General features: G+C 38.6%; 4 protein-coding genes across 4 annotated transcripts; 1 reads left to right on the top strand and 3 right to left on the bottom strand.

The window, feature by feature from the left end:
- Positions 1 to 31729: 31729 nt before the first annotated feature.
- LOC130463822 (uncharacterized) lies at positions 31730 to 33793 on the bottom strand. The gene is made up of 2 exons (XM_056833083.1): positions 33084 to 33793; positions 31730 to 32996 (listed from the first exon to the last, which is right to left on the bottom strand). The coding sequence occupies exons 1-2, from the start codon at positions 33791 to 33793 to the stop codon at positions 31730 to 31732; spliced, it is 1977 nt and encodes a 658-aa protein (XP_056689061.1).
- A 2711-nt stretch (positions 33794 to 36504) lies between these two features.
- Positions 36505 to 40444, top strand: LOC110794042 (protein FAR1-RELATED SEQUENCE 5-like). The gene is made up of 5 exons (XM_056833080.1): positions 36505 to 36664; positions 36746 to 36841; positions 38053 to 39089; positions 39494 to 40094; positions 40179 to 40444. Exons 1-5 carry the CDS (start codon positions 36592 to 36594, stop codon positions 40442 to 40444), a joined length of 2073 nt encoding a protein of 690 aa, XP_056689058.1. The 5' UTR covers positions 36505 to 36591.
- Positions 40445 to 41865: 1421 nt separating this feature from the next.
- Positions 41866 to 43453, bottom strand: LOC130463815 (uncharacterized). Its single transcript, XM_056833079.1, has 5 exons — positions 43291 to 43453; positions 43051 to 43194; positions 42336 to 42548; positions 42198 to 42214; positions 41866 to 42154 (listed from the first exon to the last, which is right to left on the bottom strand). The coding sequence occupies exons 1-5, from the start codon at positions 43291 to 43293 to the stop codon at positions 41866 to 41868; spliced, it is 666 nt and encodes a 221-aa protein (XP_056689057.1). The 5' UTR covers positions 43294 to 43453.
- A 653-nt stretch (positions 43454 to 44106) lies between these two features.
- Positions 44107 to 58742, bottom strand: LOC130463813 (uncharacterized). The gene is made up of 5 exons (XM_056833075.1): positions 58610 to 58742; positions 57484 to 57664; positions 55736 to 56768; positions 54734 to 55180; positions 44107 to 44310 (listed from the first exon to the last, which is right to left on the bottom strand). Exons 1-5 carry the CDS (start codon positions 58740 to 58742, stop codon positions 44107 to 44109), a joined length of 1998 nt encoding a protein of 665 aa, XP_056689053.1.
- Between the last annotated feature and the right edge of the window lie 13347 nt (positions 58743 to 72089).

Here is a 72089-nt window from a genome sequence, read left to right as displayed (position 1 = left end):
CCGTCGTAATGCCGATTTTCCATTCCATATTTCAAACCTCAAGCTCGAAGTTCAAAAATTCCAAACCTTCAAATCTCAAATCCTACACTCCAAGTCCACGACGGCATAATGCCGGACTTTCAAGTTCCCAAATTCAATGTCTCAAATCCATGGCGACATAATGCCGAATTTTCCAAATACGAAGCTTCATGTTCTACATACAAAATGCGTCCTTTTCCATTTCAAAATTCAAACTTCGAGTCAAATTAAAATTCCAACGGGTTGAAAATCCCCTGAAATAATACAAATTCCAATGGGTTGAAATTCCCTTCAAATACTCCAATTCCAATGGGTTGAGATTCCATTAAAATATTGACGGGTTGAAAATCCCCTAAAATAATACAAACCCCATTCCAAATATTTCCAACGGGTTGAAAATCCACTGAAATAATACAAGTTCAAATTCCAACGGGTTGAAACTCCCCTGAAATAATACAAATTCCAATTCTCAAGCGGGTTGAAATTCCCTTCAAATATTCCAGATCCAATGGGTTGAAACTCCCCTAAAAAGTTGACGGGTTGAAATTCCCTTTAAATAATACAAAATCAATTCCCTTTCAATCGGGTTGAAATTCCCTTCAAAATATTCAAAGTCCAATGGGTTGAAACTCCGCTAAAAAATTTGACGTGTTGAAATTCCCTTTAAATAATACAAAATTCAATTTCCTAATACAAGTCCAATTTCCAAATTCTCGAGCGGGTTGAAATCCCCTTCAAATAAGTCCAATTTCCAATAGGTCGGAATATTCCTTTTCCAAGTTCTAGTACAAGAGCCAACTTTCACAAAAGAATGAACGCTCCTCTCAAAAATTTCCAACGGGTTGCAAATCCCGAATACAAGTACAAAATCCAAAATCCTGAATCTTCGGAGTGACACTTAGAGTCAAGTCTAGGTCTCATTCATTGCATGCATATCATATCATGTGTCGGGAAGTCCAAGTTCTAAAATTCTCTGGTATGTTCTAACTAGGATTCCGAAGATCCTGTGGGTTCGTCGAAGAGGAGAAAGGTTGAAAAGAAATCCATCAGCCCTAGCTTCCCTCATAGCCGGCATCGAACGAGCAGCCAGTTCATCTCCTACAAATCAAACTCCCAGTCCCATTCAAGAAACAATCCAAATTTATGCCTCTGAACAACTCGCTCAACTCCTAGCGGCCTTCGCCAGCCTCAGTGCCAATGTGGAGAGCATAAGCAACCGATTGGGTGTCGTAGAACAGGGCGCACCCACTGATGACTTAACCAAGAAGATCGAGAGTCTTGTCAGTAAGGTTACCAATCAAGAGAACTACTTTGACACCTCAATGGAGGACAACCTCAAGGAGAGGGCGAATCTTCCAGACAAATTCTCCGCCAATGACATTCCAAAGTTCAAATCAACTGACAATCCTAAATACCATCTCAAGAATTTCAGAGCTACAATGGCCATCAAGGGGGTCGAACTCGAGCTATACCCAGTGGTGTTCCCTATGTCTCTGGAACCTGTCTGCCAGAAGTGGTACTATTCACTCAAGGAACATCAAACAAATACATGGGAGGCAGTTGCTCGAGCATTCATGGAGCAATATCAACCCAACATTCAACTTCAAACCACTCAGGGAACTGGAAGTTCTCAGGCAAGGGCCTCAGGAAGGCTTCACTACTTGCCTCAACCGATGGAGGGATATGGCATCCCAAATGGTAACCCGGCCCTCCGAGAGAGAGTTAGTCAAGATTTTCATTGCTAGTCTTCTTCCAAAGTACAATGCTCACATGAAGTACCTAGGCTTAGAAAGCTTCAAGAGAACCTACGACATCGGGGTCGACATAGAGGATGACGTAATGAAAGCACCCGCAGCCCCAGCTCTGCAAACTGAAAAATGGAAGGGGAAGAGACCTGAGACAACACACAAAGTTCATGAGGTTAACGCCCTAGAGGCTCCTCAAGGTCCAAAATCGAACAACTTCAAAAGCAATGCTAACCAGCGCAACAATCAAGGCAGACCCCAAAGAGTCTTCACAAACCTCGGGATGTCTTACAGTGAGGCATTTGATCGGCTGGTCGAAAAATAAGTCATAGCACCAATTGGTCCAACACCCGATCCTCCAGTTGACAAAAGATCCAAGAGTTGGGATCCGGCAGCTCATTGCAAATACCATCAAAGGAAGGGTCATGACATCGAAGATTGCTACAAGCTCAAGCACTTGATCCAGAATATGGTGACCTTACCCTTACCCCCAGGGGCTAAGAAAACCCCCTCTGTACAAGCCATCTCTTATGACTGCGAAGATGAAGAAGAGGAGTTTCCATGCAATCTGATCTCCACAATATGCAAGCCGGGCAACGAGCTTATGTTTCCAAGCTTTTGCCATCTACTTCCAAGTGCTCAAAACTGGGTGATCCCCGAGCCTAGGGTAACCACCGACATTCAAGAGAACATCTGTACACTCGCCACCGTGAAGGCTTTAGGGTTCTCCGAGTACGATCTCATGCTGAATGCCCAACAAACTGTCAAACTCCAGGGTGTCACATACAAAGTCTTGGGAGTCCTTGAGCTGGTTTTCTCCTTTGACACCTATTACGACAATGTTGAGTTCCTGGTAATCGATGTGCCTACTAACTTCGACCTACTATTCGGAGAGCCTTGGTTCGAGGAAATACTAGATGGCCCTGCCTGCCTCACCCTCAAAGGTTCAAGCTTCCGAGACACTCTCATCAAGAAAAAGCCGGTTGTACGCCAGGAAAAGGATGAGTGCATTCAAGAATACTACCACAGATGGGCAATTTCCGCTCGTACAATTCAACCCGAGCTGCCAGAGGGCAAAATGGTGAGAATGTTCCTCTTAGGGCTCAACACTTCTATGGCAGCTTCGCCGCATTTCCTTACAGCACATGGAATCAAGTCTGGGATAAAGTCTTGAAAGTCTGTGCATGCAGCCCCGTCTTCGATGATTATGACGATTATGGCGCAGATGTCTAGGAATACCCTGAGAACTATCTTTACGATTAGTATCTTTTTCCAGGTCTAGAGTCTGTCTTTCAATTTTTGAGTATAGCAATGAGTCTAAGTGTCTAGAACTAGAGTCTTGCATCAATCAAGAGCCTCTAAAGGCCGAGCTTCAAGTCAAAACAGTCGATGTAATGATTGCTGATTTCAATAACACTTCAATTTCTACTTACTCTTCGAGTCCTAATTCAAAATCAAATCCTAATCCAACCAACTTTGCTTCACAAGAAACTGACTTTGAAATTCTAAAATCTATCGAAAATCATGAAAACAGGACGCCCATAATTGAGGAAACAGAAAAAATCAACCTTTCTAACAACAGTGATTCAAAACTAGTTCAGATTGGTTTAACTCTTTCTCAAGCAGAGCGGGACGATCTTATCAAGCTACTTTCAGATTATGTAGACGTCTTCGCATGGTCCTATCATGATATGCCAGGGGTTGATCCAAGCATCGGTCAGCATACAATTCCCCTTATTCCAGGTTCAAAACCCATCAAGCAGAAACTCCGTCGCATGAAACCGGATGTTTCCCTCAAAATTCAAGAAGAGATCTCCAAGCAGTTAGAGGCCGGGTTTATTCGAGAAGCAAAATATCCAGAATGGATCGCAAATGTCGTCCCAGTTCCAAAGAAAGATGGCAAAGTACGAATGTGTGTGGACTACAGAGATCTTAACAGGGCCAGCCCTAAAGACGGTTTTCCATTGCCTCACATCGACATCTTGGTCGACAACACCGCAAATCATGCCTTACTCTCTTTTATGGACGGGTATGCAGGCTACAATCAGATTCCCATGGCAGAGGAAGACATGGAGAAAACAACCTTCATCACTTAGTGGGGCACATATTGCTATACAGTTATGCCGTTCGGACTAAAGAATGCAGGAGCAACTTATCAAAGAACAGCCACAACTGTCATGAGCGATTTGATTCACAGGGAAATTGAGGTATATGTCGACGACATGATTGTCAAATCCAAAGAACGGCACGAGCATACCTCAGTACTTCGAAAGTTTTTCAACAAGCTCAGACAATACAACATGAGGCTCAATCCTCAAAAGTGCGCATTCGGGGTAACGTCAGGCAAGTTACTCGGATATGTCATCAGCTCTCGAGGCATAGAGGATGATCCTTCGAAAATCAAAGCAATTCTCGAGATGCAACCACCAACGAATGAAAAAGAAATTCGGGGTTTTCTCGGCAGACTACAATATATCAGCAGGTTCATTTCAAGACTCACAATGATATGTGAACCAGTATTTTGAAAGCTCCGAAAAAGCGAGCCCAAGGTGTAGGATGACGACTGTCAGCATGCATTCGAAACAATCAAGAGCTATCTTTCCAACCCACCAGTACTAAAACCAGCAATGCCAGGGATTCCCCTCAGGCTCTACCTCACAACAATAGATTCAGCAGTGGGGGCTATGCTTGCCCAGGAAATTGAAGGCAAGGAGAACGCCGTATACTACATAAGCAAAAAGCTGATCGAGTACGAAACCAAATACACTCAGCTCGAGAAACTCAGCATCGCCTTAGTTTGGGCCACAAAGAAACTACGGCACTACATGCTCTCTCATACAGTCCATGTGATCAGCAAAGCGGATCCTCTCAAGTATCTATTCGAGAAACCAGCACTCAACGGACGGTTGTCTAAACAATGCGGCAGAATATGAAGAATGTATCATGGGCCTGGAAGCCGCCTTAGCACTGGGCGTTCAGAAACTTCGAGTGTACGGGGATTCCTCCCTAATCATCAATCAAATTTCCGGCAAATGGAAAGTAAGAAGCGAGAATTTAGCTCCATATCAGTCCTATATCGAACAGCTGTCTGAACAAATAGAAGAGCTTCCCTATATATACCTCCCAAGAGAGGAGAATCAATTCGCCGATGCACTCCGACTCTGCGACTACAATCAGCCAATTTCGTCATAGAAGGCGGCATCCTATAAAAAAGGTCCCTTAGCGGTCCTAACCTCCGATGTGTCGACAAGCATGAAGCTCAAAGAGTCATGGACAACATACATGCAGGAGTCTGTGGCACCCACATGAATGGGAAAATGCTAGCCCTCAAGATCATTAGGGCACGATACTATTGGACTACCCTCGAACGGGACTGCTACTTCTTTGTCAAGAAGTGTCCTACATGTCAGAAGTGTGCAAATCCGAAGCACATTCCTCCATCACTACTATACTCTCAATCATCACCGTGGCCATACTCAGCCTAGGGTATCGACGTCATCGGCAAAGTCACTCCAACAGGCACCGGGGGTCATGAGTTCATACTGGTCGCCATCGACTGTTTCACCAAATGGGTCGAGGCCAGATCATTCAAAGTATTGGGTTCCAAGCAAGTGGCCCAGTTTATACAAGAAAACATCATATGCAGATATGGCGTTCCTCACGAGTTCATCAGCGACCAGGGAACCCATTTTCAAGGAGAGTGTGAAGATCTATTCACCGAATACAAGATTCAACATCATCGCTCTTCACCTTATCGCCCACAAACCAATGGGGCAGTCAAAGAAGCCAACAAGAATGTCAAGACCATCATCATGAAAATGACTACCAATTACAAGGGCTGGCCCCAAAAGCTGCATTTCGCATTGTGGGGATATCGAACTTCAATTCTCACTTCAACTGGTGCAACTCCGTTCTCATTGGTCTATGGAATAGAAGCAGTACAACCTATCAAGCTGAAGATACCTTCTCTAAGGATAGTCCTCGAAAGCAAAATCCCAGAAGCTGCATGGGTACAAGCAAGATATGACGAGCTAGTCATGCTCGATGAGCGACGGCTTCAAGCCGCTCACCATGTACAAGTCTATCAGCGCCGAGTGGCCAGACATTTCAACAAAAGGGTCAGAACCCGAAACATAAAGGAAGGCGAGCTTATCCTGAAAGCCCTTCGCAAAAGCACCATGGACCCAAGGGGAAAATTCAAACCCAACTGGGCAGGCCCATACATTGTCAAGAAAATCCTCTCCGGGGGATTTTCAAATCGACGGAACAGAATTCAGATCTCTGACCAACCTCGATCAACTCAAGAAGTTCTATGTCTAAGTCCCATGTTCAAATTCAAGAATCCAAATTCAGGTCTTGTAAGGTAGTCAGAACTACGTCCGGCCTGATTCCCTAACGGGACACGTAGGCAACCTCATCACGAGGCCCGACCACTTTAATACAAAAAAAATTCAAAATTTCCTCAATTAAGGGCATCCTAAAAATCAAATCAAATTTCAAAACTCAGTTGTTGTCGTCTTTATTCCAAATTTGCCAATTCAAAGCAAAGCATGTTCAAGCGGAATTTAACACAATAACTTATTTGGCCCTAAGGCCTTCAAAGCTAACTCAAATACAAAGTCAGGATCAAGTGAAGCAAATTTCAAAAGCCTTTTCACTTCCTAAACATATCTTCTAAACACATGTTCCAAACACATCTTCCAAACACATTCTAAACACAATTCCTTCCAATACAATTTCAAACACATTTAGCCTACAAAGATCTAGGGTCAGGAGACTATGCTCTCGAGTCTTGGCACCTTGAGTACTATCCTCTGGGTCCTCCCGCAATCAATCATCAATCTTCCCCTTGCCCAAGCGGCGGGAGATGGAACTTGCAAGCCTTCCAAGACGGGAGGACGACGAACCTCCTTTGGATTCCGAACGGTCAAGCACCGGATGGGCCACACTCCCGTCACCTTCCTCATAGTCAGTTGATGCAGGATGTCTAGCTCTAAAACCTCGGACTCTAGCTGGTCCGGAGAGAGAAATGTCTGAAGGAAATAGTGCCCTTGGTCCAAGTATGCATATAATATTAAGTCTAATAAATGCGGTTCAGTATTAATTAACAAGTTAATAATTCAGTGAGATCAAGTGAGCTGAATGTCTGACTAGAGGCCGCTTCAGTTCAAGTGGAATTAATTATATTAATCCACAGCTTACTCTTGACTGAACCCGTAGGGTCACACAAATAGTACGTAAACGGATCAAGTATTTAATGGCATTAAATACTCCATCTATGGATATTCGGAATCGACGGATCTTGGTTTCAGTGGGAGCTGAGATCGTCACAAGCAAGAAATGAATACTCCGGAAACGATGATATTGCCGGAAACGGAAATATGGATCGTATCGGAAATATAAATATTATCCAAGTCGTAGATGTTGCCGTAAACGGAAACATGGTACGTATCGGAAAATATTATCGGAAATGGAAATATTGCCGGAATCGGAAATATTGCCGGAAACGGAAATATTGTCAGAATCGGAAATATTATCGGAATCTGAAAATAATTCGGGAAACGGAAATATTAAATATTTGTTCGAAACGGAAATTAATTCCGGAATCGAAAATATTAAATCTTGTTCATATCGGAAATAATTTCCAGAATCGGGAATTTAATCGAAAGCGTATCGTACGAATTAGCATCGGACGAGGCCTGCCAGACGAAGGCCCAGCACGAAGCCGGGCCATCGCCCAGCAAGCCAAGCGCGCCATACGAACAGCCAAGTTCACGCCTGGCCCAGCAGGCCGTGGCAGCGCGCGCAGCGCGCAGTGGGCTGCGAGCTGTGCTGCAGCTCGCGTGGGCTTGTAACTCGCGTGGGCCGAGCGGCCGTGTGGGCTGTGCGCGGGCATGGCCTGCACGCTTTCGGGTCATGCTCGTGTAGAGTTTGTGTTCACATACGAAACCTAAAAAGTATAGGATTTGTTTAATGATTAAATTCCTAATCCTAAAAGATAAATTAATTAAATAAAGAATTCTACTAGGATTCTAATTTAATTAATTCGTATCCTAGTAGGATTCGATTACTTATTCCATGGCCTATAAATATGAGTTGAGGGCTCATAATTTATATCGAGTATTCAAGTATTCAAGGTGATTTTGAGAGCAAAATTCAGTCACACAATTGCCTACAACTAGCCGAAAATTCCAAGTACCTTAAGGGCGATTCTAGTTGATCAAGCTTAAGGCGGATCCGGACGTGCTGTGGACTATCTACGGAGGGACGACACTTGGAGTCCTAAAGACTTGTTCTTGTTCGGTTCGGGCGCAGCTAGGGAGGGCACGCAACAAAGTGTATGCATCTAAACTATGCTAAATGATTATGTGTAAATAATATGCTTTCCTGGCTTTATGGTTTTTCCGCATGATTTATGTTTTGTCATATGAATCATAACCTAACAGTGGTATCACGAGCCTCTTATTATTTTCATAATCTAAATTGCATAAACATGGTTAAATTTCACAAATTTGCAAGGAATTAAAAGGGGTGATTAATTTTCGTAATTGTTAATTAATTGCAAATTGCGTTTATTTAATTATATGTACGCAGTTTTTCGGCAGTTTCTTCATTACTCATCCAAATCGAGTGATTTTTGTGTCAATTCCGCATGTAAAAGGCATTCTAAATTTTTCGGCCGAACCCAGAATTCCCAACTTCGAAGCCTAACTATGACTTTTCGGAGGTTTTAGTTTTTCGAACGCAAAAGTTTGTAAATTTAAGATGTTAAATTAAATATTTGCGATTCTTGTTGATAAATCTTGAATTTTTGATTGACCTACAGTATATGTTTAACAAGTTTGAATGCCTAGCCTTGTTAATTATACAACCTAATTTGTAATTATGATTAATTTGTTGAAATTCGAATAATTTAGAATTAAATTGATTTTCATAATTAATTAATAGTTTAATTAGGTATCTATGATTAAAATCCACCATAAAAATTGTTAAATTATGTTAAATTTTTAATTTTTATGACCTAGATTTGAATCCATGTTAATCGGAAATTAATTGATTAATAAATTTTCGATTTTTCGCCCTAAAATTATGAAATTAATATGTTTTATTAATTTGTCATTAATTTTGAATTAAAAATTTTAAATTTTTATAAAAACGCTCATTAATGTTGCACACACACAGCAATGGAAGCTACGTGTTACCCTTAAGGGGTGTTGTATAGTGCGGGCACGCGACGACGAGCAAGGGAGCTCGTCGCCCGTGCGGTACGAATGCAGCGAGCAACATAGCGCATGGCGCGCGCACGAGGCAAGGGAGCCTGTGCGTGTGTGCTAAGCGATGGGCGAGGGCGACGATGCAAGGCACGAGCGACGAGCAAGACGCGTGTGGGCAGTGATGCTGCCGCGCCACAGCGCGCCTGGCTCGCCCAGCCAGCAAACAGAATACGCGAGCAGGGAGCGATCCCTCGCTCGGCGCGCGCTGGCGTGCGCAGCAACAGGCGACATAGCACAAGGCTGCGCGCAGCGTGGCCAGCAATGGCCCGTGTGCGTGTGGCTTGTGGCTGCCTGTGACGTGTGGCTGTGAGTGCCTTGTGCAACGATCGATCGAGGCAAAATCGATAGGTTTACATAATAAGTTCTTAGACGTACCTATCAACCAAGAATAGTTTCTAGACTATTAGCAAAAGGCTTTTGCTTACCTAAGATGTTTTAGGATTAAGTCGACAAACTGTGCTTAGTTCTTCAATGATTTTAGGATGTTGGAATCATTTTATTCACACCTGCCGGAACACATAACTTGAATAAAATGCTTAATGAACATTGAATTATGCATGTATGCTAGAATTTAAGTTTATTAAGAGAAACTGTGAATGGTTATTTATTTGTTTATTCTTTTCAATTGTAGTTTTAACTATGGCAAACAACAATTCATTCAACATTCGATCAATTCTCGAAAAGGAGAAGTTGAGCGGGAAAAACTTCCTTGACTGGCAAAGGAACTTGCAAATAGTTCTTATGCAGGAAGAAAAGGAGTATGTCCTGGAAGAGGCGATGCCCGAAGCCGCAGGCGACGGGGTCACTCAGGCAGCCCTCAATCGTTGGATTGATGCCAACAAGGATGTGAAATGTCTAATGCTTGCAACCATGAGTGCAGATCTACAGAAAACGTTCATCAACTCAGATGCTTTCACGATCATCAGTGAGTTAAAGAACATGTTCCAAGATCTGGCTCGGGTCGAAAGATTCGAGACTCATAGGCAAATTCTTGAGACCAAGCTTAAGAAAAGCGAGCCCGTAAGTCCACATGTTCTCAAAATGATTGGACTCATTAAGAATATGAGTCGGCTGGATCAGCAATTCTCTCAGGAAACGGCTGTAGACACCATCCTCCATTCTCTTCATAACGGGCATGATCAGTTCAAACTGAACTACAGTATGAATAGTCTGGACAAAAACGCTCACTGAGCTTCACGGTATGATGAAGACCGCTGAAAAGACGCTCAAAAGTGATAAGCAAGATGTGCTTATGGTGCGTGGGGGCAAGTTCAAGAAATCTGGAAAGAAGAGGAATGCTAAGAAAGGTGGCAAGAAGGCCATCCCAACTAAGAAAACTGGCGCCAAGTCTGAAAAGAGGAAGGTCAGTCAACCCACTTCTGAATCCGAATGCTTCTACTGCAAGAAGAAGGGGCATTGAAAGAGAGATTGCCTGAAGCTAAAGGAAGATCAGAAGAACGGAACAGTCGTTCCATCTTCAGGTATTTTCGTTATAGACTGTACACTTGTTAATTCAACTTCTTTGGTATTAGATACAGGTTGTGGCTCACACTTATGTTCCAATTCTCAGGGACTAAGAAGAAGTAGAAAGTTAAGCAAGGGTGAAGTCGACCTACGAGTGGGAAATGGAGCAAGGATTGCTGCATTAGCTGTAGGAACTTATTATTTGTCGTTGCCCTCTGGGCTAGTTTTGGAACTAGAAGAGTGTTTCCATGTTCCAAGTCTTACTAAAAACATCATTTCAGTTTCTTGCTTAGATGCTAAGGGATTTTCCTTTTTAATAAAAGACAATAGTTGTTCGTTTTATTTTAAAGAGATGTTTTATGGATCTGCTAGATTAGTCAATGGACTTTATTTATTAGATCACGACAAACAAGTTTATAACATAAATAACAAAAAGGCCAAAAAGGATGATTCAGATCTCACTATCTGTGGCATTGTCGATTAGGCCATATTAACTTGAAACGCATGGAAAGACTTCAAAAGGAAGGAATTCTAGAACCATTTGACTTAGAGGATTATGGTAAGTGCGAATCATGTTTACTTGGCAAAATGACAAAGCAACCTTTCTCTAAAGTTGGAGAAAGAGCAACTGAACTATTGGGTTTAATCCATACAGATGTATGTGGACCAATGAGTACAAATGCTAGAGGTGGTTTCAGCTACTTTATCACTTTCACTGATGACTTCAGTAGATATGGTTATGTCTACCTAATGAAGCATAAGTCTGAATCCTTTGATAAATTCAAGGAATTTCAGAGTGAAGTAGAGAATCAATTAGGCAAGAAGATTAAGGCACTGCGGTCTGATAGAGGCGGTGAATATCTGAGCTATGAATTTGATGATCATCTGAAAGAATGTGGAATTCTATCAGAATTGACTCCTCCTGGAACACCACAATGGAACGGTGTGTCGGAACGGAGGAACAGAACCTTGCTAGACATGGTTAGGTCAATGATGGGTCAGGCCGAACTTCCAATAGAATTTTGGGGACATGCACTAAATACAGCTGCACTCACTATAAATAGAGCTCCGTGTAAAGCTGTTGAAAAGACTCCATATGAGTTATGGTTTGGAAAGCCTCCAAAAGTGTCTTTTCTTAAGATTTGGGAATGTGAAGTATATGTCAAACGATTAATTTCAGACAAACTTCATCCAAAATCTGACAAATGTATCCTTGTGGGCTATCCAAAGGAAACAAAGGGGTATTACTTCTACAATACATCTGAGAACAAGGTGTTTGTTGCTCGAGATGGTATCTTTTTGGAAAAGAATCACATTTCCAAAATTACAAGTGGGAGAAAAGTAGACCTCGAAGAAATTCGAGTCGAACAACAAACTCTAGAGAATGCTCAAGATGACATTCAAGATTAAACTCAGAGATCCTTAGAAGTATCTGGTGAGGATCATGGTCAATCTAGAGATGTAACCCCGCGTAGATCGCAGAGATATAGATCTTAACCGGAAAGGTACTTAGGTATTTTGACGAACGAGAGCTATGACGTTCTATTACTTGAAAGTGATGAACCTGCGACTTACAAACAAGCTATGACGAGCCCTAGCTCCAAGCAATGGCAAGAAGCCATGCAATCTGAATTAGACTCCATGTCAGAAAACCAAGTATGGGATTTGGTCGATTTGCCAGATGGCTACCAAGCCATTGGAAGCAAATGGGTTTTCAAACTGAATAAGGACAAGGATGGAAAGCTTGAAGTTTCCAAAGCTAGATTGGTTACAAAAGGTTACAGGCAAGTCCACGGTGTGGATTACGATGAAACCTTTTCACCAGTTGCAATGCTAAAGTCTATTCAGATAATGTTAGCAATCGCTGCATATTACGATTACGAAATGTGGCAGATGGATGTCAAAACCGCTTTCTTAAACGGCGTTTTAACAGAAACTGTGTTTATGACACAGCCTGAAGGTTTTGAGGATCCAAAGAATGCTTAAAAGGTATGCAAGCTAAAGAAATCAATCTATGGATTGAAGCAGGCATCAAGGAGCTGGAATATACGTTTTGACGAAGCACTCAGTGACTTTGGTTTCATCAAGAACGCAGACGAATCTTGTGTATACAAGAAGGTCAGTGGGAGCAAAATTGCTTTCCTAGTATTATATGTCGATGACATATTACTTATCGGAAATGACATTCCTATGTTGAACTCTGTCAAGATTTGGCTTGGGAAATGTTTTTCGATGAAGGATCTAGGAGAAGCACAGTACATATTGGGCATCAAGATTTACAGAGATAGATCTAAAAAGATGATTGGACTTAGTCAAAGCACTTATATCAATAAGGTGCTTGATAGGTTCAGACTCCAAGCGAGGCTACCTACCCATGTCTCATGGAATAACTCTAAGCAAGACTCAGTGCCCAAAAACACTTGATGAGCATAGACGAATGAATGGGATTCCGTATGCATCATTGATTGGTTCAATAATGTATGTTATGATATGTACACGCCCGAATATTGCGTACGCACTCAGTGCTACGAGCAGATACCAGTCAGACCCAGGAGAGGTACATTGGACTGCTGCCAAGAACATTCTGAAGTACCTGAAAAGGCACAAAGATGACTTCCTGGTCTATGGTGGAGATGATGAATTAATTGTTAAAGGCTATACGGACGCAAGTTTCCAAACCAAAAAAGATGATTTCAGATCACAGTCTGGGTTTGTCTTCTGCCTCAACGGAGGAGCAGTAAGCTGGAAAAGTGCTAAGTAAAGCACCATTGCGGATTCTACAACTGAAGCGGAGTACATTGCTGCACATGAAGCAGCAAAGGAAGCTATTTGGCTAAGGGAGTTCATAGGTGAACTTGGTGTAGTCCCCTCCATTAAAGGACCAATAGCCCTATATTGTGATAATAACGGAGCTATTGCGCAAGCAAAGGAGCCTAGACACCACCAAATAGTCAAGCATGTACTTTGTAGATTTCACCTTCTACGAGTGTTCGTTGAAAGAAAAGAAGTCGAGATAAGCAAGATTGGAACTGATGACAACATATCAGATCCATTGACTAAACCTCTGTCGCAGGCGAAGCACAACTCGCACACTGCAGCTATGGGAATCAAGCATATTGGAGAATGGCTTTGATGTCCTTATTTAATGTTTTAAAGTTTTAGAGTTTAATTCTTTGTAAAACATTATTGGTTAATCATTCACAATAAATGAATAGAATTCATTTTTCCATTTAATTTGTGGTTTATTAAATGATGAGTCTCTTCAATTTGACGATATATTCAAGATAGACTGTCAGGACCAGTCCTGTGACTAAGAAATGTCTATCAAGTGAACTTGAATGTCAAAGGTTGAAAATGGTCCCTGGTCGGAGTTTTCTATAAAATTGGACGCATAGAAAACGTTAGACGACTGGAATGCAAGATGACTAGTAGTTATGTTTCTTGAACTATGTGGACTTGGCAATGTCATAATCATTTGCATAGATACTTACTTCGGAAAGACTAGTATCGGACATACCTATGAAACTTTACTGCAAGAGATGAAAATCTGTCATAAGTACATTTCATTAAAATTATTAGACACTAAATCCTCAATACCTGAGTGATTTGAGATTACTTGTTTGAGAACTGGTTGCTTTGACGTTGACCAACCGTCGCACCGTAAAAGGAGGCTATAAAGGCAACGTTCAGGTAATCACCTATCAAACGAAATCTAATCTCAAGATCGCAAGATTGGGATTGTCCTCCCATAAATCGGGATGAGATGCTTAAAAGTTGTACAAGGCCACTCGGAGAGCTAGAAACTGTAAAATACATGACCGTGCTCGGATAAATCATAGGCTATAATTATCTGTTTATTTGATCAGTTGAACTCTGAAACCGAGAAACACCTCTGGACATAATAAGGATGACAACTCTTACCTTATGTTCAAGAGCAAGCATCGAGCGACAAAGGAATTAGGTAAATGCACACTTGTCCCTAAGGACAAGTGGGAGACTGAAGGAAATAGTGCCCTTGGTCCAAGTATGCATATAATATTAAGTCTAATAAATGCGGTTCAGTATTAATTCATTAACAACTTAATAATTCAGTGAGATCAAGTGAGCTGAATGCCTGACTAGAGGTCGCTTCAGTTCAAGTGGAATTAATTATATTAATCCACAACTTACTCTTTACTGAACCCGTAGGGTCACACAAATAGTACGTAAACGGATCAAGTATTTAATGGCATTAAATACTCCATCTATGGATATTCAGAATCGACGGATCTTGGTTTCAGTGGGAGCTGAGATCGTCACAGGCAAGAAATGAACACTCGGGAAACGATGATATTGCCGGAGACGGAAATATGGATTGTATTGGAAATATAAATATTATCCAAGTCGTAGATGTTGCCGGAAACGGAAACATGGTACGTATCGGAAAATATTATCGGAAATGGAAATATTGCCGGAATCGGAAATATTGCCGGAAACGGAAATATTGTCAGAATCGGAAATATTATCGGAATCGGAAAATAATTCCGGAAACGGAAATATTAAATATTTGTTCAAAACGGAAATTAATTCCGGAATCGAAAATATTAAATATTGTTCGTATCGGAAATAAATTCCGGAATCGGGAATTTATTCGGAAGCGTATCGTACGAATTAGCATCGGACGAGGCCTGCCAGACGAAGGCCCAGCACGAAGCCGGGCCATCGCCCAGCAAGCCAAGCGCGCCACACGAACAGCCAAGGCCATGCCAGGCCCAGCGCAAGGCCAGGCCCAGCAGGCCGTGGCAGCGCGCGCAGCGTGCAGTGGGCTGCGAGCTGTGCTGCAGCTCGCGTGGGCCGAGCAGCCGTGTGGGCTGTGCGCGGGCATGGCCTGCACGCTTGCGGGTCATGCTCGTGTAGGGTTTGTGTTCACATACGAAACCTAAAAAGTATAGGATTTGTTTAATGATTAAATTCCTAATCCTAAAAGATAAATTAATTAAATAAAGAATTCTACTAGGATTCTAATTTAATTAATTCGTATCCTAGTAGGATTCGATTACTTATTCCATGGCCTATAAATATGAGTTGAGGGCTCATAATTTATATCGAGTATATTCAAGTATTCAAGGTGATTTTGAGAGCAAAATTCAGTCACACAATTGCCTACAACTAGCCGAAAATTCCAAGTACCTTAAGGGCGATTCTAGTTGATCAAGTTTAAGGCGGATCCGGACGTGATGTGGACTATCTACGGAGGGACGACACTTGGAGTCCTAAAGACTTGTTCTTGTTCGGTTCGGGCGCAGCTAGGGGGGGCATGCAACAAAGTGTATGCATCTAAACTATGCTAAATGATTATGTGTAAATAATATGCTTTCCTGGCTTTATGGTTTTTCCGCATGATTTATGTTTTGTCATATGAATCATAACCTAACAATGTCCCTCTGGCTTAGGCCTCTCATCCATACAATGTACCCCGCAGACAGAGTAACTGACTCAAGTGGGAACTGGATACTCAAGTTTGGCGACCCAATAGCGCCTCCAAACTTCAAGACGATTTGCATTCAGCGCAACAGGTTTCGGGTTCTCTTCAATACAGTCCGGGATCTCCTGTTTCAAGCCATATTGTCTCATCACTCGAGCAGGCGAGTAGAAGACTAGCATTGTGAGGCTTGGCACCCTCAAAACAATAGAACCAGGGGCATGTTTCATAGCAGCAATCCCCCACCAAGGAACTACCCACCTTATACAAGATTCAACCCCAGAGAGTGTACACCGCCACTCATCCAATGAAAGCCGGCCATACAATGTGGGTCGCACAGTGAATCCCTTTCTATTATAGCTCGCCATGTTCTCCAGTGGTGCCACCAACATGAGCCTCTCCATAAGCCAAACCTTGGGGAGTATAAAAGAAGCGCATTTCAAAATTCAACATTCAAAATTCAAATACAAGTACAAAATTCAACATACAAGAAAGCTCCAGATCCTTACTTGGAGTAACACCGGACTTCCCGATGGCAAAGAAGAGGGGTCCGACTTCAGCATATCAAGGCCCATCAATGTTTCGCCAATCACAAGTGGCATTGGTTCCCGACCATTAGCAAAATGTTCTACAATCTCTATTAGGGAGACATCACCGTTGCCAAACCCCTGCTTCGAAAAGAGGAAGCGAGCGAATATACAAAAACTCAAAGCTCTCAGGCGGAATACTTTGGGAACATCAAGCCCAGCAAAGTAGGTGACAAAGAGGGACAAATCCACCCCTCTCCCGTATACAACAACACTCAAAAGTGGGGGCTTCAAGCCCAAATACCTTTCAAAACTCAAGAAAAAGTGTTCTTCAACACTAGGCATGCATGGCTCCAGCATCAAGGGCCACCCCAATATGGCACAAAATTCCTCAGGGAGGGGACATACCTCATTATTTCCAAAACGGAAGACATGATGATTCGGGTCCCAAGCCTCTAGAGCAGCAAGAATGAAGTGCAAATCCAATTTTACAAACCGGAAAGAGACGAGCACCCCAAGATGCATGCCATCAAGCTCCCTTTTCTCCAATTTGCCTAGCGAACCAAGCCACGAGTTCAAGGCACTTTCAAAGGACACAACCATACTTTCTTTTATTTTCGAGAGGAAGCAGTATGCAATGATAGCAGGGAAGGATTGATGCAAGAAATGATCCAACAAGCTCCCTATTTATACAAGAGTCGGCTTGTACGTCACCTCACAGGCGCTAGGCACCAAGCCCGCGCCAGACGCGGGAGCCTGCACCAAAGGACGAGACCACCGTCCTCACTTATGACTCCGAGTACAGTGTTTCGGACAGCAGAGTACAACCTCCATTATTCAAGATTCCAAAGCCGCAAGCCGCGCAATTTCAAGCAGTCCGGATCAACGCTTCGGGCAGATTTCGGGTCAATTCTTTCAAAATTCAAGCATTCTAGTCCTAGATCGGCGTCCTAAGTCGAGTCTGCATGTGCATTAGCAAAAGTTGAATATACTTTGACGTTCCCTTTTCTTAACCAAAAAACCTCAGTCAAAGTGGGGGCTTATAGTGGGTATATACACCCAAAAAAATGGGCAAATTTTTTCAAATTTTTTTGCAACATCATCATGCATGCATAGCTACAAAATTTCAAGGCACACACAACGCATACAATTTCAAGAATTCAAACATACAAAGCCAATCTTCAAATCTTCAAACCAATTCAAGTTCAAAGCCATACAAACCGTACAAAAATTCAAGTTTCAATCCATACAAATACAATACAATCCAGCCTATACAAAATCAACCCAGGCAAGCTGGAACTCGCTACCATGCAGAGTCAGTCTGAGTCATCATCAGCGGTGACGTCAACCACAGGCGCCTTGTCCCTGTTTCGCCTCCTAAGGCGCTCCAGCTCCCGATCCAGGTCCGTCCCAGGGGTACTAGGATCCTCCTCCGAGATAAGAAGTGTGCTAGTGGAGGGATGAACTCCCTAATGAGAAGAGGAATACTAATAAGGCGGCGGCATCGGCATATACGGGTACGACCCAAACCTCTGTGCCTGGCGCATCCTCTCCATCTCCGCATAGCAAGCCCATGAACCTGCACCCCAAGGCTGAGGACCACTTCCTCCAAAGTAGTAACCGGAAGGAGGAACAAAGGGCCGTGAACCGCTAGCACCTCCAAATGAATGCCTGGTGCGATCAACATGTACAAAACGGGAAGCTCCCCGCTCAGCATCAGAATGCCTCTGATGAGCACCAGCACCGGACCCCTGTCCTAGCTCCAAGCTCGATCCCTCCTGTCCCAAGGACGTCTCCGCCTGAGGCTCCCTGTCAACAAAGTCTCTACAGTCTCGACGGCGCTCCTATACAAAATACAATTTCAAGAATCAATTTCCCAGTTGGAATTTCCAGTATACAAGTTTCAAGATCAAGTGAGGTACCTCTCTGTTCCGGCCAGAAAGCTTCCGGGTCAGCTTGGCGCACTGCCTCTTCCAAGAATCAAGCAAGAGCATCCAGCGACGCACTCTCACCCGAGGCGCCTGCATACAAAATTCAAGATCAATTTTCCCATACAAAGTTACAAATAGTTTAAAAAATGCAACAGTACTTACAGGGGCGTAATGCTCAGGTACAACATCCTATGATTTCTGGTGCGGAAGAGAAGCTCAAGGAATGGTCTCCACCACCTCTTCCCCGTCCGAGTTCTCATAGCGGAGGATCGTATCAGCATGAGGAATGTCCTCAGGATCAACCTCCTCCTACATATACAATCATACAATCATATAATCATGGAATCAATACAAGAATACAAGAATGCAAGAATACAAGATACAAGATTCCAAAGCTCACCGGCAGTACGAAGCGTACTGGTGGGGCCAGCCTCCTCAGGAAGTCATCATAGCTACCCTTCCTGTGTACAAACTCCCTCCAAGAGCGGCAAACAGCCTCGCCCCTAGCCTCCGCATAGAGTCGGGCAAGATCTTCATCCAGAGCCAGCATGGACTCCGGTAGATCCTTGGGGACAAGCCTATCCCCTGAATGGTGTTGAAGGGACACTCGCTCCCCCAGATACCACATATGGCGGTACACCCCTAGAAGCAAAACCCTCCGCCCAGACAGGAAATGGGCACGAGCAGCCGAGACAGGTACAACCGCGTTGGCAAAAGGACGCCATACCACCTGCAAAAGCAAACAATTCAGGCAACAACACAAATACAAATACAAGGAAGCAAAACAGTACAAAAGATTACATCTTCAGCGGATAGAACTCTCCAAGATCTGCGAGAAGCCGCCAGATACGCACCAACGCGCACCGCTCCTATCCAAGATGCAGCATATGGGTAAGCCGCATCTCTAGTACGCTCCGGCGCCAAAGTCGGAAAGTGCTCATAGATCCAAATCTTTCAAGGAACAAGCAAAACATCAGTCAAGTTCAAAATACAAGCATAGAAGTACAAAGTACAAGGAGTCTCAAATACCTCCAGCACGCTCCATAGAGCAGCCATGCTCGGGTCATTTCCCAGTGCAGTCCGGGAGGCCCGCTTCATCTCGTACAAAAGGTGACTGTATGCCAAGCCACCCCAGTTATAGCTCGAAACAGCTCCCAAGTCCCGCAAAGCGGACAAGAATTTGATGTGCACCCGGCTATTCCTACTCGGGGCCATCACTCTGCTCACCAAGGCTAGGAGGAAGAGCCTAACCCTCTGCTCCGCGGACACACCCCCACCGCAGATAGCCTCCACAATCACCTTCACGGAAGCGTGAGCATCATCATCAGACAAGTCAACAACAGGGCCGAGCAAGTCCCTGGCAGCGGTCGAGCGCCACGCAGCTCAGAATCAAAGGTCACATTCCTCTCAGAAAAAGGAAGACCGATAATCATAGAAAATTCAAGAGGGGTGATAGTAATCTCCCCCCATGCCATGTGGAAAGTGTTGGTGGTATCCCACCACCGCTCTAACAAAGCCCACAAATGGTTTTTAATCCCCGTTCTCCTCGGAGAACCTCCCATGGTGCGCTAGAAATCGGCCAGGCCCATCTACGACCAAGTCTCCATAGCCTCCCCATCAGCACGAAGAGCTTTAAAGGCCCTCTGAACCTCCACCAAGGACCAGTAACTACGGAACTGCTTTCCATCGGCCTGCAGGTAAACGAGTTAGCTCAAAACCTATACAATTACAAAGTACAAACCCAAAAAACAGTACAAGACTCACCATGCCAGCGCGAGGCCGCTGAGAAAAGTGCCAATCCGGCCGAAACACCAGGTCGGAAGGGATCCAACCAGTACTAGGGAAAGCGGGCGCATCTCGGGGAACCATACCCCCACCTAGCGTATTTATTGCAGCCGCTTCATCATCCGAAGAGTCTTCCTCGGCAGTTCGAACCACAGATGATTCAGCGAGTTTCCTACGAGTGTGACGAGGCATACTAAATCATGTGGCGTACAAAGTGTCAAAATTCTAAACTGGGGGCTATCCTATGCTGGCCTATGCAAAGTCAAAAGATTCGAAACAACAATCCCCAGTGGACCTCTAGTTCAAGATGCAAATTCCTACACCAACGCCTAGGCTACCCACGCCGAAGCAGGTATTCAAATTCCTACACCAACGCCTAGGCTACCCACGCCGAAGCAGGTATATAAGTTCTACATCAACGCCTAGGCTATCCATGCCGAAGCAGATACAAGTTCAAAAAAATTCAAAAGTACAAGTTCCAATAGTTCAAGTTCAAGTGGCTATCAAGCAATTTTCTACAAGATTCAAGAATCTTAAGCATACGAGCATCATTTCAAAGTACGAGAAAATCAAAACTACATGCAATCCTAGAGTTATTTCATAAGCAAAAACATGAAATACTTACATGGACAAGGCAAGAACAAGATCAAGGGAAGAACCTAATCGACCTTTGAGAGAGAAAAGAGCAAAGAATTCAAGAGAATGTGCCTCAAAATGGCACGGCAAGACTTATATAGTGCAGCCCCGCGTCAGGCACCACCCCAGCGCACTGCGCTGCCCTGTATCTCCATCGAAAATACGGGTATACACCTGTATCTCCAAGTGCAAACAGATGAATATTTCAAGAATACAAAGTCCAAAAAATACAACGACTCAGGCGCCCAACTCCCAACGGACTCATGCTCCGGGAAAGTCAGTCGAAATTTCAAAAAAAACCTAAGGGCCAGCAAAAAGCTCTTATCCCCAGCAAAGCACATCCCCAACGGATTAACTCCGGGTATTCGAATTCAAAAATTCAAGATTCAAAAATTCAAATTTTCGATGCCAAGCTCCGTCCCGAGCTGAAGGCGGAAAAATACAAGTACAAACCGGAGTCATCACCAACCACATCGAGGTAGACTCTATCCTTTTTCTAGCGCCTGTTTTATGCAGATACCGGCGTACAAAGAGTGGTCTCGATTGTAGAACATCTTGACCATTCTCCGTCCCTTTCGAAATACTTTAACTTGCGCTTTTCTAACCCAACGCTCAGTCAAAGTGGGGGCTTCTGTAGACACCTAATTTGTGTCTCCCCTTTGGGATGTTGACGATACCATTACCCTTGTTAGGTGATTGGAGTAACTTCAGACGGAAATCCCAATTGCTAAGAATATTTCCAAATTCAAGATCCAAAATCTAACCCCCGAGACCGTTCCCCTTTCAGTTCCCGGTACAAAGTACAACTTTCCAAATCAAATTTCAAAATCCAAGTACAATCTCAACTAGTTAGACCATCCCATTGGTTTTACTAGGCCTTTTCCACTCAAAATCATATAAGGCAAGCCAAATTCGGGCGCCGACCCAAAAAACCGAGCATGCCGGGCCCCGTCCCGTAAAACCGGAATTCAAAAACCCGAGAAAGGCTTGTTTTTATATGCTAAACGATGCCTTAACCTCCAAGCACATACAAAATGCCAAACCTAGTACTAGTCGTACAACAGGTACAACGCTACAAGACGAAACAAGGACGATTCCCCGTCCTTGCTTTGGCGGCATTCAAGCCACGTCAGCAGCGCACAGCGCTGGCCTGGCGCCCTGCGCTGGCGTGTGCTGTCGTTTTGCACCATTCCCTCCTATAAATACCCCTCATTTCCATCGAAAAAAGGGGGGGCACAACAATACAACGTCGTAATTTCGACATTACGTCTCAAAATACAACTCAAAACTCCTCAAAAACACATACAAAATTCCTAAAATCCAAAGCAATTGGGAGCTCTTGCCTAAATCTAACTTGGTAAATCCGAATCCCATTCTAATATACTATGTTGCTTTGATTTCTAAATGATTAGCAAGCTGGTGTTTTTAATCCATAAAAAAACCACTTGCAACAATCACACATGTTTTCCAAAAATACAAACTTTTTCAAAATACAAAATACAATTTTTAAAGATTCAAGGATGTCCAAGTTGTTTACAATCATCTCTTGAGCTAAATCACCATCAAACATGGGGTAATCCAAGATAAATGCCTTTTGACATTTAAAGGTTTAGTCTTTGAGATTCAAAACTCCATTTTCAATATACAAATTCAAGACTTCAATTATCAAAGATCTTGCCATGTTTAGGGTTATTCATAGTTATTTCCCTAAACTAGGATCATTTCAAGTTCAAATTTCAATCATTTCAAGTTCAAACATTTCAATATTCAAGCTTTCAATTTCAAGTTTAATATGCAAAAAATCTAGGATATTTGGGTTGAGCAATCTCTCCCAAGTTGAGATTTTTGGCTTTGAATTCGTGTCGGGCGCACTTATTTTTAAGGAGCCGCTTGGCATTCGAATCTCATGTGCCCAAGTACAAATTTCGATTATGCATCTTTCAATATTGCAATTTCAATATCGCACTTTCAATATCGCAGTTTCAATATCGCACTTTCAATACCGCAATTTCAATACCACAATTTCAATTCCGCACTTTCAATTCCGCACCTTTACTTGCCTAGTCCATTTCTAGGCAATGTGGACCTACTCCCTAGTCCTTTTCTAGGGGGTCTTGTATTTACTAATTCCGCACTTTATTTAGTATTGTGATGTTGCTTTATGTGCTTTATCGCTTTCATCACCAACATGCTAAATACAACAAAATACAAAGGTTACATCACGCTTAACGAAGATATTTTTGGACAAACCGGCCTTAGGTTCCTTAAATCAATCTTTAAAGCAAAGTAACCACCGTACAATTAGAAATTCTATTTTGCTCTAAAATTCAAACCCACATAGTCTAATCTAGGGTTTATTTTCGAACTAATGTTGTGCCAACGTACTTGAATATTTCTAAAGCTCGCCGAATAAGCATTTTTCGTTCCCGAGCCCGGATCTCACCCATCCGTTTCAAGGATTCAAGGCCTTATCCAAAAATAGAGTCATTTGCGGTCTTTCCAAACAAGACCTTAAATAAAGTTTGGTGGCGACTGCTTCGAGGTGCAAAAATTCAAGCGGTTCTCTAAACGAGCCGGCCGGCCTCCTAAAACCCCCCTTGTAGGAAACGGGGAAAAACCCCCCTATAGTTATGATCTTAGTATTCTCAGTCTGATCCGATATTTTCAAAATTTTGATTCAAAATAATTAATAATTCAGTTTAGATTGAAGTGTAGTTTTTATCTGGATATTGGAATCCCTTAGGGGGAGTACAAGACTAATTATGACTCTCATTCCCTTCATTATGGACGTTATATTTCTCAGATGGATAGAGTCTTTCTAATCGCTCTGTCCAATAATAATGACAAAGTTTTAACATAAAACTTTGACTATGGGTTAAAATATACGTAGTATGTACGTATTACATACCGTTTAGTATGAATAATGATATAGTACTCGTTCTATATTAGTCCAAAGAATTTTTATATGTGCTAATCGCCGTATTTGTTTTCTGAAGTCACAAAAGTAACTTAAAACTCCCAACCCAATCCCTTCGTTAGGTGCATTATATTTTTGAGATGCCTATGATATACATAATTCCTCCATTAAATATTGTAATTAAATCCTTTCGTTAGATGTGTATTTATTATGGGGCGGTCATAATATTTATATTTCATTTTTTCATTATTTTATTTTCTATCGATGTTTGCGATAAATAATCACTCCTTAATGTTTGCGATAACAAACAAACTTTTAACCATAAATTATCAACAACTTTGTTACCGCGGTTAGCAATCCCCATGAATTCAAGTCGTGACCCCCAAAAGCATCAATAATATCAGTGTTGGCCTGTGAAATGAGACTCGCGCGATCGAATATAGAGGTTTCTAATATTTCCGAGTTAATTTGTGACAAATAAATCATCGCCAACTTTCTTACCTCTGTTGGGAATTCAACTCCGTATCCCAAAAATCCACCACTAATACTCATTATTGGACTATGAATTGATATTATCGTAAATATAGTTGTTCATAACCACAATATTTCTTTCCAGAAATCCTGCATAACTTGGTAAATCCATTCACTAGGTGATCTAATGCTGGTTTTTTTGGGACAGTTATAATGTATAAAATTTTTTTCTTTCAACTGCAAATAAAATTTTCTCTACTAACATAAATGTTTGACCACATATTAAAACATACTTCATATGTATCAATAGATTCGTTAGCAATTCCCATATAGAATGCAAGTCGATGATCACTAAATACATTAATAATAGTATAATACTTGTTTATGCCAAAATTCGTATGGGGGCGACTTTCGGCTAGGGTCGACACTAACTAAGCAAAGAATCAACGGCACAAATAAAGAGGCACGACACAGAGGAGTGTTGACGCGGAAAACCCAGGAATAAGGTAAAAAACCGCGGATAGCTATGAGGCTATCAATCCACTAAGTATTCTATATGATTGTTTATGCTTTTCTCTCTAAGAATCGATATCAAAAATCTCAAGTACAATAATGAATACTGAAACAGTTTAAAGCTTAAGAGTCTTTATGCTTGAATCAACGTGCCTTGCTTATCATTATCTTCGTCCTTTTATAGGATATTCTCAACGGTCTGATCGGTTGAGGAAATCCCACAAAGATAGGAGTATCTTTGTCACACGACTCTTCAACCTTTAACTGCTTCCGCGCTTCTCGCGGGTGTCCTGGACTCGTTCTTGCTAGCTTGACGGCGCTGCCTATCATGGGCTTTAGGTCAACTTATCAACCCGTTTCTCGAGGACGTGTCTCAGTTGCCTGTACTCTGTCGCCTGTCCTTCGTCGGTTATACCTCGTCGTACGATGCTACGTCGGACGTATCTTCCTGGAGCTGTGTTTACCTGCGACACGACAGGACCTGGCTGACACGACATGATCAAACGTTAGAACGGTTATGTCGTTAGTCCAAAAAGTGGGATAACAGTTTGCCCCCAATTGTGAGTTTGCGGAGTCACACAGAGCAAAAGAAACAATTCAAATTAAAAAAAAACCGTCTTCAACTGCCTAGTTCGTGGGATAAAACCGTTCAAAATTCTAGAGTAATAAATACCAATTCACGACATGCAATAAAGTTCTTCACACCAAGTTTTTCAAAAAATTTCTAGATCCGAAAGCAGGAGAGAGAAGAGGGTGAAAGCGAAGTCGATTTTCGCACTGAGTTTGTTCGATTTCAGGTAAAATTTGCTTTCTTTTTCGATTTCCTTGTAGATTTTTGTAAGTGAGATGGGTAGATCTAAGTCGGTTGTAGAGAGAGGAAAGGGGGAGTCGGGTTCCACTCGGGTTAAGTCCCTTAACCCGATATATTCTACTGTGGTGGATCCGGCGGCTTTTGTTGAACTTGCTGGTTTGCCGCCGTCGGCGGAAGTGAAGATTCCCGGCTCGGATGAGGAAGCCTTTGACTGTCCAGAGGGGTATGTGGTTATGTATGAGTATCCGTTCACAATTGGCTTCAAGTTTCCTTTCACTCCTCTAGTTAGGTCCTTTATCGAGGTTTTCCATTTGAGTCCGGGTCAGTTGATGCCCCAGATATGGCGGGTTTTCACGGTGGTGCACGGAGTTACTGCGAACTGGCGTACGCCGTTTGACCTGTCTGATTTGATGTACACTTACGACCTAGCACTGCAGAAGTGTTGTAGGTATACCTTGGTTACGAAGAAGGGGAAGACGAACTTAGGTGTTGGTTTAGGTGTGAACGACAGGGGTTGGCAGAGTCGTTTTGTCTTTGTAGGCAAAGATTCTCTGGGAGATAAAGGGCGGTTTCTGGTCGAGGGATGGACGATGGAAGGTAAATGTGTCATTTTATCTTTGTTTCTCGTCGTTTTACTGAACGTCGCCTTACTTGGTTTTGTTTTGCAGTTGTCAAGGCGTCGTCGTTGACTGAGTTGAACGCTGATTCTGAGGATAAGTATCGGAGGTTCTTGGGTTATTCTGTCGAGGATAGGTCTTTCAGTCGCGACGGAGAGTTTTTAGACGAGCAGGAGGTGGACCGGTCAGGCGACGTTGCCGAGGAGGAGGAGATAGACGAGGAATCAGGTCAACTGACTCGTCGTCGGAAAAGGTTGGATTTGCTTGAGGAGGTAGTGGCAAACTCATCGTCCGCCGAAGGTGAAGTAGGTGATATGGCTGACAACTCAGGTATTTGTCGTTTGTTTATTTCGGGATTTGTATATATTTTTGTTTTTGCTTTGGATAATGTTTGACCTTTATTTTTTGTATTGGGTGTAGAGCATACTCTTTCGTCTCGTCCTGTGTCGAGGATGTCTCAGAGCGAGATTCAGGAGCGTGCAAGGAAGCGACTGAGGTCGTCCTCGACTTCTGGTGGACGAGGTATGACGGCCGTACCTCGGTTTTCTGCGATAGGTTCTTCGGCCGAGACGCCTGTCGTCATAGGAGCCGAAGGCTTTCATCCGATTGCTTCGTCGTCGCCTCCACAGCCGTTCAAGGTGTCGTCTGCTGCTGTCGACGTTAGTAAAGTGTCTACTTCGTCGGCCAAGAAGCGACCTGTCGAGACGGATCCTGTCGAGGAGACGGTTATCACTTTGCCCCCAAGCTTCTTGGGTGATGAAGAGGCGTCGGTTATATGGCCTTTCGCTGATCGCTTGATCTTGCCTACGACGTACCGACGATACCACGAGGTGGATCCTCTTCCTGTCGCGTCGGACGCCGCTGAGCTTAGTCTGCGGGTGAGTTTTATTTAGTTTTTTCTTCTTTTTTGTTTGCGAAAGGTGTATGTTGTGTAAATCTGTTTTGGCATTGGTTTTTGCGCAGGCGTCGCAGGCTGCCTTGGCTGTACGCAGGCAGTGTTCGTTGCTGTGCGATGAGGTGACGAATGCGAGGCAGCTGACAGCGACGGCGAAGAAGGCGGCTGCGTCGTGGGAAGCGAAGTGGAAAGCTGCTGAGAAGAAGGTCGTGGATCTTGCTGCGGTGGTTAAGGCCAAGGGTGATCAATTGAAAGGTAAGGATAAGCAGTTAGCCGACGTGGCCAAAGATCTGGAGAAAGTGAAGGAGGAGTTGACCTCGACGACGGAGGAGTTGGATGGATTGAGGAGCTTGTACGACGCCCTGCAGGAGGAGGCGAAGGACGTCGAGGCTCTTGCTATATGGAGGACGCGGGCGCAGATGATGTATTCCTGCCTGATTGGGGAGACTAGCCTTTGGCCGTGTCAAAAGGAGGTGGACGACTATCTGGCTAATGGCGGCACTATGGCTGACCTGTCGGTGCCTGTGGTGGATTCGGAGGAGTTGGCGAAGACGGCTGATACTGCTAGTACTGAGGCGACGGAGGTGGATGCGGCTTTGTTGGTGGTGAGTGCGCCTGTTCCGGACCAAGAGGGGGAGGTTTTAGCTGTTGGGTGCGAAGAGGAGGCCCTCGTCGTCGTTTCTCAAGACGAGACGTTGGACGTGGCGTCGGTGGAGGCGCCAGTCGTGCCCCCAGAGCAAGAGTCGGAGCAGGAAGCCGCGGTCTCTACTCAGGAAGAAGGGATGTAATAGTTTGTAGTTTTCGAATTTCTGTTGGTTTTTGTGTTTTGTTGGTGAACTTCTTTACTCGTCGTCGATGGCGGCGACGAGGTGGTTTGGATGACTTGTGTTTTGTTTTTGTGTTTGGAATGTTTTTATTCGTCGTCGGTAGTGGCGACGCGGTGTTTGGATAATGTTTTGTGTTTGAATTTCGGAAGTCGTGGCCTTAGGGGTCGCGCGTCGTGTATGTTAAGTTTGTTTTTCTTTTCCTTAGTCGTCTGTTCTTTATGGTTATCCCGTCGCGTTTTGATGTCTTAGTTTCGTGTAGCAAATGCTTTGCAAGTAATAAGTATTGAACCGACTGATGTGTAAAATCATACCTGCGTTGTTAGTTCGTTGTCTCTTGCGATCTCGTTCTGAGTCGTACGTTGTTGCTTATGGATGTCATTCGGCGTGCGTCTTGCATTCTGCAAAAGAAAACAGGGGTCGCTAGGAGGATTGGCCGTTGGGGATGCCAACGGCCCTCCGATGCCTAAGTCAGTAATGGTTTTTTAAAATAAAACGATAAAGAAAAGTAAAGACGACGATACGACGACTGATAAAATTGGTCACGACGAGATTTCAAAAATGGTAGAGTTTAAGATGTGTTGCGTTCCAGCTTCGGGGGACCGACTTGCCATCTTTGGTAATGAGTCTGTATGCCCCCTTTCCGACGATTTTGTCGATCAAGTACGGTCCTTCCCAAGCTGGTGCTAATTTACCCGCGTTTAATTCTTTCGTGTTTTGAAATACTCTGCGCAGTACCCAATCTCCTTCTTTGAACATTTTCACTTTGACATTTTTGTTGAAGCATTTTGCCACGATCTGTTGTTGTGACGCCATTCTTATCAATGCTGCTTCCCTGAGATCTTCTGTGTTGTCGAGGTTTTCGCTGAGTTCTACGTCGTTTTGCTCTGGCGTCATGAGTCCATATCGTGCACTGGGCAACGTCACTTCAGGGGGAAGTACCGCTTCGCACCCGTAAACGAGTGAGAAGGGAGTCTGTCCCGTCGCCGTCCTAGGCGTCGTCCTGTTGGCCCATAGGATGGATGGCAATTCTTCTGCCCATCGCCCCTTCTTGTCGTCCAACCGCTTTTTCAGCGACGCGATGATCGTTTTGTTGCTGGATTCCGCCTGTCCGTTTGCTTGGGGGTATCTGGGCGTCGACGTCTTTAGCTCGATGTTCCATGTTTTGCAGAAAGCTCTTGTCTTGTCGCTGATGAATTGTGATCCGTTGTCCCGGATGATTTCTGACGGTATTCCGAACCTGCATATTATGTTAGTCCATATGAACGAGCATACCTCTTTGTCCCTTACTTGTTGGAATGCACCTGCTTCTATCCACTTGGAAAAATAATCTGTTAGGGCTAACATGAAGACCTTTTGTCCTGGGGCGACGGGCAATTTGCCAACGATGTCCATCCCCCATTTCATAAAAGGCCACGGAGTTAGGGTTGGATGCAAGAATTCGGATGGTTTATGTGTCATACCTACGTGTCGTTGGCACTTGTCGCACTTGGATACGTACCTCATGGAGTCCTTAAGCATTGTTGGCCAATAGTATCCATTTCTTTTGATTCTGGTTGATAAGCTTCGTCCTCCTTCGTGTCCTCCGCATTCTCCTTCGTGGTATTGTTTCAATAGTATTTCCCATTCGATCTCTTCGGCACATCGCATCAACATTCCGTTTGCTGATCGCTTAAATAGTACGTCCTGCAAAATAACATATCGTGAAGCTTTGAAAAGTATCTTTCTGGCGTCTAGTTTGTCGTCGGGTAGAGTTTCGTGCTTTAGGTAATCGAAGATGGGTTTGGTCCAACTGTCTGTGTTTAAGGTTGATAGGACGAGGCTGGCGTCTTGTGGTATGTCTTTTTCGACGGCGGGCGACAGTAGGTGTACTAGAGGTATGGTCGAGAATGGTGATTTTCTGAGTGCGGATCCTAGGTTGGCAAGGGCGTCGGCTTGCGTGTTTAGGTCTCTTGGGATTTGTTTGATGGAGAAGGGTTTGAATTTGGAAGTTAACTCTTTTGCTTTCTCGAGATACAAGGTCATTTTTAGGTCTTTAGCTTCGTAGTCGCCGTTAATCTGGTTGACGATTAGTTGTGAGTCGCTGAAGATGTTGAGTCCGCTTGCCCCTAATTCCATAGCTAATGTCATTCCGGCGATTAGCGCCTCGTATTCTGCTTCGTTGTTAGTTGCCTTGAAATCGCAGCAGATTGCCTGTGCTATCATGTCCCCTTGTGGTGACTTTAGTACGACGCCTAAACCTGCACCACGAAAGTTAGATGAGCCGTCGACGAAGAGTGTCCATATTCCTTCTATGTTGTTGATGAGTTTGACTTCGTCGTCTGCTATCCTCTCTAAGTCGGGGCTGAAGTCTGCCACAAAATCTGCTAGGGCCTGTGATTTTACAGCCGTCCTTGGTTGATACTTGATGTCGAACCTTCCTAGTGCCATTGTCCACTTCTCCATTCGACCTGTCAGTTCTGGCCTACGCATCACGGACTTGATTGGATAGTTAGTCATCACCACTATTTGGTGAGTTTCAAAATAATGCCTTAGTTTTTTGGCTGCGGTAACGAGTGCTAAAACGAGTTTTTCGAGGGAAGAATACCTGGTCTCTGCTTCCAGTAGTGACTTACTGATGTAATAAATGGGTAGTTGTTGTGCTTCGTCCTCTCGAGCTAGGACCGCGCTCACTGCCGTCGAGCTAACGGCTAAATAGAGTTGTAAGACTTCTCCTTCTTTTGGCTTGGATAGGAGGGGCGGCGACATCATGTATTTTTTGAGGTTCTGCAGGGCTGCTTCGTGGTCGCCGGTCCAGTTAAACCCCTTGTTTTTGCGCAGGACGTCGTAAAATAGTCGACACTTGTCCGACGACCGTGATATAAAACGGTTCAGTGCCGCCACTCTCCCTGTCAAGCGTTGTACCTCTTTTATGTTCCGCGGGGATTGAATGTTGATGATCGCGCGCACTTGGTCGGGGCTGGCCTCGATTCCTCGTTGGGTGACGATGTAACCTAAGAATTTTCCTGCAGACACTCCGAAAGAACATTTAGTCGGGTTAAGTTTCATACCGTACTTTTTTAGTATGTCGAAGGATTGTCGTAAGTGTTCCACGTGATCGTCAGCCCTCCTCGATTTCACCAGCATGTCGTCAATGTATACCTCCATTGTGTCTCCGAGTTGGTCTTTAAACATCTTGTTGACTAATCTTTGGTACGTCGCACCTGCATTTTTAAGACCAAAAGGCATGACTTTATAACAATAAATTCCTCTATCTGTTACAAAAGATGTTTTTTCCTGGTCGTCTGGGTGCATAAGGATTTGGTTGTATCCTGAGTAGGCGTCCATGAATGTGAGTAGCTCGTGTCCGGCTGTGGCGTCGACCAGGGCGTCGATGTGCGGTAGAGGGAATGGGTCCTTGGGGCAAGCTTTGTTGATATCTGTGAAGTCGATGCAGACTCTCCATTTTCCGTTCTTTTTGCTGACGACGACGACGTTTGCTAACCAGTCTGGATATTTGACTTCTCTGATCTTCCCTGAATCTATCAGGTTTTGGACTTCTTCGTCTATGATTTTATTCCTTTCGGGTGCGAACTTACGTCGTTTCTGTTTTACCGGTCTGAAGCTGGGGTCGACGTTGAGCTTGTGGGTAATCACGTCTGGGCTGATTCCTGTCATGTCCTCGTGCGACCAAGCGAAACAGTCCGAGTTTTCTCTTAGAAACGACACTATCTGACTTTTGATGTTGTCAGGCAGTGAGGCTCCGATCCTTATGACTTGGTCTGGCTTTGTCTGGTCTAGTACTATCTCGTCGACTTGTTGGTCGTCGGGGTCGTCCGACGTCGACCCTGGCTGTAATTGCTAGATGGGTGACTTGGATGGTTTCAGTGCTGTCTCGTAACATTTCTTCGCGTCCCTTTGCTGCCCTTTGATTTCTATGACCCCCCACTTGGTTAGAAACTTTATTGATTGGTGATATGTTGATGGCACTGCTTTCATTTTGTGGATCCATGGTCGTCCTAGGATGACGTTGTACGCTGATGGACAATCGACGACGTTGAACTTGGTCATCATGTTGACGCCTTCTGCGTATGTAGGCAGCGATATCTCTCCTACCGTCCGTAGTGCTTCTCCACTGAACCCTACCAGGACTGTTGATCTCCGTACTATGCTTTTCTCTTCTAATCCCATTTCTTGTAGTGCTTCCAAGAACAGTACGTTGGCTGAGCTTCCGTTGTCGACCAGTATCCTTTTGATCAATGCGTTCCCTATTGGGAGAGATATTACCAACCCGTCGTGGTGCTCCCGCTGTGTATCTACAGAATCTGAATCGTCGAAAGTGATAGCCATTGCGGTCAGGGACCTGTGTAGTGCGGCCTCGTCTTCGGTTTGTCCCTCTTCTACGGTCTCAGATTCGCCCCTGTTAATTTTTTTAGCTGCAGAAGAGGTTAGCCCACAAATATCTGAACCACCGGAAATAACATTTACCACTTTACTGAATGGTGGTGGGTCTGGTCGCTCGCTGCTTGTCGCTGGGCCGGGCAGGGTGGTTTGCTCTTTGGAAAATGTTTCTTTTCCCTTGTCGCTCAGCAGTTCCTTTAGATGCCCCCGTTTCAGGAGGTATGCGACTTCCTTTCTGAGGGAGATGCATTCCTCGGTTGTGTGTCCGTTGTCGCGGTGGAAGTCGCACCATTTGCTCATGTCCTTCATGGAGTCCGGTCTGTCGTTCTTCCGGGGCCATCTGACTGTTCCACCTACATTTTGAAGGGCGTTCACCACACCTCCAATGTCGACGTTGAAGCCGTAGTCGGAGATGTTAGGGTGTTCGACCCGCTCGTTCCTGTAAACATTGTTAGTATCATAATACTGATTGACACTTTGTACCTGGTTTTGCCGAACATATGGTTGGTGTCGCCAATTGTTGTTCCTTGGGGTGTACGATCTTCTGTCGCTGCTGCCCCCTATCGATCGTTGAGATGCTGTTCGGATAACCTCGTCGTCTTCGATTCGCATCTGGGCGGTGGCCCTTGATCGCACCTCTTCGAAAGTTGCACAGGGATATTTGGTTATTTCCCGGTATAGCTCCGAATTGGGGATGAGGCCTCTCTTGAACGCCTCAATAGCAGTCCTGACATCACAATTTTTTATACCAATTTTTTCACAATTAAAACGGTTAAAATAATCGCGTACCGACTCGGTTGGCCCTTGAACCAACCGATAGAGATCACTGGTTTGTTTTTCTAACTGGCGACTGCTGGCGAATTGTTGGTAGAAGGCGTTGATGAGGTCGGACAAACAGGAGATGGATCTGGGAGGGACGTTCGTGAGCCATTCCAAAGCTGCTCCATCAAGGGTGCCGCCGAATGATTTGCACATAACAGGTTCTACTAGGTCGTGCGGAATCCCGATCTGCCACATGCGCTGCTTGTAGAAGTTGACGTGCCTATAGGGGTCGGACGTCCCGTCGTACAGGGTGGTCCAGGTTGGGAGCCGGAGTGTGTGCGGAACTGTCACCCTAGCGATCGCTTCGCAGAATGGCGACGCGGCATACCCGTCGGTCGGCTCGGTCTCCACTGGTGTAGGTGCCCCGGGGAACCTGGTCATCAACTTCATCAGGCGGGAATAGTGCTTTGTCATGCGTGCATCCATCTTGTTCAGGCGTTGGGTCACCGGATCGGGAGCTTCTTTGTCTTCTTCCTCACGGGTTTCCTCCTCATCGTCGGTCACATCTTCAAAGTCATCGGGCATCTCGAACGTTAGCTTTTTTGGCTTCCCACATTTGTAGCGGGACTGGTGCTTGTTGCTCTTTACAGATTCGAGCTCTTTCTGGAGGGTTTCATTGGATGCCCTCTCTTGGGCTAGCTCGGCTTGGGCTTTCTCGTAAGCCGCCTTCATCTCTGCGATCGTCATCTCTCCAGTAGCCATGGTGAAAGGGGTGCTTTTGTGTAAAACCTAGTTAATGTCCCCACAGACGGCGCCAAACTGTTTATGCCAAAATTCGTATGGGGGCGACTTTCGGCTAGGGTCGACACTAACTAAGCAAAGAATCAACGGCACAAATAAAGAGGCACGACACAGAGGAGTGTTGACGCGGAAAACCCGGGAATAAGGTAAAAAAACCGCGGATAGCTATGAGGCTATCAATCCACTAAGTATTCTATATGATTGTTTATGCTTTTCTCTCTAAGAATCGATATCAAAAATCTCAAGTACAATAATGAATACTGAAACAGTTTAAAGCTTAAGAGTCTTTATGCTTGAATCAACGTGCCTTGCTTATCATTATCTTCGTCCTTTTATAGGATATTCTCAACGGTCTGATCGGTTGAGGAAATCCCACAAAGATAGGAGTATCTTTGTCACACGACTCTTCAACCTTTAACTGCTTCCGCGCTTCTCGCGGGTGTCCTGGACTCGTTCTTGCTAGCTTGACGGCGCTGCCTATCATGGGCTTTAGGTCAACTTATCAACCCGTTTCTCGAGGACGTGTCTCAGTTGCCTGTACTCTGTCGCCTGTCCTTCGTCGGTTATACCTCGTCGTACGATGCTACGTCGGACGTATCTTCCTGGAGCTGTGTTTACCTGCGACACGACAGGACCTGGCTGACACGACATGATCAAACGTTAGAACGGTTATGTCGTTAGTCCAAAAAGTGGGATAACAATACTCTTTATATATTGGTTAATGCTATGAAAAGTTATGCTGATAATCGCCTTATTCATTTCCGGCAACAACAACGCATTACCAACATAAAACTTTGATCATAGATTAAATCATATGTATTACACGTTTAATATAAAATCTTAAAAAACTTATTGTTAAATACATGAAAAGTATAGTACTCTTTATATATTAGTCCAAGTAATTATTAGTTATGTTGCTAATCACTTTTTTGTTTCCCGAAGTTGCAAAAGTAACTCCGAACTCACAATCCATTCGTTAAGTGCGTTATATTTTTGAGATGGATATAATCTAAAGCAAAATGATAAAGGTCGCAACATGCGACCTTTAAGACTCGTCGCAATGGACATGTTACGCTTACATGTCACATTTTAAAATGGAAAATAAGATATTTAACTTATATACCATATTTTACATGTTAGAAAAAAAGGAAGAAAATTTCAATATCCTAATTTACAAATTGAATAAGGTAATTTACAATAAAACAGTTTTGCAACCAGAAAAAACTGCTTCATAAAATCCGTTAACATTATGTTCTCAAAATAAATAAATTATTATATGCTTCTTTATCCGTCCAAACCCACCACATTAATTAAAATTCCATCAGTATAATCTATCATTCACCCAACAATCAATAGCTTTATGATTAAAACATACTCGGTACTATTTAGAAAATCACTTTGTCCAACTAAAACGGTTGAAATATATCATTCCATTGAATGTATTGTTTTTATTATTTTCGATCCCATGATGTTTCTCTTTTTATTTATTTTTAACGGAGCAATGTCTTCTTCTATTCATTGTATGAGGGAAAACTAGATAAATGATAATCTGTTTGAGAGGAGGAAACTAAAAGAAATTATTTAAAATAAAATAAAAATCAATTTCTTTGGCCACAATGAAGGACATCATATGAGAATGAAACAGAGTACTCCGTACTGATTTAGTTTTTGTTTTCTTGATTTTACCGTAATCGATTATTTGATATTACTAATTTCTTAAATTAAATTATATTATTAGATAATAAATTAATGTATCTTTTTTAATTACGCAAAATATATAATTAGATTATAATTTTGTGTTTTAATTTAAATTTACAAAAAAAATGGAAATATATATTTATTATACATATATTAAATATTTATTTCCTTATTTGTATCTACTACCTTAATTACATATTTTCATAGTAAAAATTTAGCATTAATAATAAAAATATTTTGCTGACTCATGACTTATGTGGCGCCCATGTGGCACCACTAAGAATACACCACGTAGGATTGCGACAATTAAAACTTGTCGCAAGTTGCGACCTTTATCATCACCCTAATCTAAATACGTTCTTTATAAAATATTGTAATTAAATCCCTTCATTAGATTTGTATATCTAAGGAGATCATAATATTTATATTTCATCTTTTCACTGCTTATCAAAATTTTCTACCAATATTATTTCTTAACGTTTGCGATAAATCAAACAAATAAACTTTTTACCATAAATTATCAACAACTTTGTTACCGTGGTTAGCAATCCCCACGAATTCAAGTCGTCACCCCCAAAACCATCAATAATACTCGATACGTATTGGCCTATAAATTGAGATTCCCGCGAATAGAGTGGTTTCTAATATTTTTGTAGTTTTTAATTTTCATAGATTTCCCCCACTAATCTAATTTCTACAAATATTTTAAGCAAGATATTTCTTATGTTTCACGAGAGATCGGTTTCCCAAAACAACTCAAATATGCAATTCATCAGATCCGAGCATATAACTTTATATTTTTTTAAAGGCATACACTTCATCCACTTTACTAAGGCTCTGTTTGGTCAATTCCGCTTGCATGGACCCGGTCCACCATTAAGGTTACCATGGACCAGGGTAATTAGGTAATTTGCAGCGCTGAACCGTTTGAAATCACGTGTTCCAAAATAACAGAATGCGCGAAACCCTAAAATTGAAATCTCTCTCCTCCAGCAGCAGCTTCTCTCTCCTACAGCAGCTTCTCTCTCCTCCAACAGCTTCTCTCTCTTCGAGCTTCAACAATGGAGGACGATTTAATCGATTTGAATATCGATTTAAATCGCGCAATAGAAGAAAAATTGTATAATTATGACGGTAATATTCGAATCCTAATAACTAACTACGAAGAAAATTATAGTAACTTTCATACTCATTGAGTAATTATTATTATTTTAGAAAACTTAGAGAATCATAGAGAAGTATATGATGTTGAAGATGAAGATGAAGGCACATCTCAGCAAGTTATGGTTGCAAATCAATGTATTGAAGAAGGTATGATATAGTATCTTTTAATATATATATAGTAACTGTTATATTGATATAGTTAACATATTATAATTGCAGTAGTGTAACTAACACAGAAAGAGGAATTATATTTAACGCAGAGTAACTATAACATACAAAGAGAAACTATGTTTAATGTAGAGTAACTATCTCATATAGACAGGACTTAAAGTAACTGTAGAGTAACTATAAACTATAGAGACTATATAACTATATAAAATGAAGAGTAACTATCACATATAAAGAAGAACTATATACTGTAGAGTAACTATCACATATAAACAGGAGTTATATTAACTGTGAGTAACTATAATATATAAACAGTAACTATATAAAATAAAGAGTAACTATCACATATAATGATAACTATATTTAAAATAAAGTAACTATAATTTATGAATGGTAACTATATTAATTATAGAGTAACTTCACATAACGAAATAATATAAATAAGAAATAACTACATTTAATTTATAGTAACTATAACATATAAAGAATAACTATATTAACTGTAGAGTAACTATAACAATCAATAGATCCTAAGTAAGTATGTTAAATATAGAGTAACTATAACATGTAAAGAGTAACTATATGAACTGTAGAGTAACTATAACAATCAATAGATCTTAAGTAACAATGTTAAATATAGAGTAACTATAACATATAAAAAGTAACTATATAAAATGAAGAGTAACTATCACATATAAAGAAGAACTATATACTGTAGAGTAACTATCACATATAAAAAGGAGTTATATTAACTGTGAGTAACTATAATATATAAACAGTAACTGTATAAAATGAAGAGTAACTATCACATATAATGATAACTATATTTATAATAAAGTAACTATAATTTATGAAAGGTAACTATATTAATTATAAAGTAACTTCACATAACGAAATAATCTATATAAGCAATAAACTATATTTAACTTATAGTAACTATAACATATAAAGAATAACTATATTAACTGTAGAGTAACTATAACAATCAATAGATCCTAAGTAAGTATGTTAAATATAGAGTAACTATAACAAATAAAGAGTAACTATATGAACTGTAGAGTAACTATAACAATCAATAGATCTTAAGTAACTATGTTAATTATATAGTAACTATAACATATAAAGAGTAACTATATAAATATTAAGAGTAACTATCACATTTAATGATAGCTATATTTGTATTTGTACAGGTTCAATAATACATTCAATTGATACAAACCACAACATCTTTGAAAATCCAAATAATGAGCAGGAAGAAAACATTGATAAAGAATTAGATGGCAGTTTAATTGGAGAAGCAAGGAAAACAACCGATGAGATTTATGATCTATATTGCAAACATGCTGCTATTATTGGTTTTAGTGTACGAAAAGGGAAGAATAGATATAAAGAAGGAACCACAATTGTTAATGGAAAATACTTCTACTGCTCTGCTGCTGGAATAAGAGACCCTCCTAAAAACAAAGAACTCAAAAATGAAGATGATCAATCAGATGCAAAAAAGAAAGAAAGGAGAAAGAGGGTTATGATAACAAGAACAAAATGTGAAGCTCAAATATTTGCAAAGAAGAATGAAAATGGAGATTTTGAAATAGAAAAGCATGTAGTGGTACATAATCACCCATTGACAAGAGAAATAAGTAATTATCTCCACCGATCGGAACGACAAATGACAGAACCTAAAAAAGAAGCTATTGAGGCAATGTCAGAATGTGGTCTAAGACCAATGGAGTCTTATAGGTATATGTCAACAGAAACTGGCGGAGACTACTGTGTAGGTCATACGATGATTGATCATCTAAACTACTGCTACAAGTTAAAAATGAAGCAAATTGATGGCAAGGATTCACAAACACTAGTGAACAAACTGTATGACATACAATCAATAGATCCCGAGTTCTTTTTCAGAGTAAGACTCAATGCTGAAGGAAAAGTTGAGTGCCTATTTTGGAGGGATTCTATGATGAGAGAAGATTACAAAATACATGGAGATGTTCTAGTTTTTGATACTACATTCAGAACCAATAAGTACAATCTCATATGTGCTCCATTTGTTGGTATCAATAACCATTGGAAAAACACAATGTTTGCTTGTGCTTTCATTGGGGATGAAACCACAGAATCTTTTGTTTGGGTGTTTGAAACTTTTCTGAAGGCTATGGGAGGAAAGCACCCTATATCAATTTTCACTGATCAAGATGCAGCTATTGCTGCTGGAATAGAACAGGTACCTCTTCATATATTATAGTTACTATTTTGACAATATAGTAACTCTTTATAAAATATAGTTACAATTTTAACAATATAGTAACTCTTTATAAAATATAGTTACTATTTTGACAATATAGTATCTCTTTATAAAATATAGTTACTATTTTGACAATATAGTAACTCTTAATTCAATATAGTTACTATTCTGAAATTATAGTAACACTTTATAAAGTATAGTTACTATTTTGACAATATAGTAACTATTTATAAAATATAGTTACTATTTTGAAAATATAGAAACTCTTATTAAAATATAGTTAATATTTTGACAATATAGTAATTCTTTATAAAGTATAGTAACTCTTTATAAAATATAGTTACTATTTTGTGGAACTATATATATTCATTATTGTTTTTCAGGTTTTTCCTTCTTCAAGACACAGGTTATGCTTGTGGCACTTGAGTAAAAATGCAAACAGTAGGTTTGGTTTATTGAAGTCTGATAAAAACTTCAAAAACGCATTCTACAAGTGTTTAAGTGGGTGTATAACACCAAATGATTTTGAAGAAACTTGGAAATCTATGATCAACACTTTTAAGCTAGAAAAAGATGACTGGTTCAACAGATTGTATGGTCTTAAAGAAAAATGGTGTACAGCTTTAAGTAAAGATTTTTTTTCTGCCGGTATACTTTTTTCACAAAGAAGTGAAAGTACAAACCATGCTGTTGGTTTTAAAGCAAATAAAAGTACAACATTAACAGAGTTCTATAGTATTTTTCAAGCTACAATAAATCGATGGAGAAAAACCGAAGAAAAAGACGACTTTGACTGTACAAGGGGAATACCAACTTCAGAGCTAAGTATGAGTGCTATATTAAAACAGGCAGCAAATGTATACACGATAACACTTTTCCGTGATTTTGAAGAAGAGTTCAAGCTTTCTGTGGCAAGTAGTACAATGTTCAAGGGAAGTGTAGGAAGAACAGTGTTTTTTGAAGTGTGGATAGAAGGAATAACAGGTAAAAAAACTATAAATCTTTATTTAATATTTAGAGTAGATGTTCTTTTGAATAATATTACATTATATGTAAATAATCTAACAGGATCAAGGCAAGAAGTTCAATACAAAATGGAAGATTCAACCGTCACTTGCACATGCAAAAACTTTGAAGAATCTGGATGGTTGTGCTTCCATTGTTTAAGAATATTGCATTTACATTCAATCAATACAATTCCAGATCGTTACATAACAACAAGATGGACTAGATATGCAAAGAAACAGATATGGGAAAGGGTTGATACAATAAAAAGGGAGAAAGGTGAAATCAACAATTTTACTGGTTGGAGATTACATATGATCAGAAGGTAATTTTTTCAATATCCATTAGTTCATTTTCATATAGTTACAATTACAGTTGATATTTTACTTAACACTTAAACTCTATACCACAAATACTATAACTTAATTTTGAAAGGGCATAAGATAGCAAAGGCCAGAAAATTTATCGAGGAGAAGTTTAAAATGGATAATAAAGCAGTTGATGAAATCATAAAAAAGGAAGAAGAAAGGAAGGCAAAAGAAGAAGCTGCAAAGATAGCAGAACAAGAAAAGGCAAAAGCTGAAGCACAACGAGAAACACAAGACGGGGAATCAACTAATTCTGAAATAACAATTGTGCTTGATCCTGATCGTGCTAATACTAAAGGAAAGAGTAAGAAGAGAATAAAGGGTCAATATGACAATTACAAGCAGCCATCAAAGAAAGGAAAAAAGAAACACAAAGAATTTGGATCCAAGACACCCAATATTCAATTATTTACACCTAAAGAACAACTATTTTAGTGATGTTCTTGTTTTATTATCATATACAGTTACTTCAACATTTTTAAACAAATTTATTGAGTGTTTATACTATAGTTCTCCTTTACAATACATAGTTACTATACATTCAGTATAGTAACTCTTTATAAACACACAATGTTTATTTATAGTAACTCGTTATAAAATAGTTACTATTTTGACAATATAGTATCTCTTAATACAATATAGTTACTATTCTGAAAATATAGTAACTCTTTATAAAATATAGTTACTATTTTGACAATATAGTAACTCTTAATAAAATATAGTTACTATTCTGATAATATAGAAACTCTTTATAAAATATACTTACTATTTTGACAATATAGTAACTTTTTATAAAATATAGTTACTATTTAAAAAATATAGTAACTCTTAGAACAATATAGTTACTATTCTAAAAAAATATAGTAACGTTTTTTATGCAATCAAAATGACTTATAGTAACTATATGTTACTCAAATAATAAAATACCATAAAAAAGAGAGTAATTGTATCTTATTAAAGATAACTATATATGTAAGATAGTAACTATTTGAATTTATACACAAAATTATTCGCTTTTTATATATACCAACTCTTCACATTTAGTGGTCACCCTTCTTTACATATAGTAACTCTATATAAAATATAGTTACTATTTTGATAATATAGTAACTTTGGTTATGCAATCATATGACTTACAAATTTATAAGAGTAACTATATTTGAAGAAAGGTAACTATTTCATTCAAATAGAAACTATATTTAAAATAAGTAAATTGAACAATATGACACAAATACTGCAAAAGTTATAATTACTCTCATATATCAAACAATTAAAAATCATTGAGAGTAACTATATCAAACGTAGAATTAATTGTACATTCTAAGTAGTAATCTGACTACATACAAACACAAAAAATTAAATTGTTTTTTCAGCAATAATTATTAACCACGTGAAGCACCTCGTCCACGTGCCTTCCCGCGTCTGCCTCCTCGGGTGCGTCTCCCGCCTTTGCCACGTCCTTTCCCTTCAACATTGACATCTGTCTCAGCTTCATCTTCTGTTTCAACATGTTTGGATTTCCTTGCTGAACTATTTCTTGCAACAATTTCAATTTTTGAATCATCATTCATGTATTTCTGCGTCAACTCTTCCCTTTGTTTAATTAGGGCATCCAAAACATCTTGTTTCCTGTATTTCCTGAATGCAACCATTCGTTTCAGATATTCATATCTGTAACAATTCAAATCTGACAACACAATGGTGCCACAAATACAAGCCCTGAGAAACTTCCTGCAAATATTTAAACAGTAACTATAAGAATAAAAACAGTAACTATGATAACAAAACAATAACTATAAAGAATGAAAAGAAAATATGAATAACATTAATTATTTTTAACACAAAAACTTACATCTGCCAAGGGATCAAAGTCAAAAATCCCAACACCATCTTGTACCGTTTCAACACCATGAAAAACCATCATAAACATCATCAAATAGACACAACAGTCTTTGTCATAAGCACCTCGCTTCCAATTACCACCGACCGGGATAAATTTGAAGCTTTTAATATCTTCATGATGAATGTTATCCATATTTTTCAGTAGTTTTTCCAATGAAGAACACTGTACATAACATATAGTAAGTATTATCAACATATAGTAACCTTTGAAATCATATAGTAACTATTACCAACATATAGTAAGAATTAAAATCATATAGTAACTATTACCAACATATAGTAAGAATTAAAATCATATAAGTAACTATTAAAATCATATAGTAACTATTACCAGTGGGTTAAAAATCATATAGTAACTATTAAAATCATATAGTAACCATTTAAATCATATAGTAACTATTAAAATCATATAGTAACTATTAAAATCATATAGGAACCATTAAAATCATATAGTAACCATTACCAACATATAGTAACCTTTGGAATCATATAGTAACTATTTTATAAAGATAGTAACTATTTTAAAAACATAGTTACTGTTTTAAACAAATAGTAACCTTGTCAAAAATATAGTTCCTCTAAAAAAGAAAGACTAATATAAAGGTAACTATAACATTTATAGAGTAACTATAACAACAAAAAAGGTAACTATAAAAAAAACTTACCAAGACAGAATAAGCTTTCTTCCTTTGTTCCATCTCTTTTGGTTCCAGAAGCATATTATCAAAGAAATAGACACTTTTGTCTTTCATACTAATGACAAACAGGTAATAATGCTTCGGGTCTTCAATCAGAACAGGAGCAAAAATCTATATAAAAAAGAAAAACAACAGATTACAACTACAAGAAAGGAGACAAAAAAAGAAAAAGATAATATGGTTATATAAAGAAAATATAAATCATACCATATTACAATCTTTCAACGATTGAACTCCATTTACATCTTTCACACCATAATTAAGACAAACACACAATTCAGACAAGATTTTTTCATTGCCTGGTTTCTCAATCAAATCAGCAACATATTTCTGCAAATCAATATTAAAAGAAAAATTAAACAAAGGCCAAAAAAATTTAAAATAATTAACATTTTATATTATTAAAAATATAACTTACACAATACGTGCCACCTAAAAACAGCTTCTGAGGAGAACCGGCAGGATTTCTTTCATTTTCATTCAATAAAAAAGCCCAAGCTTCAATATGAATCAAAAGAATATCAAATGTGGAAGAAAGGGTCCACATGTCATCTCTTCCTATAGCAATAAAATGATTGTATTCTATAACTTTATCACTGAAAAACATAAAAAAGAAACAATAAATATGTCAGAAGAATTATAAAGGTTACTATAATAAATAAAAGGTAACAATAGAATATAAAAGGTAAATATAGTAAACAAAAGGATACTATAGTATAAAAATAGTAACTATATTATATGAAAGGTTACTATAAAGTTAGGGCAACAACTTCACTTTTAAGAAAAGAGTAACTATATTATATGAAAGGTAACTATATTATATGAAGGGTTACTATAAATAATGAAAGGTAACAATATTATATGAAAGGTAACTACATTTATATGAAAGGTAACTATATTATATGAAAGGTAACTATAATATATGAAAGGTATCTATTTTATATGAAAGGTAACTATAATATATGAATGGTAACTATATTATTTGAAAGGTAACTATAAATTATTAAATGAGAAAACTTCTACTTACTCAGTCAAAATACCCTCTCCATCAGTCAGAGCAGCAAAGTCCACAACTTCTTGAACAAATGCTGGAAGATGCCTCATTAAATCTTCAAATGCTATCATAAACGGAGACATAAGCATCACATTTTCCTCTATGCCATAGACACTGACATTCACTCTTGATACAGCATGGTTGTTAATGATGCATTTTTGAAATGCAGTCCACTGTTAGGTTATGATACATATGACAATTCATAAATCATGCGGAAAAACCATAAACCCAGGAAAACATATTATTTACACATAATCATTTAGCATAGTTCAGATGCATACTCTTTGTTGCGTGCCCTCCCTAGCTGCGCCCGAACCGAACAAGAACAAGTCTTTAGGACTCCAAGTGTCGTCCCTCCGTAGATAGTCCACAGCACGTCCGGATCCGCCTTAAGATTGACCAACTAGAATCGCCCTTAAGGTACTTAGAATTTTCGGCACTTTATAGGCAATTGTATGACTGAATTTTGCTCTCAAAAACTCACTTTGAATACTTGAATGCTCGATGTAAATATGTGACCCTAGGCACCTATTTATAGAGTTATGGAAAAGGATTTGGAATCCTATTAGGATACTAATTTATTTAATTATAATCCTACTAGGACTCTAATTAAATAAACTAAATCTTTTAGGATTAGATTTAATCATATGACAAATCCCGGTAGCTTTAGGATTCGAGTAGCATACAAACACACACGCACGCACAGCAGCCCACGAGGGGCTCCATGCGCGCGCGCAGCCCGCGAGCTCGCAGCCCACTGCCGCAAGCCCACAACGCTGCCGTAGCCTTGGCGCGCGCTGGGCCTGCCTTGCGGTGGGCCTGGCGCAGCCTTGGCTGGTGCGTTTGTGGCGCGCTGGCTTGCTGGGCGATGGCCCGGCTTCGTGCTGGGCCTTCGTCTGGCAGGCCTCGTCCGATGCTAATTCGTACGATACGCTTCCGATTAATTTCCCGATTCCGGAATTCATTTCCGATACGAACAATATTCAATATTTCCGATTCTGGAATCAATTTCCGTTTCGAACAAATATTTAATATTTCCGTTTCCGGAATTATTTTCCGATTCCGATAATATTTCCGATTCTGACAATATTTCCGTTTCCGGCAATATTTCCGATTCCGGCAATATTTCCATTTCCGATAATATTTTCCGATACGTACCATGTTTCCGTTTCCGGCAACATCTACGACTTGGATAATATTTATATTTCCGATACGATCCATATTTCCGTTTCCGGCAATATCATCGTTTCCAGAGTATTCATTTCTTGCCTGTGACGATCTCAGCTCCCACTGAAACCAAGATCCGTCGATTCCGAATATCCATAGATGGAGTATTTAATGCCATTAAATACTTGATCCGTTTACGTACTATTTGTGTGACCCTACGGGTTCAGTCAAGAGTAAGCTGTGGATTAATATCATTAATTTCACTTGAACTGAAGCGGCCTCTAACTAGGCATTCAGCTCACTTGATCTCACTGAATTATTAACTTGTTAATTAATACTGAACCGCATTTATTAGACTTAACATTGAATGCATACTTGGACCAAGGGCATTATTTCCTTCAGTCTCCCACTTGTCCTTAGGGACAAGTGTGCATTTCCTAATTCCTTTGTCGCTCGATGCTTGCTCTTGAACATAAGGTAAGAGTTTTCATCCTTATTATGTCCAGAGGTGTTTCTCGGTTTCAGAGTTCAACTGATCAAATAAACAGATAATCATAGCCTATGATTCATCCGAGCACGGCCATGCATTTCACAGTTTCTAGCTCTCCGAGTGGCCTTGTACAACTTTTAAGCATCTCATCCCGATTTATGGGAGGACAATCCCAATCTTGCGATCTTAAGATTAGACTTCGTTTGATAGGTGATTACCTGAGCGTTGCCTTTATAGCCTCCTTTTACGGTGCGACGGTTGGTCAAAGTCAAAGCAACCAGTTCTCAAACAAGTAATCTCAAATCACTCAGGTATTGAGGATTTAGTGTCTAATAATTTTAATGAAATTTACTTATGACAGATTTTCATCTCTTACAATAAAGTTTCATAGGTCTTGTCCGATACTAGTCTTCCCAAAGTAAGTATCTATGCAAATGATTATGACATTGCCATGTCCACATAGTTCAAGAAACGGAACTACTAGTCATCTTGCATTCTAGTCGTCTAACGTTTTCTATGCGTCCAATTTTATAGAAAACTCCGACTAGGGACCATTTTCAACCTTTGACATTCAAGTTCACTTGATAGACATTTCTTAGTCACAGGACTGGTCCTGACAGTCTATCTTGAATATATCGTCAAATTGAAGGGACTCATCATTTAATAAACCATAAATTAAATGGAAAAATGAATTCTTTTCATTTATTGTGAATGATTAACCAATAATGTTTTACAAAGATTTAAACTCTAAAACTTTAAAACATTAAACAGGGTCATCAAAGCCATTTTCCAATATGCTTGATTCCCATAGCTGCAGTGTGCGAGTTGTGTGTCGCCTGCGGCAGAGGTTTAGTCAATGGATCTGATATGTTGTCATCAGTTCCGATCTTGTTTATCTCGACTTCTTTTCTTTCAACGAACTCTCGTAGAAGGTGAAATCTACGAAGTACATGCTTGACTCTCTGGTGGTGTCTAGGCTCCTTTGCCTGTGCAATAGCTCCGTTATTATCACAATACAGGGCTATTGGTCCTTTAATGGAGGGGACTACACCAAGTTCACCTATGAACTTTCTTAGCCATATAGCTTCCTTTGCTGTTTCATGTGCAGCAATGTACTCCGCTTCAGTTGTAGAATCCGCAATGGTGCTTTGCTTAGCACTTTTCCAGCTTACTGCTCCTCCGTTGAGGCAGAAGAAAAACCCAGACTGTGATCTGAAATCATCTTTGTCGGTTTGAAAACTTGCGTCCGTATAGCCTTTAACAATTAATTCATCATCTCCACCATAGACCAGGAAGTCATCTTTGTGCCTTTTTAGGTACTTCAGAATATTCTTGGCAGCAGTCCAATGCGCCTCTCCTGGGTCTGACTGGTATCTGCTCGTAGCACTGAGTGCGTACGCAACATCCGGGCGTGTACATATCATAGCATACATTATTGAACCAATCAATGATGCATATGGAATCCCATTCATTCGTCTACGCTCATCAAGTGTTTTTGGGCACTGATTCTTACTTAGAGTCATTCCATGAGACATGGGTAGGTAGCCTCGCTTGGAGTCCTCCATCTTGAACCTATCAAGCACCTTATTGATATTAGTGCTTTGACTAAGTCCAATCATCCTTTTAGATCTATCTCTGTAAATCTTGATGCCCAATATGTACTGTGCTTCTCCTAGATCTTTCATCGAAAAACATTTCCCAAGCCAAATCTTGACAGAGTTCAACATAGGAATGTCATTTCCGATAAGTAATATGTCGTCGACATATAATACTAGGAAAGAAATTTTTCTCCCACTGACCTTCTTGTATACACAAGATTCGTCTGCGTTCTTGATGAAACCAAAGTCACTGACTGCTTCATCAAAACGTATATTCCAGCTCCTGGATGCCTGCTTCAATCCGTAGATTGACTTCTTTAGCTTGCATACCTTTTTAGCATTCTTTGGATCCTCAAAACCTTCAGGCTGTGTCATAAACACAGTTTCTGTTAAAATGCCGTTTAAGAAAGCAGTTTTGACATCCATCTGCCATATTACGTAATCGTAATATGCAGCGATTGCTAACATTATCCGAATAGACTTTAGCATTGCAACTGGTGAAAAGGTTTCATCGTAATCCACACCGTGGACTTGCCTGTAACCTTTTGCAACCAATCTAGCTTTGAAAACTTCAAGTTTCCCATCTTTGTCCTTTTTCAGTTTGAAAACCCATTTGCTTCCAATGGCTTGGTAGCCATCTGGCAAATCGACCAAATCCCATACTTGGTTTTCAGACATGGAGTCTAATTCAGATTGCATGGCTTCTTGCCATTGCTTGGAGCTAGGGCTCGTCATAGCTTGTTTGTAAGTCGCAGGTTCATCACTTTCAAGTAATAGAACGTCATAGCTCTCGTTCGTCAAAATACCTAAGTACCTTTCCGGTTGAGATCTATATCTTTGCGATCTACGCGGGGTAACATTTCTAGTTTGACCATGAATCTCACCAGATTCTTCTAAAGATCTCTGAGTTTCATCCTGAATGTCATCTTGAGCATTCTCTAGAGTTTGTTGTTCGACTCGAATTTCTTCGAGGTTTACTTTTCTCCCACTTGTCATTTTGGAAATGTGATCTTTCTCCAAAAAGACACCATCTCGAGCAACAAACACCTTGTTCTCAGATGTATTGTAGAAGTAATACCCCTTTGTTTCCTTTGGATAGCCCACAAGGATACATTTGTCAGATTTTGGATGAAGTTTGTCTGAAATCAATCGTTTCACGTATACTTCACATCCCCAAATCTTCAGAAAAGACACATTTGGAGGCTTTCCAAACCATAATTCATATGGAGTCTTTTCGACAGCTTTAGACGGAGCTCTATTTATAGTGAGTGCAGCTGTATTTAGTGCATGTCCCCAAAATTCTAATGGAAGTTTGGCCTGACCCATCATTGACCTGACCATGTCTAGCAAGGTTCTGTTCCTCCGTTCCGACACACCTTTCCATTGTGGTGTTCCAGGAGGAGTGAATTCTTATAGAATTCCACATTCTTTCAGATGGTCATCAAATTCATAGCTCAGATATTCACCGCCTCTATCAGACCGCAGTGCCTTAATCTTCTTGCCTAATTGATTCTCTACTTCACTCTGAAATTCCTTGAATTTGTCAAAGGATTCAGACTTATGCTTCATTAGGTAGACATAACCATATCTACTGAAGTCATCAGTGAAAGTGATAAAGTAGCTGAAACCACCTCTAGCATTTGTACTCATTGGTCCACATACATCTCTATGGATTAAACCCAATAGTTCATTTGCTCTTTCTCCAACTTTAGAGAAAGGTTGCTTTGTCATTTTGCCAAGTAAACATGGTTCGCATTTACCATAATCCTCTAAGTCAAATGGTTCCAGAATTCCTTCCTTTTGAAGTCTTTCTAAGCGTTTCAAGTTTATATGGCCTAATCGACAATGCCACAGATAGGTGAGATCTGAATCATCCTTTTTGGCCCTTTTGGTATTTATGTTATATACTTGGTTGTCGTGATCTAATAAATAAAGTCCATTGACTAATCTAGCAGATCCATAAAACATCTCTTTAAAATAAAACGAACAACTATTGTCTTTTATTAAAAAGGAAAATCCCTTAGCATCTAAGCAAGAAACTGAAATGATGTTTTTAGTAAGACTTGGAACATGGAAACACTCTTCTAGTTCCAAAACTAGCCCGGAGGGCAACGACAAATAGTAAGTTCCTACAGCTAATGCAGCAATCCGTGCTCCATTTCCCACTCGTAGGTCGACTTCACCCTTGCTTATCTTTGTACTTCTTCTTAGTCCGTGTGGATTGGAACATAAGTGTGAGCCACAACCTGTATCTAATACCCAAGAAGTTGAATTAGCAAGTATACAGTCTATAACGAAAATACCTGAAGATGGAACGACTGTTCCATTCTTCTGATCTTCCTTTAGCTTCAAGCAATCTCTCTTCCAATGCCCCTTCTTCTTGCAGTAGAAGCATTCGGATTCAGAAGTGGGTTGACTGACCTTCCTCTTTACAGATTTGGCGCCAGTTTGCTTAGTTGGGCTGGCCTTGTTGCCACCTTTCTTAGCATTCCTCTTCTTTCCAGATTTCTTGAACTTGCCCCCACGCACCATAAGCACATCCTGCTTATCACTTTTGAGCGTCTTTTAAGAGGTCTTCAGCATACCGTGAAGCTTAGTGAGCGTTTTGTCCAGACTATTCATACTGTAGTTCAGTTTGAACTGATCATACCCGCTATGAAGAGAATGGAGGATGGTGTCTATAGCCATTTCCTGAGAAAATTGCTGATCCAGCCGACTCATATTGTCAATGAGTCCAATCATTTTGAGAACATGTGGACTTACGGGCTCGCCTTTCAAGAATTTGCCTATGAGTCTCGAATCTTTCGACTCGAGCCAGATCTTGGAACATGTTCTTCAACTCACTGATGATTGTGAAAGCATCTGAGTTGATGAACGTTTTCTGCAGATCTGCACTCATGGTGGCGAACATTAGACATTTCACATCCTTGTTGGCATCAATCCAACGATTGAGGGCTGTCTGAGTGACCCCGTCGCCTGCGGCTTCGGGCATCGCCTCTTCTAGGACATACTCCTTTTCTTCCTGCATAAGAACTATTTGCAAGTTCCTTTGCCAGTCAAGGAAGTTTTTCCCGTTCAACTTCTCCTTTTCGAGAATTGATCGAATGTTGAATGAATTGTTGTTTGCCATATTTAAAACTACAATTGAAAAGAATAAACAAATAAATAACCATTCACAGTTTCTCTTAATAAACTTAAATTCTAGCATACATGCATAATTCAATGTTTATTAAGAATTTTATTCAAGTTATGTGTTCCGGCAGGTGTGAATAAAATGATTCCAAGATCCTAAAATCATTGAAGAACTAAGCACAGTTTGTCGACTTAATCCTAAAACATCTTAGGTAAGCAAAAGCCTTTTGCTAATAGTCTAGAAACTATTCTTGGTTGATAGGTACGTCTAGGAACTTATTAGGTAAACCTATCGATTTTGCCACGACATAAAAGGACTCCTTACTTATATCGTTGAGTTTCACCAAAACTAACATGTACTCACAATTATTTGTGTACCTTGCCCCTTTAGGACCAATAAGTAACACCTCGCTGAGCGAAAACTATTACTAGATTGATGTAAAGGATATCCAAGCAAGTGTATATTTTGGCATGGCACCTTTTAACTCAATTTTTAAGTTTGGAACTTAAGGCTCTTACTATGTTGGTTAGATTTTAAGTGAACTAAAATCCTTAATCATGCAACATAATCAAGCTTTTGATCTCATGCATTTTAAGACATATTTAAAAGCAATAAATAACTTAAAACATGCATAAGATAAATGTGATCTAGTATGGCCCGACTTCATCTTGAAGCTTTAACTTCAAAGTCCGTCTTGAAAATCTCCGTGGGAGGCACCATTTTCTTCAAATAGGATAAGCTATAATTAAAACTAATTACAACTATTTGATGGTACGCAGACCATATTTGAATTGAAAAACAACTTTGGTACTTTAGACCAATTACATTCAAATTAATGGTACGCAGACCATATTTTTTATCCTATTTGGGCCATACTAGTCACTTCATAACCTGCAAAACAGTACATATGCAATATATACCATTCACCCATTCATTATCATGAATGGCCCACATAGCTGGTTAGTAAAACACATTATGCATCACGTAAACATTTACAGCAATTAATCAAGGGCACCAATAATCTACCAATTATTCAATTCTAATCAAGTTGTTTTAACCTTAAGGATTTGTAGACCTAATCAAGAGTTTATGACTAAAAGGGCTCCCACTTAAACCAATAAATTCATATGCTTTACTAATTTTAAACATAAAAATGTATTTCTAGTCTAACCGGAAACATACAAATTTAATTAAAATATAAAGCTCATATAAATTTATAATTGAATCCAAAAAGTTTAATTTAATTTCAGTCGTATTTAAATTAATTCATGATTTTAATTTTAGTAAAATAATTAGAATAAATAAAATTTATTATAATTACAATATTCAAAATTAAAATCCAAGAAAATAATTTAAATTATTAATTTTAAAATTAATTAAAATTACGTAAACTGAAAATTTCAAATTAAAATTTCAAAACGATCCAATCGCAACGCAACAACCCCACGCAACGCACGCCCATGGGCCACACGCACACAACCATCGCTGGCCATGTGCGCGCAGCCCATGCGCTGCGTCGCATCGCTGCTGCTGCTCTCCTTCGCAAGGCATCACGCGAGCTGGTGCTCGCTGCGCGCGCCAGCACTCGATGCATGCGAGCCATCGCTCGCTGCGCTCGCTCGCCAGCGCTCGCTTCATGCGAGCCAGCGCGCGCTCGCCAGCGCTCGCTTTATGCGGGCCATAGCTCGCTGCGCGCGCTTGCCAGCGCTCGATCCTGCGAGCCTCGCTCGCTGCGCGAGGCATCGACGCTGGGCGTAGCACTCGTGGCATGCGAGCTTGCGCTCGCTGCGCGCGAGGCTCCGCACGCTTGCGCGAGGCAGTGCGCGCTGTGGCGCAGCTCGCTTGCTGCCCACACGCGACTGCTGTGCCTTGCTTTCGCCCTCGCCCATTCGTCCATTGCTCAAAGCCCACGACACAAGGCAGGGCTGCTGCCTTGTGCTCGTGCACCATGGCCTTGCTCATTGCATTCGTGCCGCATGGGCGACGAGCTCCCTTGCTCGTCGTCACATGCCCGCACTATACAACACCCCTTAAGGGTAATACGTAGCGTCCATTGCATTGTGCGTGCAAGTTATACGAGCGAATCGCATAAAATTTAAAAAATTTATATTTAAAATTAATGACAAATTAATAAATAATATTAATTTCATAATTTTAGGGCGAAAAATCGAAAATTTATTATTCAATTGATTTCCGATTAACATGGATTCAAGTCTAGGTCATAAAAATTTAAAATTTAACATAAATTTACAATTTTTATGGTGGTTTTTAATCATAGGTATCTAATTAAATTATAATTAATTATGAAAAATCAAATTAATTCTAAATTATTCTAATTTTCAACAAATTAATCATAATTACAAATTAGATTGCATAATTAACAAGGCTAGGCATTCAAACTTGTTAAACCTATACAGTAGGTCAATCAAAAATTCAAGATTTATCAACAAGAATCGCAATATTTAATTTAACATCTTAAATTTACGAAATTTTGCATTCGAAAAACTAAAACCTCCGAAAAGTCATAGTTAGGCTTCGAATTTGAGAATTCTGGGTTAGGCAGAAAAAAAAAATTTTTGTCAAAATTTTAGAATGCCTTTTACATGCGGAATTGACACAAAAATCACTCGATTTGGATGAGTAACGAAGAAACTGCCGAAAAATTGCGTACGTATAATTAAATAAACGCAATTTGCAATTAATTAACAATTACGAAAATTAATCACCCCTTTTAATTCTTGCAAATTTGTAATATTTAACCATGTTCATGCAATTTTAGATTATGAAAATAATAAGAGGCTCGTGATACCACTGTTAGGTTATGATACATATGACAATTCATAAATCATGCGGAAAAACCATAAAGCCAGGAAAACATATTATTTACACATAATCATTTAGCATAGTTCAGATGCATACTCTTTGTTGCGTGCCCTCCTTAGCTGCGCCCGAACCGAACAAGAACAAGTCTTTAGGACTCCAAGTGTCGTCCCTCCGTAGATAGTCCACAGCACGTCCGGATCCGCCTTAAGATTGACCAACTAGAATCGCCCTTAAGGTACTTAGAATTTTCGGCACTTTATAGGCAATTGTATGACTGAATTTTGCTCTCAAAAACTCACTTTGAATACTTGAATGCTCGATGTAAATATGTGACCCTAGGCACCTATTTATAGAGTTATGGAAAAGGATTTGGAATCCTATTAGGATACTAATTTATTTAATTATAATCCTACTAAAACTCTAATTAAATAAACTAAATCTTTTAGGATTAGATTTAATCATATGACAAATCCTGGTAGCTTTAGGATTCGAGTAGCACACAAACACACACGCACGCACAGCAGCCCACGAGGGGCGCCATGCGCGCGCGCACAGCCCGCGAGCTCGCAGCCCACTGCCGCAAGCCCACACGCTGCCGTAGCCTTGGCGCGCGCTGGGCCTGCCTTGCGGTGGGCCTGGCGCAGCCTTGGCTGGTGCGTTTGTGGCGCGCTGGCTTGCTGGGCGATGGCCCGACTTCGTGCTGGGCCTTCGTCTGGCAGGCCTCGTCCGATGCTAATTCGTACGATACGCTTCCGATTAATTTCCCGATTCCGGAATTCATTTCCGATACGAACAATATTCAATATTTCCGATTCCGGAATCAATTTCCGTTTCGAACAAATATTTAATATTTCCGTTTCCGGAATTATTTTCCGATTCCGATAATATTTCCGATTCTGACAATATTTCCGTTTCCGGCAATATTTCCGATTCCGGCAATATTTCCATTTCCGATAATATTTTCCGATACGTACCATGTTTCCGTTTCCGGCAACATCTACGACTTGGATAATATTTATATTTTCAATACGATCCATATTTCCGTTTCCGGCAATATCATCGTTTCCGGAGTATTCATTTCTTGCCTGTGACGATCTCAGCTCCCACTGAAACCAAGATCCGTCGATTCTGAATATCCATAGATGGAGTATTTAATGCCATTAAATACTTGATCCGTTTACGTACTATTTGTGTGACCCTACGGGTTCAGTCAAGAGTAAGCTGTGGATTAATATCATTAATTCCACTTGAACTGAAGCGGCCTCTAGCTAGGCATTCAGCTCACTTGATCTCACTGAATTATTAACTTGTTAATTAATACTGAACCGCATTTATTAGACTTAACATTGAATGCATACTTGGACCAAGGGCATTATTTCCTTCACCCACACGCGCTCATATTCTTCTATTTCTTCATCATCATCCTCCGTAATTTCTTTAGCTTTGCTTTTCAAAGAATCAAGAACTGCATTTATTTGAGTGTCAGGATTAACTTCTCGAATAATTTCTTCGGTAGATGTTGTTGCATCAACAACAGCAACTGTAACAACTGCAGGCTGAGTTGGAACAACGGCAGAAGGTTGAGGGGCAGCAGTAACAACTGGATTGTTACTTGAACCAAAAATGTCATCCCAACCATTTGGTAGATTCTTCACCAACTGATGAATCTCCACCAACTCATCAACCATCTTTTGATAAGTGGAATTTTCCAAAATATCATCGCCATGGTTCTGCGAAGGCATTGAAGCCTTTAATTTGAACAGCTCTTCAGCATGGATGGCTGAAACTACATCCAGATCTCTCTTCATCAACAACCACTGACCATGAAAATCCTAATAACAAAATACATAAATTTAAATATGGAACATAATATGAAAATTTAACTAAAAATACAAAAAATATTATAAGAAAAGGTATCTATAGTATATAAAGATAACTGTATAAAAGTTAACTATAGTATATGAAAAGTAACTATAGAATATAAAAGATAACTATAGAAAATAAAAGATAACTATAGTAAATAAAAGGTAACTATAGTATATAAAAGATATCTATAGTATACACAAGATAACTATAGTACATAAAACATATAGTAACTATTTATACCATATAGTAACTGTTTAAAACATATAGTTACTATTTATTAAAACAAAGTAATGGTAACATAGTGTATGAAAGATAACTATAGTACATAAAAGATAACTATAGAATATAAAAGATAACTATAGAATATAAAAGATAACTATAGAATATAAAAGATAACTATATATACCTACATTTACTAAACCAAAGATAATGATAACAATAGTGTATAAAAGATAACTATAGCATATAAAAAATAACTATACTATATATTGACAAATATATCAATAATAAAGTAAACTTACATCAGTGGCTTTAGAGAAAATTTCTTCATCTGTAGGATGAGAATTAGGGATTTCAAACTGAAGAATCCTAGGACGCCGACTTGGAATTCGACGCCCAACATAGGGCTGTTCAGCTCTTCCCCCACTGCTGCCAGCTTCATTTTCTTTCGAAATAGATTTGATTTGGGTCAAATCTATTTGACCATCAACAAAAACAAACTTTTTGGAAATTGGATACTTCTCCTTCTCCAATATACCAGAACCATATAATGCACTCATATTGGCATTTTCAGCATGAATCCGATCGGTTACCATCTTCGATGTCCAATGCTGAATAAGAGGTAATTGATCAGAAATACCACTGGAATTCCTAAACTTAATCCTCTGAAAATACACAAGTTGCAAAAACACAACACAGCCTCCAAATGTCTTTTGATCTTTGCCTTTCAATAAACAATTTTTAAATTTCACTGTTTCCTCACATAATACGTCAAGAACGTATTTACACCAATTGTATTTGGAAATCATTTTAGGATCTTCCAAAGCCTTAGCCAATCTCAAATCTACAGTCCTATTGGCTGTTGGAGTAAAAAATGTAGAGAAAGCAACAAAAACAAATAATTGTTTAAACAGATCACCACCATCTGTCAACAATTTAATCTTGTCCTCAAGCAACCTTATAGGAATTTGAGCATTGACCTCTTCAAAACCGAACTCTTTTCTCCACTTGATCTTCAAATCAAAATCAGGATTAGTGGAATTGTGCCCACGTTTAACCCCTTCAACCTCCAGCTCAGAAAGGGGGAGCATAAACAAATAGTACACATCATAATCAGTGATTTCAAATTGCTTGGAATCACTGATTGTAAACAGAGAACTCACACCATCAAAGCACTTGATGCACCAGTACATCATCTGAGTGTTTTTTCGACTTAATTGAAGGCCTAACAATCCTCCAAACCCTATCTCTTGAACACATGCCTTTTGATCAGGAGAGAAGTCTTTAATTAATTTACACAATGAACCTCCTGAACATTGTGTATCAAAATTAAACCTGAAAAAAATGAATAATGAAAGTAAGTCAGCTTTATATATCATATAGTAACTATTTAGAACACATAGTAACTGTTTAAAACATGTAGTAACTATTAGAAACATATAGTAACTATTTAGAAAATATAGTAACTGTTTAAAACATATAGTAACCTTTCAAATAATATAGTAACTATACTACACATAGTACACATAGAACCTATTTATAACATATAGTAATTATTTAGAAGATATAGTAACTGTTTAAAACATAAAGTAACTATTTAGAACATATAGTAACCTTTGATATAGTCAATATTGTAAACATAGTACACATAGAACCTATTTAGAACATATAGTAACTGTTTAAAACATATAGTAACCTTTGGAATCATATAGTAACTATTGTAAACATAGTACACATAGAACCTATTTAGAACATATTTAAAAACATATAGTAACTATTTAAAACATATAGTAACCTTTGGAATCATATAGTAACTATTTAAAACATGTAGTAACCTTTGGAATCATATAGTAACTGTTTACAACATATAGTAACCTTTGGAATCATATAGTAACTTTTTATAAAATATAGTTACTATTTAAAAAATATAGTAACTCTTAGAACAATATAGTAACTATTTTGAACATATAGTAACTATTTAGAACAATTAACTAAATTAAACTAACACTTACACGATAGGCAGGCCATCAGCGCCAACTTCTTTCAAAACTTGTGAATGAATAGTTGATGAGATTCAAGCTGTGGAACGTCAACCAGAGAAGAATTTTGTAAAACTAGTTGATTAGGTTGTTCTTCTTCAATTGGTTCTTTTTCAGATACAAGCTCAATTGCTTTTGATTTCGGACTGCCAGCCTTTTTGTTCTTCTTTATAGACACAGATTCCTTAGCAACTGAAACAAAACAATTATAAAACAAAATATTACTATATAGTAACCATTACAATCACATAGTAACCAATAAAATCATATAGTAACCTTTCAAATAATATAATAAATACATAAACATAGAGTATCCATTTAAATCAGATAGTAACTATTTATTAGACATAGTAACTGTTTAATTTTATAATAACATTTAAGAAAGATAGTAACTATTTATAACACATAGTTACTGTTTTAAAGTTATATTTACTTTCTAAAAACGATAGTAACTATTTATAACACATAGTTCCTATTTTAAAGTTTATTTACTTTCTAAAAACACAGTAACTATTTATAACACATATTTACTGTTTTAAAGTTATATTTACTGTCTATATTTACTGTCTAAAAAAGATAGTAACTAATTATAACACATAGTTACTATTTAAAAGTTAATTTACTTTCTAAAAAGACAGTAACTATTTTAAAAACATAGTTACTGTTTTAGAAATATAGTAACCTTTTAAAAATATAATTACTCTAAAAAACTACGAACAAACCAGTCACTAATAAAAACACTTAAAAACTTCGTAACATAAAATAAAAAGTAACTATATCTTTGAAACAGTAACTTCAAACAAAAACCACAAACATTTCAATAATTCAAAATCAAACAAAAAATAAGTTCGAATTACTAGAAATTTCTTCAGAAACAGCAAATAAAAGGTAACTATATCTTTGAAACAACAACTGCATGAAACACTAAACCTAATTTCAGCAAAAACCACAAACATTTCAATAATTCAAAATCAAACAAAAAATAAGTTTGAATTAACAGGAATTTCTTCAGAAACAGCAAATAAAAGGTAACTATATCTTTGAAACAGTAACTGCATGAAACACTAAACCTAATTTCAGCAAAAACCACAAACATTTCAATAATTCAAAATCAAACAAAAAATAAGTTCGAATTACCAGGAATTTCTTCAGAAACAGCATTTGGCCTTCTTCCTCGCCTTCGAGGAGCTTCAACAGCCATTTCAGCAACGGAATTGTCGAATTCAAGTTTCTTCGCTGCCGGATTCTTCGGTGCCGCTTTCTTCACCATTTTTTAGAAAAAAGAAGATCGGAAGAGTAATTTGATGCAAATGGATGAAAATAATCACTAAATTAAATTTGAAATGGAGAGAGAAATTCAGAGAGAAGTTCGAAAGCAGTTTAGAGAGAGAAGTTGAGTGAGAAGTTCAAAAGCCGGGAAAAAGGAAATTAAAAAAAAAACATATATATAATTAGGAAAGCACGTGGCAGTTACCTTCTCGCACGCAACAACGCAAAGACTATAATACCCTGGTCCATAGCATGGACCAGGTTTACTATAGTGTAAATACTGTTTGGTAGGACGTAAAACGTTTTCATTGAAAACGATTTTCCCTTTTAATCATTTTACGTTGTTTGGTTGGACGTAAGGGATGAAAAACATTTTTTCATGACTCGTTCAAAGGTGGAAAACCCTTTCTCATTTGAAATGGAGGGAAACCACTTTTCCTTATTTTCACCTTACCTCCCTCTCTTCCCCCCCCCCCCCCCCCCCCTCAATTTTCACCATCTTCAACTTAGATTTTTTTGGACAATCTCTTGTCTTTGATGTACTACCTTCGTTTCATAATGATTTTTATGATGTTTATTTGCACAAATATTAAGACAAATATGACAAGTTGTGCAAAAAAGTGGGTGGTTATAATAAAATGTTGATAAAGTAAGATATAGCATGAAAAAGTTGGTGGAAGAGTTTAAGAAAAAAAAATACTCCATCCATCCCAAAATTATTGTCATGTTTTCTATTTTGAGCGTCCCAAATTTATAGATTTATTTCCTTATTTGGACATTACTTTTCCCACTTCTCATATACTATATTCCATGGATTATTCTTGCGTGGACATGGTTCACGCTAATATTAGTGTGGACCCAAAATCAATAGTTTTCTTTAGTACCATTTTTACACGCATAATGACCTTTATTGTTCATATAGTAACTGTAATAAATTAAACACCAAAATTCTTAGACATAGTAACCATTTTTTGAAGCATAGTAAACATATGTTTTTAAAACGAATTATTACTTAAAATCACATTATTCAAGCAAAACATGTATCAAAGACACTAATTTGATATATTTTTTTTCATAATAATCCTAATAAAATACCAAAATAAATTAGGAACAAATTGTTGACTTTATTTAAGACATGATCCACAATAAATTTAGTGTGGACCAAGTCCATTTAAGAATGTCTAATATTTCACTTTCTCACTTTCTCATACACTATATTCCACTTTTACACTTTTCCATACATTATATTTCACTTTCTCACTTTCTCATACACTATATTCCACTTTTACACTTTTTTATTCATTATATTCCAATTTCTCACTTTCCCATACATTATATTCCATTTTTGTTAAAACCCGTGTTTTTAGTCAAACAAGATTATAATTTTGGGACGGAGGAAGGAGTAAAGTATGAAAAAGTGAGTGAAAAGATGTAACTTTTGTGGAGTTGAGACCGTGAGACTATGAGAGGGGTAAGTTGATATATTTTCATGTCCAAATATAGTATATACTTTTAAGTACAATATAAATAACATTATAAAACGGACTAAAACGGATAGTGTAATTATAATTTTAAAACGGAGGTAGATGGTAGCACTACAAAAATTTGTATCTTTTACGACAACCTAATTACGACGGGTCAAAAATCCCGTCGCAAAAGCCTTTTGCGACGGGGCTAACAACCAAACAATGACGGGAATAACCGTCGCAAATGTCTTTTACGACGGGTTTACAACGGGTTTACGACGGGATTTTCTATTAACGACGGCCCTCTTTTATGACGGGTTCGCGACAGGAAATCCCGTCGTTAATCAACAATTATTGGCCTTTCGCGACGGGATTTCCCGTCATTAATAGTACAATTTCTTGTAGTGTAGTATAAGAAAAAAGTATCACGAGATATCTTCTTAGATTTGTTTCGTTATATATTTTCAAATATCAACTTTTTTTATCACACTTCGTATATACTAATATATAATTAAATATATGAACGATCAAAGTAGTGCGTCGAAGATCGCGCAAAGTATTAGTGCGTCGAAGATCGCGCAAAGTATAAGTGGCCGGGTAGAGCTGAGGAAAACATAGGAAGTAACATTTAAATAAAATCCCAAAATAAATAAGAAATCTTAGTTATGAGATGTATAACATCGTAATCCATCAATGTAAGATGATTAAATGTAAGTACGTATTTGTTGTTGCTGATGCAATGTATTCATTGAAATTCTTGTACACAATCTTTCAAAATTTTGATTTGAAGAACCCAATATCCTCTATTTTAATTCAGAATTTTCCCAAATTAGTCGTTAAAAGCTTAACACTTTAACAACAGATCGAGCTAATGAATGGAGTTTACCCTTTTAGGGGAGAGACAGAGAGAGAGGGAGATATAAATATAGAGTCCCATAACTGAAAGATTGGTCGTGGGGTTTTACTGAGTAATTTTTATTCATTATTTTTGTTGTATTTTTTATTTTTATTTTTTCAGTAACTATTTTTTAATATCTTTAAAGTCAACTTAATGGATGATTTAGATTAGTCTTATATTTTATATGGTTGAGATTCAAATAATTATAGTGGCTACCATTTTATTGTAGCTATTGTAAAATTGTCCTGTATTGTATCACTTACTAGTTTTGATTAAAAAAATTATTTTCTTTTCACATAATTCACACAATAATGACACTTTCAATTAGAAGGATTCTTGGGGTTTAATTTGTTGGTTGATATCCGATATTATTAGCAATGTCTTAGTTGATTATTATTTAAACTATGAGGTAAACAATAAGGGATGGAGGGAAAATTATATTAGCTTAATCAATTGTACGAAGAATTATTTTTTGATAGATTCAAACTTAAAATTATAAAGATCACCAAAAATCAAATAATCCCATTGGATAATAAGAGAAATTTGAGGTGTTATGTTTTTTTATTTCCGGATAAGTTATATCCCTAGTCTCTCTTTCTATTTGTCTCATTTAACCAACTTTAGTGTGAATATTTGGTCAAATTGGGAAACAAGGGCCGTCACCGGTAACTTGGAGAATCTGCGCAAGTATAAATATTAGGCCCCATAAAATTTAAGGTAAAATACATAATTATTATATTAGCATTGTTTTGTTTATAAAAGATATAGAGCCAAATTAATAATATGATTTAACATTTTATATGGGTTGGTTTGAAAAAATGAATGAAAAAGTTTGACAGACATAAAAATGGGTGATTCTTTTATTCATTACCAAAAAGTAATAGGGTTAAGAATCAAACTCGGTGTCAGGTACCACACATATACCTCCCTACTAGTTAGGACAAGGTGCATTAATTTATTGTTTTAACTAATCAACTAAAAATATACGAGGGATGTAAAATTCTTGAGGTTCAACCAGCAAAGTTGCTTAGGGCCCAAAATTTTATGACTTGGTATTGTAGGTACGATTAGATAACCCAAAATCGGGCCTGAAAATAAGACGGAGAGAGTACATGACATACTAATTATTAAAGTTTTACGTTTTAGCAAAAGAAGGTTTTAAACATAAAGCTCACCAAGTTAACCTTTTTAATAAAGCTTGGTATTCCTTAAAATGCTTGTGATGATTAATTGATATATACATGTAGATATATTCTCGAAATGTCGATCATGTACAAGACATGTCTTTTGATTCTTTTGACTATTCAAGTTATTGTGTTACGTATATCAGTTACTATTTTTGATTAAAAAAAACTAGTGTGTGGCCTAGATAATGTCTTGGTTGCTACTTTGAATAATTAAAATTCGGTATTTTTCTTAAGTTTAATATTTGACCAAAATAAACGTAGTTCATAAAAGTGAAAAGATTCATTATGTTCATCACTACACATGTGCACTACGTCATTTATCATGCCAAGTAATTTTTCAATTAGATAATCTTATAATTAGTTTAATTTATTTTCTAATGGAACTAAGTGATTCAAATTAATGAACACAATCTCTATTATATCTCTATTATATAAGCCAAGAGGGAAGGGTCATTTTCGTAATCACGCTTCTGGTGTCCCTAATGTAAAAGACTAAACTACCCTCAGTTACTTTACATTTAATTATTTAATTTAAAATCTAATTATGTTATCAATCTAAACCGTAGGTCCGTAGTAATTTAAAACAAGAAATAAACTATTCACTAATGTATACAATATGTATACAACAAGCCAAATATAGCAATATGTCACCAAATAGGAAAGTAAAACAAAGGGAAGAGGGGGGGACATTTGAGTAAAATTACTTTTGGTGTCCCCTCAAATAGACTAAAATTCCCCTATTAACATATATTAACACTAATTTTAAAATACAATACAAAAATAAATTATGTAATTAACCGGCAAAGATCACAAAATAAAAAAGGAAAAAAGCACAATGAAATGCTTTATCACAACAAAATATAATGCTTAACTCATGCACCAAAAAACATGCCATAACTGAAACGGAAAATAAGAAAAGGGAATGTACATTCAAGTATTCAACTAATAATAAATGACAGCAAATTACTACTTATTACAATTACTAAAATTACAATTAGTAATTAAGTCGTCATTAAAAACGAATAGTAATGGCTACCAAAAAGGTCAAAGATTTAAAAAGGTAGAAGGATTGATACATAATTACCACTTATTATTTTATCAAAAAAAAATTACCACTTATTATAATTAATCTCTATTATATAAGCCAAGAGCTGAGGTTAGTTTAGTAAATTAACTTTTGGTGTCCACCTTTGAATTGACGAAAAAACCCCCCACATATTCAACCCTTCCTGAGTTCCTGGCTTCCTTCTCTCCTTCCTCCGGTTTTCTTCTCTCTATTCCCTCCCGTCTTCTCTCTCCTCCCTCACATCCTCTCCTTCGATTTTCATCTTCTTCTCGAAAAATCCATAAAATTAAAAAATAATCGAGATTTAATTAAAAGATTCGAGACCTAATTAGATCTCAACAATTAGTTCAACGGGATTGTTCCACTTTGAAATCGAAATTAATCTCAACAATTGGTTCAACGGGATTTAGGGCTGTTATTTATCATCCAGTGCAAATTTTAAGGATTTGGTGAGTGAGTGATTGTCAATTCGTTTTTTAATTTTTAATTTTTAATTTTTAATTTTAATTTCGCAGATTTTGTTATTTGAATTTCTTTCAAATTCAAGATTTTGTTATTTTGGGAAATCCCCAATTCGATTCGTTAATTTTTGGGAACCCTTTAATTTTGTAATCTTAAATCTCTGTTTTTTAATCTCAAATCTCTTTTTTTAATCTCTATCTTGCGTTATTGAATGTGTTTGATTGAAACCCTTTAATTTTGTTTGATTGAAACCCTTAAATCTGTTTGATTGAAATTGTGTAGTTTGTTGATTTGGATTATTATTCTGAAAGCATAGATTTTTGAAAGAATGTCGATATGAAGCAACTTTTGGAGAAGGATTTGAGACTAATTTCGGTCTTCTGACGTCGAAGAATTCGTCAAAGGTAATTTCTCTCTCCAGAAACCCCAATTTCAAAACCCTAATTTTATGTTCTGGTAAATTGATTATGGTGTTTAATTTGATCCTTTATTTGTGCTGATTTGAGGTTAAGAAAACATAATTAGTTTGGGATGTTGTATATTTTTTGAGGTGATTTTTTTGAATTAAATGGTTCAGTATTTTTATTATCATTTTGAATGTGCTAATTTGATTGGTCTGAGCTTCTGATGAAGCAGACGAGCTCCCTTTGACTTTGTAAACATCGGCTTAAACTCTTTGAATTGATTTTTCCTATTATTCTGTTTGTTTTGTGGGGGGGGGGGGGGGGGGGGGGGTTTGACGTTCCTGATTGCTGTCTATTAACAACTGGTAATCAGTCTTATATGGATGATCAGATAAACGGTATTGCAGATATGGATGATCAAGTAAACGGTCTTGCAAAGCAAATAAAACAAATGTTTTGCCCAAGCCCAACTCCAAAGTTGAACCACAGGATCATTTCATCGATGTCAAGGAGTTCCGTTGCTGCTCATCCTTGGCGTGATCTCGGGATTGGTACACATCTCAAAATGTTTTCCCCCTTTTCTTCCAAATTCTGTCTAATTTCTTCGAATGTTATTAAGCAGTTCTTATTCTGTGATACTACACAGGCGTGAACGTGTGAAGCGCAGGAGAGCTAAGAAAGAAGTTGTTGGGGGACTAGGTGTTAAGAGTTCCGACTATCTTCATCTCTCCATGGGTCCAACTTGGAACAGGTACATACTTAACATATATAGAGTATGTTCAAACTTTAAACCTTACATGTACAATATCTGCTAATTAAGATATTGTTTCTTGAAATGCAGTGTTACATGGACTGTCTGGACCATATCCAACATCAGAATATGAACATTCTTCAATTCCAGCAACTAAGCGTGATGCATGGGCTGGCATTTTTGATGTTGTGGTCAACATGGAGACTCCAATAACTGATTTCCTAGGTAAATGTAAAGTTAAATTAAGTTGAGATGCATATACCCTTCAAGTTTAGGCCTTAGGTCCATGTGTAGTGAGTATGTTAACTCAATCAAGTCATTAGTCGTTTGTTGATAACAGTTTTTCTGGAGAGGTGGGGAACAAGTTATTTGGGTATAATTAAGGCTGACAACACTGCAATCTGCATTGTTTATGTGACAAATGTTAAAGACTGATGTTAAGATGAATATGCTTCCACTGCTAAAAAAATCATCCTAAGTGGTGTTCCAGTTTGGGTTTACAGATAGGTAAGTCATGATTTTATTTGTATTATTGGAGTTGTATGACTCTAATTTGATTCAATTCGTACAAAGTCTAAATGATACTGAAAGTCTAAATGATTCGGATTCCATTGTTGATAAAATGCCTAAATTGATTCAATTCGTGGATCACACGAAGATTTGTTACAATTACAATTCTAATGTAATCATTTACGCTTTTCGTATACCAACTATTGCAGTGTGCATCCTAGACATTGCTGATAAAATGTCTAGGTAGGCGTCTTTACAACCGTGGAAACCAAAATCAAAGAGAAGAGAGAGAAGCAACAACAATCACAACAACTGTATCAGCGACGCCAAAATGAAGAAGGTGGTGGCCGCAACACAAAGACAGGAGCAAGAGAGGTGGTGGCCGGAAACGCAAAGGAATTACGAGGAGGAGAGGTGGTGGCTTGGTTGATTGGTGGTCTTCGGCAAGGAGAAAGAAAAATGGAGGCTGAGAGATATGAGTGAAGTAAAAAAATGAGATGAAATTAAAAAGGGGAAGTCGGTGGAAGAAGGAAGTCTGACTTTCAGTACTTTATTATTATTATTATTGAATTATAGAAACAACGAGAATCAATTATTTTCTTTAAGATAAAAGGTAAATATTTATAGAATAATATTTCCTTTATTGTTATTCATAACATAAAAGTTGGTGCATCACATGAGTTGTACAATGTTTTACTAATTAGATGTTCTGAAATAGAGATGATGTATAATTTTTCTTTAGATAAACTTTACGAATACCTTTTATTGGGTGTTATTAGTTATGATTAGTTGTAATAATTCAATTTTAAGTTTTTATATAATCCCGCACGCATCGCGTGCATATAAGACTAGTAAAATTATAGAATAACAATTTGGCAAGAAAACCAATCAAGAAAAGAGGGTGAGAACTGATGAATTGCTTTTTTGAGAAAAGATGATTGGGCATGAATTGCAAGTTCGGATTGTGACAAAATTTTCCCCCATTTTTGTATCCTTCTCTCTCTTTCTCTTTCCTGTGGTACAGGACTTGCGGCTGAATGACTGATTCTAACGTCAAGGAATTAAGCTAGGGTTCACACTTCACAGCAAAATGAGAGAGTGAAAATAAAAGTACAAGGTAAAACACTTAGGTAGGGTTTAGTATTCATACTTTTAGGCTTCTGTAAACATCTTTTATTGGGCCCAATCTTTTAGCTTAATGTTGGCCTTCAACTGTTTTCCAAAACTAAAACATAAAGACCATTAATTTTTTCGTGTTACCTTAGGACCATTAATTTTATATCACTACATAATTTGATTTATTCACTACATTATATATTGTGTAATTTTATGTAATTTTATTTTTATTCTAAAATATTATTACAGGATGGAGGAGTATCATTATGCACCCTTTATGCATTTTTTTTTCAAGCGGTGTACGATGATATGACGTACGAATTCAAAGAATTCGTAACTATGATGTTTTGAATTACACTAATCGAGGAATAACTAAGAAAAACTGGTAATTGATTTTGATGTAGGCGTAAGTGTTTCATATTAGTGAATTGTTTTATGTTATTTATGTATAACACCTTGTCTCTTGTAAAATGGCAATCAATCTCTATATGTTTTGTTCTCTCATGGAAAACTGGGATTTTAGCAATGTAGATCGCAGATTGATTGTCATAGTGTAAAGTGATTGACATCAAATCAGTAACACCAATCTCTTCTAGCAATCTAACCAGCCAAGTGATTTCAGAAGCAGCAGCTGCCATGGCCCTATACTCAGCCTCTGAAGAACTCTTAGAAACAGTAACTTGTTTCTTGGATTTCCAAGAAACAAGTGAGTTTCCAAACAACAAAATTTAACCAGTGGTAGACTTTCTAGTGTTGGGACAAGAATGTTAGGTTATGATACATATGAAAAACATAATTCATGCGGAAAAACCTTAATTCAAGGAAACATATTATTTACACATAATCAGTTAGCATAATTTAGATGCATACACTTTGTAGCGTGCCCTCCCTAGCTGCGCCCGAACCGGACAAGAACAAGTCTTTAGGACTCCAAGTGTCGTCCCTCCGTAGATAGTCCACAGCACGTCCGGATCCGCCTTAAGATTGACCAACTAGAATCGCCCTTAAGGTAATATTATTTTCGGCTAAATGGGCAAGTAATATGGCTAATTTTTCTGCTCAAAAATCAATGCTTTTATTGTATGAATACTTGTAAAAAAACTCGTGTATAAATTTATGACCCTAGGCATATATTTATAGAATCATGGAAAAGGATTTCGAATCCTGTTATAATACTAATTAATTAATTAGAATCCTTTTAGAACTCTATTTAATTAATTTCTATCTTCTAGGATTAGGATTTAATCATAACACGAATTCCGATAGCTTTAGGATTCGTATAGCACGCACATGAGCACGAGCACGAGCACCGCACAGCCCGCGCGCATGCGTCGCGGCCCACGCGAACAGCACGACGCCTTGGCCCAAGCTCGCAGCCCACCTGATCCGTGCGCGCGCCACGCCTAGCTGGGCCTGGCCTTGCGCTGGGCCTGGCGAGGCTTTGGCGTGTGGTTTTGATGCGTATGGCTTGCTGGGCGACGGCCTGGCTTCGTGGTGGGCCTTCGTCTAGCAAGTCTCGTCCGATGCTAATTCGTACGATACGCTTCCGATTAAATTCCCGATTCCGGATTTCATTTCCGATACGAACAATATTTAACATTTCCGATTCCGGAATTAATTTCCGTTTTGAACAAATATTTAATATTTCCGTATCCGGAATTATTTTCCGATTCCGATAATATTTCCGATTCTGGCAATATTTCCGTTTCCGGCAATATTTCCGATTCCGGCAATATTTCCATTTCCGATAATATTTTCTGATACGTACCATGTTTCCGTTTCCGGCAACATCTACGACTTGGATAATATTTATATTTCCGATACGATCCATATTTCCGTTTCCGACAATATCATCGTTTCCGGAGTATTCATTTACTTGCCTTTGACGATCTTAGCTCCCACTGAAACCAAGATCCGTCGATTCCGAATATCCATAGATGGAGTATTTAATGCCATTAAATACTTCTTCCGTTTACGTACTATTTGTGTGACCCTACGGGTTCACTCAAGAGTAAGCTATGGATTAATATCATTAATTCCACTTGAACTGAAGCGGCCTCTAGCTAGGCATTCAGCTCACTTGATCTTACTGAATTATTAACTTGTTAATTAATACTGAACCGCATTTATTAGACTTAACAATAAATGCATACTTGGACCAAGGGCATTGTTTCCTTCAGTCTCCCACTTGTCCTTAGGGACAAGTGTGCATTTCCTAATTCCTTTGTCGCTCGATGCTTTCTCTTGAACATAAGGTAAGAGTTGTCATCCTTATTATGTCCAGAGGTGTTTCTCGGTTTCAGAGTTCAACTGATCAAATAAACAGATAATCATTGCCTATGATTCATCTGAGCACGGCCATGCATTTTACAGTTTCTAGCTCTCCGAGTGGCCTTGTACAACTTTCAGCATCTCATCCCGATTTATGGGAGGACAATCCCAATCTTGCGATCTTGATATTAGACTTCGTTTGATAGGTGATTACCTGAGCGTTGCCTTTATAGCGTCCTTTTACCGTGCGACGGTTGACAACGTCAAAGTAAGCAGTTCTCAAACAAGTAATCTCAAATCACTCAGGTATTGAGGATTAGTGTCTAATAATTTTAATGAAATTTACTTATGACAGATTTTCATCTCTTATAGTAAAGTTTCATAGGTCTGTCCGATACTAGTCTTCCCAAAGTAAGTATCTATGCAAATGATTATGACATTGCCATGTCCACATAGTTCAAGAAACAGAACTACTAGTCATCTTGCATTCTAGTCGTCTAACGTTTTCTATGCGTCCATCTTTATAGAAAACTCCGACCAGGGACCATTTTCAACTTTTGACATTCAAGTTCACTTGATAGACATTTCTTAGTCACAGGACTGGTCCTGACAGTCTATCTTGAATATATCGTCAAATTGAAGGGACTCATCATTTAATACTAAACCAAGATTAAATGGAATATGAAAATATATTTCATATATGATAAATGTTCAACCCCAATGTTTTACAACCATGGGCCTTAAACCCATCTTTAAAACAGTTCATGGAATTCAAAGCTATGCTTGATTTCCAGTGCTACAACGTGAGTGTTGCTTCTCACTTGTTGCATAGGTTTAGTTATCATGCTTTGCCAATCTTAATATCCTTTTTCATCGAATGTTCTTTGAGATATGATGATAAGATCTTTTGAGTTTGTTTATTATGTGATCTAGTCTCTCTTACTTCAAAATTGGTTCTACGCATTTTGCAATGAAGAACCATCAAGTTAGCAGACATGTGATCCACCCAAGTTCGGTGAAGAACTTTTAAATGTAAACAACTCTGTTTTATTGCTTCTTAGGCAATAATTACTTTTACTTCAACTATATAGGTTGCTTGTGATGCTTTGTTTGGAGTTGGTTGTCCAAGCAGTTTACAGATATGTGGAAGACTTTCCAACTGTATCTTAGAACATAGAAATTAATATTTAATTTCCCACGCAACAACTCATGGTCTCTGATCCATGTTGCCATTTCAAAACACGATGCTCTATAGCTCGTCCTTGCCAATGGTTAACTCCAAAGGGATCATGCTTAATCCTTTGCCAGTGTTTATGCGTGTAGTATCTTTATTTCCTTGAATCAAGAACTATTCCTATGTACCTTTTCAAGTACCATAAGTTTTTCTTGATCTCAATCTAGTTGATCTTCACTTAGATCAATAGAGATTGGTATATGTTCGTTATGCCTAAAGCCATACGATACATTTTTGGCGATCCTCATATTATATCATACATGATAAAGTCTTTCGCAGAATAATTCCCAATTGAATTCTATTCATGTAACTTTAGCTAATTTAATTTCAGTAGATACTGAATCCAGCTAAATTCTTTGACGTATAATACAGGTTTAAGAATCTCACTTGGATCCTTTGATGTTTAACTTAATAAATGTTTATACATAGTTCAAACATTCATTACTTAGATTTATTCATATGGGTCGAATATCTCCAATGGAGTCTTTCGTGTTTGATTACTTAATCTAAAACAATATCATAAGATCTTTGTAAATAGATCTTAATACCCAGTATGCACTAAGTTTCGCCTTGGTCCGTCATTGATGAATAGTTTCAAATCTAAGTCATTAGCATTTGAATGTTATTTCACAATAGAGAGATATGTGTGTGATACACATAGGACCAATTAAGTTTTATGTACTCCCACTAAAATTCTTATACATCTATAAGAATCATGTACATTTTATGAAACTAAAATGCTTATTAACTTCACTAAAATACAGTTCCAATTCCCAATTGCTTGCTTAAATCTGTACTTAGATTTCATAAGCTAGCTTTCCTTTTCAAGCATTTATTTGGATCCACAAATCCTATGACATGCCATGTACATAGTTTCTTCCAACATTTGACTGAGGAAGATGTTTCGTCATCCAATTGCCATATGTACCAATATGCAATCATTGCTTGAATTATAGACTTGAGCATTACGATTATGCATGAGGTTTCAACACAATCCATGCCGTGAATTTGCTTGTAACCTTTAGCAACTAATCTAGCTTTGTGTGTGAACACAATTCCATGTTTGATGGTTTTTATCCTTAAAACCAATTTGCAACCAATACGTGTTAACCTATTCACAAAATTTTCAATTTTGTCATCAAAACATTGGTTATGTTTTATGGCCTTTAACCATCTAAAACATTTGAGTCTATGTATGGCCTCTAACCATTTTAGGGAATCTGGGTTTCGTCATAGCTTTCTTACAAGTCACAAACTCATTAATCTACGTGATAGTAGTTTGACTGCAAGTTGTAGGTTTCTTCACTATCTAATAGAAGAATCTCATAGTTTCATTGACGTGAACTTTATATTTCTTCACTATCTAATAGAAGAATCTCATAGTTTCAGTGACTTGAACTCTATTCCTACTTGGGTATAGAACATCAAACAAATAGAATATCAACAGCCACTTGAAAGTCCTTTGAATATTCTGTTCTCCTTGAAGCACTTGTAAAGTCTTCTAAGAGATGTCTATTCTTTAAAGACACTTCTAATGTCCTTAAAGAATAAGTGTTCGGATTTTCTGAAGAACTTCGAAAAGCCTCCGGAATGTCCGTTTATGTTTGTTGTTCGCCTCGAAGACTTTTCGAGGTCTATTTTCTCCCACTTGTCATTTTGGAAACGAATCTCCAAAAGGACATTATTTTGAGCAAACAAACATTATGTTCTCAAAAGTTCGTGGTAGAAACAATACCCTTGTGTCTCATTCGAATAAATCACAATGAAACATATATCTATACTTGGGCCTTAGTTTGTTGAATAACAAACACTAAGCTCCCACTGAGTTTAGGAACTCTTTAGATATATTATGAAAAGATATTCTGAAATTACTTTTCAATAGCTTTGACGAATTTGGTTTAGTTTGGGGGTAGTTGAGCATTTTGGTTTAGAAATTATAGGAAAAGTTTTTATGATTCATCATTGATCGAATCAACTACTAAT

The sequence above is a fragment of the Spinacia oleracea genome, chromosome 1 (assembly GCF_020520425.1).
Source record: "Spinacia oleracea cultivar Varoflay chromosome 1, BTI_SOV_V1, whole genome shotgun sequence".
Lineage (NCBI taxonomy): Eukaryota > Viridiplantae > Streptophyta > Magnoliopsida > Caryophyllales > Amaranthaceae > Spinacia > Spinacia oleracea.
Note: the sequence above shows the minus strand (reverse complement) of the source record. Positions and strands in the feature narration are given on the sequence as shown.

What these genes read in the sequence shown, in the direction of transcription:
- LOC130463822 (XM_056833083.1), bottom strand. Translation starts at nt 33,793, where the DNA reads ATGGCTACTGGAGAGATGACGATCGCAGAGATGAAGGCGGCTTACGAG. An exon ending in CAAACCAGTGATCTCTATCG is followed by an intron (nt 32,997 to 33,083) that starts GTTGGTTCAAGG and finishes TTGTGATGTCAG; the next exon opens with GACTGCTATTGAGGCGTTCA.
- LOC110794042 (XM_056833080.1), top strand. Translation starts at nt 36,592, where the DNA reads ATGGAGGACGATTTAATCGATTTGAATATCGATTTAAATCGCGCAATA. An exon ending in TTGCTGCTGGAATAGAACAG is followed by an intron (nt 39,090 to 39,493) that starts GTACCTCTTCAT and finishes ATTGTTTTTCAG; the next exon opens with GTTTTTCCTTCTTCAAGACA. An exon ending in GTGGATAGAAGGAATAACAG is followed by an intron (nt 40,095 to 40,178) that starts GTAAAAAAACTA and finishes ATAATCTAACAG; the next exon opens with GATCAAGGCAAGAAGTTCAA.
- LOC130463815 (XM_056833079.1), bottom strand. An exon ending in AGAAAGCTTATTCTGTCTTG is followed by an intron (nt 42,549 to 43,050) that starts GTAAGTTTTTTT and finishes TGTTATGTACAG; the next exon opens with TGTTCTTCATTGGAAAAACT.
- LOC130463813 (XM_056833075.1), bottom strand. Translation starts at nt 58,742, where the DNA reads ATGGTGAAGAAAGCGGCACCGAAGAATCCGGCAGCGAAGAAACTTGAA. An exon ending in TGTTTCTGAAGAAATTCCTG is followed by an intron (nt 57,665 to 58,609) that starts GTAATTCGAACT and finishes GTTTTGTTTCAG; the next exon opens with TTGCTAAGGAATCTGTGTCT. An exon ending in CATCAACTATTCATTCACAA is followed by an intron (nt 56,769 to 57,483) that starts GTTTTGAAAGAA and finishes CATTTTTTTCAG; the next exon opens with GTTTAATTTTGATACACAAT.